Here is a 72,089-nt window from a genome sequence, read left to right as displayed (position 1 = left end):
AATAAAACAAAAAGGAAAAGAAAACTTACCAAAAATGTCCAAACAAAACTGAACCAAATCTGACTCGACATTGACCCTTTGAGGCCGAACAAACTTTAATCAGGGTGTTCTCACATGAGAACACCTTGATTAAGGTCTATTAGACCTCAAACCCCCGTTAAGGCTAGCCGGATTCCCCATGTGCATGTGTTCTAAAGTCTGGATTTTCAGATCTGGATTTTTGGGAGTTGTGGGTAGATTCGGACCAAACCAAGCTTGGTTTGGTCACGAGGAAGGTCAGGGGGTGTCTGGTATGAAGATGGGGTGGTTTGGCATAGATCCGGGTTCGACTCAAATCTTCAAATGAAGATTCGAGACGAACGAAAGTGATTCGAGGCTAGGGAGTAACAGATCCATGTTCAGGAGAGTGAGGGGGTCTTAGGGTGTTCGGGAGGTGGCCACCGGCGTTCATGCCGCCGGGTTTTGGTGGAAGGGAAACTAGGGCGGCGTTAGGGTTTGGGGTTTCAGGGTTCGGGGAAGGAGATGACTGAAGGGGGGGGGGTTCGGATAGGGGGTGCGGGGTAAAGGGCTGAGTTTATATATGGGGAGGTTGATTGGATCTGAGCCGTTAGATCAGATGATCTCAACGGCTGGGATCTGATGCTGAGAAATGAGACGGGGTCGTTTGGTAGTCAAACGGGGTCGTTTGGTTTAAGTGAGGGGTTGGATCGGATTGGTTCCTGGGTCGGGTTTTGGAGCGGGTTACTGATAGAGGTCCTGAGCCGTTGGATCGAGAGTTTGAACGGCTGAGATGGATTGGCCTGAAACGGTGTCGTTTCAGGAGGTGTCTGGGCAACCGGATTTGGACTGGGCCTGATCGAATTGGTTTGGGCCTATTTTTGGTTTATTTCCTTGGCCCAAACCGTTTTCTTCATTCTTTTCTCCCTTTCTTTTTTTCCTTTTTCTTTTCTTCTTTTTTTTTCTAATCTTAAAACTAAAAATAAAATGAAATTCAAACAAACATAATTATCAAAATATTTAAATAGGTTAAATCGTACCCTAGAATATTTTTGTGAATTTTTCTTTTACCGAATGAACTATGGTCTAATTACCAGGACATACACATTTTGTATTTTGTTTAATAATGTAAAAATGGACAAAATGGACAGAACCACACATGACTAGCAGCACACGTTACGGAAAATTGAAAATTGTACAGCGAGGTCCTTTGTTACTATTTCTTTTGGAGTGACTGTCCGTGAAGCAAAAATCACTTGCTTACAGCTGCCCCTCTTTGCACGAAGACACGAAGGGTTTTCGCGCAAAGATAAAGCGAGCGATTTTTGCCCGTCCGAATACTCCGTGTGAAGCATTTTTTGAAAGAGCTTTGACCGAACCTTTGCTTCAGAGGTTTCCTACATATCCTGGGCTGAACAGGAATCAGGTCAATGTAGTTCGGGAAATTTTGGTAGCTGGGACTACCGTGTGACTGTATTGTTTGCTGTTGTTGTGCGCTGTTGTATGCTGTTATCACTGCTTACCGATCTCCTTATTACACCGTGCTTTAAAATAAAACAAGAAGCTAGGCTAGATTGAAATTTGTTCCTGTTGCCTTGCTTTCTTGTCGACTTGTGTTTCATCCGGTGCTTTTCTTCCTTGAATTTTGGAATGATACTGGCCATTTGCTTTTCTGAATACCAGTTTTCATCATTTTGCTCGGTCTGCATGGCTTTCTTCATTAAGCTTTTTGGCGGTTCCTCTGGTGGGTACGGCTTTCTTCATCAGACTTGTTATGCTGGGCATGATTTAATGTTCACCAGCTGCTTCTTTCAAGATGCCTCTTTTCTTCCTTTTGACTCATGCGCCTGAATTTGTGCTGGGATCTCTTGTTGCAACCTTCTGCTTCCCGGTGCTGGGGATTTTTATTGTTTCCTGTAGGGGATTCCTGTTGTAACCCTCTATTTTATTGTCCGCTGACTTGATCTTGAAACGTATGCCTCTGTTGTATGGGCGGGCTCCCAACTTCAACACTTGAAAATTAAAGACTGAAATGTATGCCTCTGTTATCTGGGCGGGCTCCCAACTTCAACGCTTGAAATATAAAGACTGAATGTATGCCTCTGTTATCTGGGCGGGCTCCCAACTTCAACACTTGAAAGTAAAAACTGAATGTATGCCTCTGTTATCTGGGCGGACTCCCAACTTCAACACTTGAAAGTAAAGACTAAAATATATGTCTCTGTTATTATGGGCGGGCTCCCAACTTCAATGCTTGAAAGTAAAGACTGAATGTATTCCTCTGTTATTATGGGCGGGCTCCCAACTTCAACTCTGGAAATATAAAGACTGAATGTATTCCTCTGTTATTATGGGCGGGCTCCCAACTTCAACTCTGGAAATATAAAGACTGAATGTATTCCTCTGTTATTATGGGCGGGCTCCCAACTTCAACACTCGAAAAATAAAGACTGAATGTATTCCTCTGTTATTATGGGCGGGCTCCCAACTTCAACACTCGAAAAATAAAGACTGAATGTATTCCTCTGTTATTATGGGCGGGCTCCCAACTTCAACTCTGGAAATATAAAGACTGAATGTATTCCTCTGTTATTATGGGCGGGCTCCCAACTTCAACTCTTGAAATGAAAAGGCTGAAATGTATGTCTCTGTTATCTGGGCGGGCTCCCAACTTCAACTATGGAGATATAAAGACTGAATGTATTCCTCTGTTATTATGGGCGGGCTCCCAACTTCAACGCTTGAAATGTAAAGACTGAATGTATGCCTCTGTTATCTGGGCGGGCTCCCAACTTCAACACTTGAAAAGTAAAGCCTGAATGTATTCCTCTGTTATTATGGGCGGGCTCCCAATTTCAACGCTTGAAATATAAAGACTGAATGTATTCCTCTGTTATTATGGGCGGGCTCCCAACTTCAACTCTGGAAATATAAAGACTGAATGTATTCCTCTGTTATTATGGGCGGGCTCCCAACTTCAACTCTTGAAAATAAAGACTGAATGCATTCCTCTCGTTATTCAGGTGGGCGCCTGGTTTGAAATTTAAAGACTGAAAAGTATTCCACTCGTTATACAGGTGGGCGCCTGGTTGTAAAGATATGAAAAATGATATGCCCGTATTATACTGGTGGGTGACCTCGAACAGAAATGCAAATACTTAAATGTATTCCTCTCGTTATTCAGTTGGGCGCCTGGTTTTTTTTTTTTTTTTTTTAGAAAATTTTCGCGATGAGAAAATTTTCTGCCCCGGTTTGATGATCTTCTTTATGGCATGTTCTTCCGCCATCTGTAACATTTCTTTTCTCTGCTTCAAATCAAAGAAAGATTTTGTTAGTTTTAAAAGAAAAAAAAACATGGTTGCTTTCCCTTTTTTTCTCTTTTTTTTTCTTTTTTTTTTTCGGCGTTCCATTACATTATCAGAACTTGCTGGGGATGATACTATTTATTGGGGATGATATTACTGTTGGGGATCATGTCCCTACTGGTGAACACATTCCCGTTGGGGGTGGTTTTTCCTCTTCTTTCCTTGCTCCACATTGTCCGACCTTTTTTGGAATTTGGTCGATGATCGGCCAAGGATGCTCTTGCATCTCGACCCCTTTTCACTATACCCCCTTGACATTTAGGCCAACTCATCATTCGGTCTTGCAACAAATGTCTTTTCCGTTTCATTGTATTATCTTTGGCATGTCCTGTTCGCCTTTTGCTTCGCAGCATTTTGGCAATTAGTAGTAAGCTCTGAAAAACAAAATCCTTCTAAAAAAACAAACTACTGGAGAAAAACACTATAAACCCAAAATAAAAAGTGATGACTTTAAAAAGATGAAAGAAAAAGCCTTTCTGAACAAATGTTGGAGAAAGAAAAAATAAAGAACTTATCCGAATGGTACAATCAATCCCAATGATCATGTCATGCATTTCTGGATTAACCAACTCAGTCTATTCATATCGATCAATTTTTCTGACGGCCTTACTTTGCTGGGGATGTGCAGAAGCCCAACTTTCGCCGGATGCGGATCTTATCTTGCTAGCCCCCTTTATATCCTTGTCGCCTCATAGTGCCCTTCGAGGGGTTTTCACTGATGAGACTCTCTCATTTCTCTCAATTCTCGTCGCCTTATGGTGCCTGTGAAGGTTTTCACCGATAAGACTCTTCTCATTTTATTTTCTAAGCTGGAGATTGGAGTGTTACCGACATGACTCTTTGCTGGGGATGTGCAGAAGCCCAACTTTCGCCGGATGCGGCCCATTTTTTGCCAATCTTATCTTGCTAGCCCCCTTTATATCCTTGTCGCCTCATAGTGCCCTTCGAGGGGTTTTCACTGACGAGACTCTCTCATTTCTCTCAATTCTCGTCGCCTTATGGTGCCAATATGACTCTTTGCTGGGGATTCTTTAGGTTATCAATTCGTTGCCGACTTTCTCTGCTTATATTTGCTTAACTTGGCTTTCCTCGGATTCTGATCGAGAGGTCTTTTTTGGACATCAGCATGGGTTTTTTTTTGTTTATGGCTAAAAGAAAAAGAGGCATCAAAAAGGGTTCAAAATAACTCTGATGGGTAAAAACCATTACAACTCTTGGAATCGAACTTCTTTCCCAACATTACAAACATAACTTCTGCCCCAGTTTCTTGCTTGGGGATTCTTATTTTTTGGTTACACTATGACCGAGCCGTGAGGCGCCTACGTATCCTTCTTTGAGGAATCAGGTCAAACGTAGTTCACAACTCCCTTTTTCTTTTTTCTTTTTTTTTTCTTTTTTTTGTGACTTTTCTTTTGTGACTTTTCTTTTGTTTTTATTATCATTACATTTTCTTCTTTTTTTTCTTCTTATTTTCATTACTGATTCCAAAAGAGGGGTATGAAAGAATAAATAAGGCTCAAAAGGGGAAGCAAAGGTTAAAATGTTTGGATAGAAGAAAAAATTGCCTCCGTCATTTCATTCTTCGATAAATGCCAAGTATAAACAAACAAACAACAATTAATAGCCATGTCGATGCATCTTCCCTCGACATCTGTCTGACATGAAGTGCAACTGGATAACATCTTGGTCACAATAGATGGCCACTGCCAATTCGCGACAAATTTGCCATTTTGTTTTGGCCTGATGTGGGAGGATCCGTTTCAACACTTGCTGTCCCTCTTTAAATTTCCTGATATCGTCTGCATCCCCTAAATTGATGTCTTATGCGTCATTTAAGTTGGGCTTGGATTTCTCTTCTAACTAGCTTAACTCTCTGTTTGTCTCTTTGAAGGCTTTATTATCATCGTATCCCGATTCGTCATCGTGATTGACCTTTTGTATAATCAGTTCGGAATCAGATTGATTTTTAGACTAAGTTGAAGATCCGTTATGCATGCCACGTCATTGGAATCAGTATAAAGAGCTTTGTCTAGAAAGAGAAAAGGAAGAAAACAGACTTAAAACAAAAATAAGAAGAGAAAAGCTTTCGCTTTATAGAAATACGGGATAACAGAGTTTCACACTAAAACAAAACTGGATTACAACTCTGCAATAATCCAAAACAAGAAAGAAAAATCAGAGCCCACTACCAAGACTCCCTTCGGATAGGACGAGGAGTAGCCGTCCAATTGTTGACCGTCCAATTTTTCATTTATTTTCACCGGCACAGATCGTCATTAATGTTTGGCGGCTCTGGAACCTGAACCTCGATCCTATTTGTGTTGATGAGTTCTTGCACGGCATTCTTCAACTTCCAACATCTCTCGGTATCGTGTCCGGGAGCCCCCGAACAATATTCACAACTTGCTAAAGGGTCAAGATTTTCAGGAAGGGAATTTGGTAATTTGGGCTCAATAGGATTCAATAGGCCTAACTGCCTCAATTTGTGGAACACGGTAGTATAGGATTCTCCCAGTGGAGTATATTTCTGCTTCCTCTCATTCTTAAAAGCTTGATTCCCCCGGAAACCTGACCCTGGAGGATTTCTATAGGCCCTCGGAAGTGGATATATGTTTGGTGGAGGTGGGTATGTATTTTGGGGGGCCGGCGCACGCCATTGTGCGTGTGCTGGAGAGTGGGTATAGGTTTGTGCATGATGAACGGAAAAATGGGGATCTGGCAGTGGGTAATAATGTTGTGGAGGGCTATATGGAGTGCGGGGGTAATTTTGATGGTAGGGTCGTGGTTGGCTATAGTAGGGTGACGGGCCTCTAGATCCGAACCATGCTCCCGACTCAACAGTCGTGACATCTTCTTTCTTCTCCTTCCCCAGTACACCCTTAGTGCCGCTCTGGATGGCCTGAGTGGTTGCTTTGATTGCCGAATAGCTCAGGATTTTGTTGGACCTGAGTCCCTCTTCGATCATACCGCCCATTTTAACTACTTCATTGAAAGATTTACCAACTGTCGTCACTAGATGACCAAAGTAAGTTGGCTCCAAGGTTTGTAAGAAGTAGTCCACCATCTCTCCCTCTCTCATGGGAGGATCGACTCTGGCTGCTTGCTCTCTCCAGCGGAACCCGAACTCGCGCAACTTTCCCCGGGCTTCTTCCCGGTCCTCAACAACGTGAGACGGTCAGGGACTATCTCAAGATTGTATTGGAAATGACCTGCAAAAGCCTGCGCCAGATCATCCCAAGTGTACCATCTGCTGGAATCCTATTTGGTATACCATTCGAGTGCCGGTCCGCTCAGACTTTGGCCAAAATAGGCTATCAGCAGTTCATCTTTACCGCCTGCCCCTCTCATTTTACTACAGAATCCCCGCAAATGTGCCATGGGATCACCGTGCCCTTCATATAAATCAAACTTAGGCATCTTGAACCCAGCCGGGAGTTGGACATCCGGGAAAGGGCATAGATCTTTGTAGGCCATGCTGACCTGGTTGCCCAATCCATGCAGGTTCCTGAAGGACTGCTCCAGGCTTTTGAATTTCCTCAATACCTCATCTTGTTCTGGGGCTTTAACCGGTTTTTCAATTTTGGTCGGTGCCTCCAAATGTGGATTGTAGGCATGTGATTCGGGGGCATGGAATGTAGGCTCAGGGGGATAGTATTGCGTATCGGGAGCCTGAAGTAATGGCTCGCTGTTTGATCTTTGCAGGATGGCTGATATGGGTCCCATAAAAGTGTGAACATTTGGTATTGGGAGAGGTTGATGGGGCGGTGGAGATTGGGAATCATGGGGGCTTCTTTCTTGATGATAACGGGGATTCGGATGGCTTGTTGAAGGGCCGGAGTGAGGGTATTCCGGCATGTGCCCCAGTGTCTCAGGGCTCTTTTGTGTTTTGGCTAGGGCTAGCTGCATTGCATTCATCTCTAGTCCCATCCTTTCAATCTTTTCCATCGCTTCTTTTAACAACTGGCTCATCGGCCTTTCTTCCTCATTACTATTCTCTGAAGTAGTCATGCTTGTTGCTACCGGTCCTTTGGATCTGGTTTGATAGGAGTGTGTTGCCAGAGTTCTTTAACAACTAACTTGTCTGGTTTCCGACAACAACAAGCTTTGTTAGCGTTAGAGTTTAACAGATTTGATCACAACACATAGAGGATGTAATGCTCCTAGGCAGTTAATCGTTTCTACATGCTTTGCTTCAAACAACATGCGTCATCCCGGCTTGCTCATTTGTCCCCTTTTAAAGCACTTTGGGAAACCCTGTATTTTATTTTATTTTGTATTTTCTTTTTCTTTTTTTTTTCTTTCTTTCTTTATTAAAAGCGGTCGAATCTTATGGGGATTGCCTACGTATCATGACCCCGCATGAATCAGACCTTGCGTAGTTCGGACCAATAAAAGCTAAACAATAATACACATTTTTCAATTTTAAAACAAACTAGGTTTCAAAGGTTTAAAGATGACCTACAAACTTGAAAATCAAACAACCCACATATTCTAATCAAAAGATTTACAAACTCAAAAACAAAAGGCTGACCCCCTTTCTCTGTTTGACAAATGCAACCGAACGGTTATTTTTGCAAACGTGTGACCCCTTCCAAATTCCACATGAATTCGAGGCTGAGGAGGATTATTTTATGACACTTTTACAAACTTGTCCGTTCTTTTACGAAAATAACCTTTCGACAACTGAAAGATACTCTAAGGCTATTTCGGCAAGAACGGTTTAAGACGCGGCCGAAGCTGGGTCGGCTTATTTTGACCAAAAATCTGAACGATATTCACCTAACTGCTGACTCTTTGTTTTTTTTTAAATTACAATGAAAACGTGGAGTTGCAAACACGGCCTTTCGACGTCTCGGGGACGAAGCTTTTTAAGGCTGTGAGGGTCAACTGGACCAAATCTTAAAAAGTGACCCGATGGTGGCTATTTATGCAAAGTCAACCTTTCGGCGTCCCTTTTGGGAACATTCGGCTATTTATGACAAAACAACATCACCCGACTTCTTTATGACTCTTTTTATTGTTTTTCAAATTAGAAAACTCAATATTACAAACACGGTCTTTCAATGTCTCGGGGACGAAGATTTTTAGGCTGTGTGGGTCCATATCTCAAAATGACCCAAAGGTGGCTGTTAATGCAAAGTCAGCCTTCCGGCGTCCCTTTCGGGAACATTCGGCTATTTATGACAAAGCAGAATCACCTGGCTTATTTATGACTCTTTTCATCGTTTTTCAAATTAGGAAACTCAATATTGCAAACACGGCCCTTCAACGTCTCGGGGACGAAGATTTTTAAGGCTGTGTGGGTCAACCAGACCAAATCTTAAAAGAAATGACCCAAAAGTGGCTGTTTATGCAAAGTCAGCCTTCCGGCGTCCCTTTCGGGAACATTCGGCTATGTCTTGATAAAACAGCGTCACCTGACTTCTTTATGACAAAATTAAAATTTGACATATATTTTTTATTTATTTGTTTTTTGGCTATTTTAGCAAAAGGTGGGTTGGACATCACCCGACTTATTTATGACAAGATTAAAATTTTTGATTTTTGGCTATTTTAGCAAAAGGTGGGGTTGGACCCGATGAGGGTTGCCTACGTATCTCACATCCGGTGAGAATCAAACCCGCGTAGTTCGGTCGAATAAACTATTTTTGAGAGGACCCTTTTCCATTTTCTATTTCTATTATTATTCTTTTTTTTCACAACAATCAAATAGACTATTATTTTTCACTCATAACAAACAAACAAATTAACGAAAAACATAAAACATTCCTTCTTTTTTGAGAAGGTGGGGTTGGACCCGATGAGGGTTGCCTATGTATCTCACATCCGGTGAGAATCAAACCCGCGTAGTTCGGTCAATCAGGAATAAGTAGATGAACTAACACATATTTTTTATTTTTTTATTTTTAATTGGAATTTGTGAAAGAACTGCTTCAAAAGAAGAAAAGAAGTATATATATTTTTTTTTTTTGATTGATTTCTTTTTGAAAGAAAGACTTGTAAAAATTCATTTTCGTTTGATTTGAACTTTGAGAATTTCAAAAGTAAAAGGAAGATATTTTTTTTTTCTGAATTTTCATTTGCTTTTTTTTCTTATTCTAAAGAAAAAAGAAAATATTTTTGGAATTTTACTTTTAATAAAAGAAATGCTTCTAAAAGTATTTTTTGAATTTTGAATTTTCTTTTCAATTTTGAAAGAAGAATCAAAATATTTTCGGATTTTTTTTTTTAAAGAAAACATTTTTATTATTTTTGTTTTATCAACAATGGAAAATAAAGATATTTATATTATTTTTGCAAGACATATCTTTTTTGGAATTTTACTTTGAATTTTTTTGGCAAGACAAATACTCTTTGCAACAAATAAAGATATATATATCTTTTGAAAAATAAAAAAAAACTTTCGGATTTATATATATATATATTTGCGACAAATAATGAAAGACCTTTTTTATTTTTATTTTTATTTTTTGCATTTTCATAAGCAAATAAATAATAAAAAAACATTTTAAAAATAAGACTCTTTTTCATTTTCATTTTCATGGCAAGACAAACTGTATATTTTCTATTTTTATTTTTGAAAAACAAAACAGTACAACGACTCCTTTTTTCTTTTCTTAGCTTTTAATAAAACAAACTAATAAGACATTTTTTCATTTTCTCAAAATTTCGGCAGAGTTTTGATAGTATTTGGGCATTTGTTTTCTTTTAAAAAATAAACAATCAATTCCCTAACCGCTATTTCTTTTTTCAATTTCAAAATATTATTCCTGATATTCACAAGTCAGTCAGCACACAAGTCCGAATCAAATAAATGCGCAAGTAGTAGCAAGTAAGATGCATCAGGATGGTCATTTTCATTTTTGGTACACCTGTCCTAGACAGACCCAACCCCTGTGTTGGGCCTCCAAAGTCAAATGCACGTGATGCAAACAAACGTTCCTACTAGGGATCCGGCATGTGGCTTTGTTATACTAGGTTCAGAACCTGGGTGTTTGTTCTAGACCTGGCTTACCCGAGCGGACAGCTCGAGCCGAGGAGGAGGCGGCAGTCCGGGAATACAGAAGCTTCACCGGCTTTGCGACTTATCCAAACCTCGTTCTAAATTGGGAATTTACACTATACAGAAAAGAAGTCGTACGAAGTACACCCTTCTTCATGATTCAGAAGACTCAGAGAGAAGATGGGTTTCGGCACAATTTATATACAGTTCACATAATATCAAAGCGGTAAAAGCAACATTTAGCACATTAGGCTCAAAACATGTAACAAAATCAGATAAAGCCAAATATAACAATTTATCTAAGCTCGAATTTCTAACCCTGAACCAGTGGTTCTGGGTACATCCCCAGCAGAGTCGCCAGAGCTGTCACACCTCCTTTTTCCGCACCCGCGGGGCGCAGGGGGAGCTTTTTCCAATTAAAGGACAATCGAAACGGGATTGGTTTAATTATTTCAGAGTCGCCACTTGGGAGATTTAGGGTGTCCCAAGTCACCGATTTTAATCCCGAATCGAGGAAATGAATGACTCTATATTACAGTCTGCGTACCAGAAATCTAGATAAGGAATTCTGTTAACCCGGAAGAAGGTGTTAGGCATTCCCGAGTTCCGTGGTTCTAGCACGGTCGCTCAACTGTTATATTCGGCTGATTTATCTGATTTTAAAATACAATTATGAACCAATGTGCCAATTTTAACTTTTAACCGCTTTATTATTATTGTATTTACAAGAATGTGAACATCGCTTAAAACACGTCTTTAGACTGCGTCACATGAAATGCACCCACAATCCGGAACGCATTTTATTTGATGTTTTGAGATTTAGATTTGGGTCGCATGAAATGCACACCCGAGTTTAAGAAAGTAAACTATTAAACGCGCGCCTAAAGTGACTATCGCGTTATTATTTTTGCGGAGGCCATGAAATTCGCTAAACGACCCTCCCGCATTCTAAGTAATTTAAAACAAGTATTTACTGAGGGCCCCGCAATTTGTGTTTTTTATTCGGCGAGGCTCATCTCATTCTTATTTTAAAGGATAAACCTATAATGACTATATTTCCTATTAAGTTCGTCTCTAAAAATAAAAAGAAAATCTCTTAATTATTTACATGCTTGCAGATTATTTACAGCAGGATCCGAAATGCTTTTACAGAATAAGGAAACATGACCATGCATACGGACAGCTGATCGAACATTATGGGCCCAAATCCAGCTCATGCGGAATGGGCCAGACCTGGGCCACTGTTTATCCGAGGCGGGTCTGTTTGATCTGTTTTGACCTGGGCTCGACCTTCATAAGGTTGAGGGGCGCGGACTTGTGCCAATTGTTATAAGGTTGTGGCTTGATAATTATAACGAGGCAGTTTATCAAAAGAGAATGAAAATTAACTAAGGCGGATAGTTTTATTCTTCGACATGCATTAAAAGAGAATGCTAATTACAAAACACAACTAATTTCTAAGACATAGCCTAGTATACTGCCAATCCTTTTGTCTGTTAACCTAACCAACATATGATATTAAACCATACTACATTTTTATATTCACTCTATGAAAGGGCCAATTCCAATACCCAAACAAGATTGTAAACCATTACACACTACATAATCATCTATATAGCAACTACATGTGGACATAGATGTATTCAGATCTTCCCTTTTGTATTCATGCTCGACTTTCAAATTACATGGACAGTATTAGTTGTGTACCTGGTATAGAGGAACAAAAGAAGAAGGAAAAGGATCAGCTGAGTAGTGAGCAAACAACAGCAACAGCAGAATTCGCAGCAACAACACAGCAACAACAACCAACCAACAATGATGAAGCTCAGCAAGGAGTCAAGCAACAAATAAGCAATCCCGGAAAAACAGAGTAGGAAATAACAGCCCAGAATGTTGAATGTAACATCAACAGAAATCCAATAACCACAAGAAAGCTTGGCAGACAACAGGAAAAGCAAAACCCCACAGAAAACCTGATCAAACTGGACTCTTGCACAGTTTCTTCTAGACAAAACTCATTCACAATGTTCTGAAATTTATTTCTGTTTTTCCTTTTTAGTTTTTCTTACTCCCAGGATCTCTCTAGACTCCAAAAAATTGAACCCCCGTTCTAATGGAAGGTCTGCCTCTTTTATAGCCTAACCTTAACACTTTACAGTCTTTTTGACAACTCCAAATTCCCCCCTCCCTGTTGTTTTTCCACTCACCTCTTTTAAATAAATAAAACTCCCATCAAATTCCTGACAGCCCCTCTCTCTTTTGTTGTTAAAATGTACTAATCACTTGTTTATTTAACAAAAGTATGGGCAGTGGGAATATAATCTGACAGCACATGCTGTCCAGTTATTTTAATTCCTTAAAGCTAACCATACACATGCTGCCCACGGTCCAAACCAAATGGCATCGTGTTTTAAAATCAAAGTCTGAATCTGCCATTATAACCTTTCCCCTAGATGTTCTTTAATTCAATTTGAACAAAATCAATAGGCAATACAATTCAGTTCCTAATGGGATTCAAATACGATCACAGCAAAAATAAACAACATGAATCAAGTTGTTATCATTAATGACTGCAACTAATTGACGACATATATCGACTCGACTATATTAGTCGTAACACATAACAATCAATCGTTCATATAAACAACACGTACAGAGTCCCGAGTGACTTCAGACAACTTTGTTCAATCACTGGGAACCTATATGAATTAACTCGTTTGACGACTAAATCTAATCGAACATGTACATCACAGAATACATTCAAATCATACACAGAAAACAATTGACCAAATAAAAGGTCTTTACAAAGACGGAAGAAATTAAGAAGAGTATCAGAAAACACCGAACAAACACAACAGAACATGCTAACATACTTAACTAGCAGTTGAATAAAACAAAAAGGAAAAGAAAACTTACCAAAAATGTCCAAACAAAACTGAACCAAATCTGACTCGACATTGACCCTTTGAGGCCGAACAAACTTTAATCAGGGTGTTCTCACATGAGAACACCTTGATTAAGGTCTATTAGACCTCAAACCCCCGTTAAGGCTAGCCGGATTCCCCATGTGCATGTGTTCTAAAGTCTGGATTTTCAGATCTGGATTTTTGGGAGTTGTGGGTAGATTCGGACCAAACCAAGCTTGGTTTGGTCACGAGGAAGGTCAGGGGGTGTCTGGTATGAAGATGGGGTGGTTTGGCATAGATTCGGGTTCGACTCAAATCTTCAAATGAAGATTCGAGACGAACAAAAGTGATTCGAGGCTAAGGAGTAACAGATCCATGTTCAGGAGAGTGAGGGGGTCTTAGGGTGTTCGGGAGGTGGCCACCGGCGTTCATGCCGCCGGGTTTTGGTGGAAGGGAAACTAGGGCGGCGTTAGGGTTTGGGGTTTCAGGGTTCGGGGAAAGAGATGACTGAAGGGGGGGGGGTTCGGATAGGGGGTGCGGGGTAAAGGGCTGAGTTTATATATGGGGAGGTTGATTGGATCTGAGCCGTTAGATCAGATGATCTCAACGGCTGGGATCTGATGCTGAGAAATGAGACGGGGTCGTTTGGTAGTCAAACGGGGTCGTTTGGTTTAAGTGAGGGGTTGGATCGGATTGGTTCCTGGGTCGGGTTTTGGAGCGGGTTACTGATAGAGGTCCTGAGCCGTTGGATCGAGAGTTTGAACGGCTGAGATGGATTGGCCTGAAACGGTGTCGTTTCAGGAGGTGTCTGGGCAACCGGATTTGGACTGGGCCTGATCGAATTGGTTTGGGCCTATTTTTGGTTTATTTCCTTGGCCCAAACCGTTTTCTTCATTCTTTTCTCCCTTTATTTTTTTCCTTTTTCTTTTCTTTTTTTTTTCTAATCTTAAAACTAAAAATAAAATGAAATTCAAACAAACATAATTATCAAAATATTTAAATAGGTTAAATCGCACCCTAGAATATTTTTGTGAATTTTTCTTTTACCGAATGAACTATGGTCTAATTACTAGGACATACACATTTTGTATTTTTTTTAATAATGTAAAAATGGACAAAATGGACAGAACCACACATGACTAGCAGCACACGTTACGGAAAATTGAAAATTGTACAACGAGGTCCTTTGTTACTATTTCTTTTGGAGTGACTGTCCGTGAAGCAAAAATCACGTGCTTACATCCACCATCAGAAAAAATTCAAAAAGAAAAAAGAAGAAGGAAAAAAGAAAAAGGAAAAGAATTTTTGAGTGATGAATTTCCCATTTGAGATTACAGTGGGTATATTATTGTTATTGTTGTTGTTGTTTCTGAATCTCCCATTCGTTCTTTTCACTATGGCTGTTTGACCAAAAAAGGATTAAACCTTTTGGTTAAATCAATTAATGATGAGAAGAGAAGTGAATCTTAATTAAGGATAATAAATCTAGACCAAATGACAGGTAGAATAGACAAAATGAAAGGCGTTAGTTAATGTGTTTGAGTCGGTTAAATGCTCATAAATGCAACAACATAAATGCACAACCAATTAAAACAGATACGATCGACGTAATCCTAGGAAGTTGCTACCCAATTATCGAGATCTTTCGAAGAGATTCTTTCCTTGATAATTGTGATGACCCGAAAGGTCATCACTTATTTTAGAAATAAATCATGTGTTACGAGGTCTTAAAACCTCCTTTTTACCTCACCTCAATTTACGTGCATGGGTCCGAACATATATCCGAAAAGCCTTTTTTTTGTGAAAATATGAGAAATAGAAATTTTTAGAGTTAAAATTTGATTATGGTTGACTTTGGTCAACATTTTAAGCAAACGGATCCGGATCTGTGTTCCGACGATCCCGGGAGGTCCGCAGTAAAATATGGGACTTGGGCGTATGCCCGGAAATGAATTCCGAGGTCCCAAGCCTTAGAAATCAATTTTTGAAAGAAATTATTTTGCTGAGTTATTTATGAAATAAAGAAAAGAATTAATATTTGAAACCATTGGTATCGGGCCCGTATTTTGGTTCTGGAGCTCGGTACAAACTTGTTAAAGTATTTAAATGATAACTGTGAAATTTGGTGAAAAATGGAGTTTATTTGACGTGATTTGGACCTCTAGTCAAAGTGTTATGAACTTTAAAGTGTTCTTGATGGAAATGATAAGTTTTGGGGTTTAATTCATAGTTTTACATGTTAATTTCATGATTTGATTGCACGAGCAAGTCCGTATGATATTTTTAGGTTGGTGTGCATGTTTGGTTTGGAGCCCCGAGGGCTCGGGTGAGTTTTGGATAGGCCATGGAGTGGAATTTAACTTAGGATGTTGCAGGTTTTTAGCTGGTATATTGCAGGTCTGCAGGATTCGCAAATGCGAAGCTTGGCTTCTCAAATGCGAGCCCGCAAATGCAAGCCTGCAAATGCGAAGTTTCATCGCAAATGTGAAGACGACATGTGCTGCCTTGGGTCGCAAATGCGACGAGTTTATCGCAAAATCGACGAGTTTATCGCAAATGCGAATGTCCCTTCACAAATGCGAAGATGCCCTGAACTCCCCAGTCGTTGCAAATGCGACAATTCCATCGCAAAAGCAAGTTCGCAATTGCGAACATTAATTGCAAATGCGAGAGTAGCAGTCTGAGGGGTTCGCAATTGCGACACCTACAACCTGCAAAATCATAACTTAGACGCATTTCGACTATTTTCAAACCATTTCAAAACCAAAACACTCTTGGGCGATTTTTCAAAGACAAGTACTCTTCCAAATCGATTGTAAGTCATTTCTAACTTATTTTCATCAATCTTTAACATCTTTTCTCATGATTTCAACTCAAAATCAAAGGTTTTCATGGGGAAAATTGAGTGTTTTAGGTAGAACCTAGGTTTTCAAATTTTGGGGTTTTGGACCTCGATTGAGGTCCGATTTCAAAATAAATTACATATTTAGGTTCGTGGGGGAGTGGGTAATCGGGTTTTGGTTCGAACCTAGGGTTGTGACCTTGTGGGCCCAGGGGCGATTTTTGACTTTTTGGGAAAAACTTTAGAAAACCTATTTTCATGCATTGGAATTGATTCATTTAGCATTTATTGATATAGTTTAGTAACTTGTGGCTAGATACGAGCGAATTGGTAGTGGAATCAATAGGTAAAGCGATAGTTGAGACTTGAATTGTGTTCGTGGCATAGGGATTAGGAATTGTGTCCTATTTGCTATGTGTTATTTGTTGAGTACAATGTATAAGCATGGTGACGAGTATCTATACGTTGATGTCAAGCATGTCTGTGAGTCTTATTCTATGACCAATGTGACTCCGTTTGTATTGTTCATGCCTTATGTGATGATTTCTATTGTTGAGCAAAACTTGTGGAAGTAATAGTGATATTTGAACATTGAGGAGCGTTGGCTCAAGTTGTATAATGAATTGTGGAGGTATAATTGGCAATTGAACCTTATAGAGCATTGGCTCAAGTTGTGAAGTGAGTTGTAAAGTAAAAGTGAAAAAGAGAAGAGAATTATTATATTGTCTCCCTTGCCGGGGTGTTGTTGCTTTTAATGCTATCTCCCTTGCCGGGTGCTTTTGATATTGTTCCCTTGCCGAGATTTGATTATTGAACTATTGTTCCCTTGCCGGGACTTTATTGTAATTTTATTTAATTCCTTTCCCTATTGCTTGTGATTGTTGTTTGGGTGAGGAAGAGTGTTAAAGCACGAAGGGTGATGCCGTGTATTATTTTGGTGAGAGGGTATTAAAGCATGAAGGGTGATGCCGTGTATGATTTTATGAGGAAGAGTGTAAAGAACGAAGGGTGATGTCGTGCCGCACGATGTACAATTCCGTGCCGATTATATTGATTTTATGGTGAGGATGAGAGTAAAAGCACGAAGGGTGATGTCGTGCAGATTATATTGATTCTTATGGTGAGGACGAGAGTAAAAGCACGAAGGGTGATGCCGTGCACTTGTTTGATTTCTGATTCTTGTTGATAATTGAGTTATGATGTTCCTTATATTTACCTGATGTCCTTCTGTTATCATTTGATGTATCCCCGCAGCATGTTTCCCCCTCCCATTCTTAATTGTACATTCTTGCTTTTTATTTTCCGTTGTATATGATATAACTGCACAGGTTTATTTGGTAGTATGGTCCTAGCCTCGTTACTACTTCGTCGAGGTCAGATTAGGCACTTACCAGCACATGGGGTCGATTGTGCTGATACTACACTTTGCATTGTGTGTAGATCCTGGAGCAGCAGTTGTCGGACCGTAGCTTTGGGTGGCTACCTTCAGTCCATTCGGAGATTCAAGGTAGTCCTGCAAGCGTCCGCAGGCCCTAGCGTCTCCCTCTATCTTTTGATCCTGTTTCATTTATGTATTTCAAAAACAGTGTTGCATTTATTTTTCGGACTTGTTTGTAGTATTCCTAGACCGTCTGTGAAGGTTTGACACCAGTCCTGGGTAGTCTTTGTCTAAGAAATTGTATTGGAAATATTTAAATGGTTTTATTGTTTCTTCCGCTTGTTTAAATTCCGCTGTTTATAACTGTTGGTTCACAATTATTAAAGGATTAAAAATGGGAAAAAGGTAAATTGTTCAAACGGTTGGCTTGCCTAGCTTTCACTAGTAGGCGCCATCACGACTCTCAAGGGTGGAAAGCCTGGATCATGACAATAACAGTGTGGAAAGAAGAGAGATACGAGATGTTTGAGGAATCTTTTGGCCTCTTCAATGTAGAACAACAATGTATCTTTTTGTAATGCAATCAATGAATAAGGCGTTTCTAGTATATTTTTTCAGATAAATCTTTTACAAAGTGTTCCTCTGTCTCTTTTCGATCCCCCTTCTCTTTACTAACTCTTCTTCTTTATAAGGGACAGTCCCCCAAGAAACGCTAAAAAGTACAACATAAAGGATATTTGAAAAATATTTTCTTACTGTCTCCCCCTAAGTTTACATTACCGTTAAAACCTCATTTCGACCAACCGTTCTTGGTCGTCGTCCTTTATCACGACGACCATTAGACATTGCGTCATGATAACCTCGTCCTCGGTCCTACTCGGTTATTGTCTTGGTTCTCAAATTTGGACCCATACAATGACAAACTGAGGGAAGATATACATAAGCAATATTTTCGGGTAAGATAGAAATAGAATAGATAATAAAAAAATTTATTTACAAAATATTGTCAGAAATTGAATCATTTTAGTTTTTAAAAAAAAAATTCTGGGCAGTTAATTAAAATTAGTAAATTTACATTTATCTAAAAAAATGATACGAAGATACTAGGAGCCAAAATAATTAAAATGAAAATATACGATTAGTAAAACCTTTTAAGAAAAACATTAGTATGAAATAAGACGAAATAGGCATATATAAAATTATGGATTAGAAAACTAATTTGCCTGTATATTTTTACAGAGCGGCCAATGTTGTAATAAAAAACATTTTCTTTGAACAAGATGAAAATTGTTTAAATTTATGGATAAGAGAATTGGAAAAAGATGATTTAAATAGTTACACAAAAGATACTCGACGTTGGTATAAGGATATTCTTTTAAACTATTCACTATGGTAATCCGATTAGCCACACGCGAGATCACTCTGTGTATCCTGCAAGCCCCAACAGTACACGATATTTAAATCTTGTATTTCTCTTTTTCATCAAAAGTTAAATTATCATGTTATCCCCCCCCCCCCCAACCCCTAATCTAGTAGGTGAAACATGAACAAACCTCTCACAGTAAGCAATTGTCTTATTTCCTACTACGACATCAAAAATAAGGGGCGAAAGATTCAATCAACTAAGTATTACCTCTTCTACAAAAGTATTAAACCATACCACCCAAACAGCTTAGTTGGTAATAAACTAATAATTATCCAGAAATTTAAATAGTTATATAGCAACTTTTAGTTTGTCCGTTAAAAAATATTTCGTCTATTCCACAATGAAGTAAAAGTCTGTATTATGTTGATTAACACATTTAAACTTCCGGGTAAATTTTGATATCAGTTCTTTCATTTTATTTTATATGTGACACACTTTTTCTTATTAGTCTGTTCAAAATAATAAATATTTATATTTTAAAATAATTTAATTTTAAATATTTTATTTTATTCATTTTATTCTTAATTATTTTTTTTTCATAACCACATAAATTGAGTCCCACAAAATCTTTTATCTTTTTAAGCTTTTAAGATGACAATTGTATATCGAATCAAACTACATAGCAACAACAACAACAACAACAATGACCCATTAAAATTCCACTAGTGAGGCATGAGGAGGATAATGTGGACGCAGACCTTACCCCTACCCCGAAGGAATAGAGAGGTTGTTTCCGAAAGACCCTCGGCTCAAGAGGACAAAAAAGACAAAAGGAGACAAAATCAGTAACACCACAGAAATAATAGAAAAAATATGAACAACATGAAATCCAGAAGAAAAATACAAAGCAAAAGTAAAATAGTATCCCTACCAAACTAATCCCACAAAATTATGGCACAAGGCAAGACTCAGCTAGCTCCTAACCTACAACCTTAATATTCGACCTCCACATGTTCCTATCAAGTGTCATGTCTTTGAAAATCTGAAGCCTCGCCATATCCTGTCTGATTACCTCCTCCAATACTTTTTAGGCCGCCCTCTACCTCTTCTCGTGCCCTCCACAACCAGCCATTCGCACCTCCTTACCGGAGCATCTGGGCTTCTCTAAAAAACTACATAGCAATAGTACAATGAAAAAAATATTCATTATAGCTAAAAAATTATGAAAAACTCATAGTAAAAGAAAAAAAAAACCTATTTGACTTTCAATAGCAATAGTACTGTGTACAACACAAAGGGAATTAGTTATTTTTTCAGGCAGGGAGTCAATTAGTAACTTTTAACTTTTCCAAATCTTTTGCATAAACAAATTTATCCTAGATATTCCCAAAGGAGGTGAACCCCACGCAACTCCATCTCGCGTCAATACAACCTCCTCACCCTCACCCCGAAATGCAAGTACAAAATTTACATTTAAATTGTGGTGCCTCGTTTCGTAAATAGTACCAAAAATCAAGGGTAAAATATACTCCTTCTCCTCTTTCCGACCCCTGAACGGCAATCCGACCACTCCACTCTCAATACACCTATATATCTACCAAAACTCTTTCTGAATCTCTCTCTCTCTCTCTCACACACAGTATACACACACGCACACCACATTTTCTCTGCACTCCGTCGTCCACCAATGCCGCCTTCAACCACCGCCGTCCCCGCCGTAAGTAATGATGTGGACCCTACAGTCTGGAAAGCAATCGCCGGCAACTCTGTCCAAATCCCAACCGTCGGTACCAGGGTTTACTACTTCCCGCAAGGACACGCCGAACACGCCAACTGTGGGTCCCCTATTTTCCTCTCCTCTCTTATCCCTCCGTTTATTCTCTGTCGCGTACTCTCCGTCCGTTTTCTCGCTGATTCCGTTACCGACGAGGCTTATGCTAAAATTTTCCTGCTTCCTATTAACCAGAGTGAGGATAATAACAACGTTGCTGTGAATATGAATGGTGACGAGGAGGATGCAGAAAACGAAGTCGTTTCATTCGTTAAGATTTTAACACCTTCGGATGCCAACAATGGGGGAGGTTTTTCTGTGCCACGGTTCTGCGCTGATTCGATATTCCCTAGGCTCAATTTCGTGGCTGAACCGCCGGTTCAGAATTTGTCTATTCGCGATATTCATGGTTGTATATGGGAGTTTCGGCACATTTATCGTGGCACGCCCCGCCGGCATTTGCTAACTACCGGCTGGAGCAAGTTCGTCAACAGTAAAAAGCTCGTCGCCGGTGATTCCGCGGTTTTCGTACGGAAAATTAACACCGGAGAACTTTACGTCGGAGTCCGACGAGCCACACGAGGAAACGACATTTGCGAGAGGTGGAATTCTACTGTTTTGAGAAGTACTGAACAAACCAGTAGCGGTGGGGAAGTTCGTTGGAGGACTGGGCAAGGGCGTGTGGCGACGGAGGCGATTGTGGAGGCAGCAGAAATGGCAGCACGGGGAATGGCGTTTGAGGTGTCGTGTTATCCTCGGGCAGGCTGGGCAGATTTTGTGGTGAGAGCAGAAGCAGTAGAGGCGTCGTCAACTGTGTTTTGGACCATCGGTACGAGGGTTAAGATGGCTGTGGAGACGGAGGATTCATCTAGAACGGCTTGCTTTCAAGGGACTGTTTCGTCTGTCAATTTGCCTCGAAGTGGCCCATGGCGTGGTTCTCCATGGCGAATGCTTCAGGTAAGTTATGATTCTGTTGCTATCTGTTGATTTATTTCCGATTATGTCTATAAATTATAGTATGAATTGCAGACTAGTTATAATTATTGTCATTTGAGCATGGAACTGTTTATGGTACTGCATTGGTGTCCTTTTCTGATCAAAGCTGTTGTTATCGTATCTGACGTCAAGGGACGTTGTTATCATTTCACACATAGTTGTTGCTTTCTGGGAATGAGCAGTTTATTGTTCAGGTGAGCTTTTAAGCGGGTTATATTAGTTTTGGACATGGGAAAAGTGCATTGGTGTTGCATACGTGGAGGATTTTTAGTACGTCACATGATAATCAGGTTTAGTTTGAGTAAACCAAACTTTTTTTTGTGTTTGAAAATGGTAACAGTCTGTTCATCAGCATTACAGTTCAAGTAAACAGAGTCTTGTTCATCTTACAAGAACTATTTTGAGTAAACCAAACTTAAGGGCTCGTTTTGAGTGTTTTCTCTATCCGTTTGCAATGACTTGATACAAAATTTCTAAAGGAAGAGATTCTAGTCCTTAAGCACTTACGCAATTAAATTTTGTTGAGGATGCAGCAATTAATTGCTACGATTGTGTCTGAATAGTCATGTCATTCAATGCAATTGAAAGTTTATGGAGTTGATAATTTATGCAGCTAGCATAATGGTGAATCTCAATCGGTTATGCTGTTAATGGAGTGTAAACTGCAGAGTCCTTGGGACTTTTAGGTGATCCGTGATAATAAGGCTAACTTTCTTTCAATAATTGTAATCGTCTTTTCAACCTCATTTACAGGAGGAAGTAAAAAAAAATTTCCCGGTTACATTAGTTCTGGTTATTCCTACTTATGCATTTACTTCATCCAATGATTGGTTTGAAAATTTCCTGGTTCGGCCTAGTTTCGTGCTTGGGCTTAATGTTGTTCATTAGAATAAATGAGCTTGTTGTATTTACCATCTCTCTTAGTGAGCACTGGAACTCCATTTTCTTTCCGAAGAAGTGTTCTATGCCTAAAACAAATGACATAAGTCAACTGAATATATGTTTTATCTTTTTTGAGGAAATGAGTTCATATTCTGCTTGAAATATTTACATTTCGCAAAAAAAAAAGAAAAAAAGGAAGGTTATATTCGGTAGCTTAAGTGGAATACTCTGGTCCTTTTCTTTTTTGATTGGTAACAGTGTATATTATAGAAGGACAAAGGAAAGCTCAGAGATCAGCTACTTTTTAGTGAGAGGAGCTCATCTTGGAACCTATCAAAATTAAAAAGATAAAAAAGTGCTTACAGAGATCAACTGACGTGTTTTTGGTTTCCGAGTGTAGCTTCATTTATTTGTATTTGATGTTTCTCATTTTATGTAGAATAAACTTCTTTAATGTTACCTCTTCTATCCCTGTATAGCTTCTAATTTACCAATTGTACAGCTTGTAATTGTCAGGTATATTGCTCGCACAATATTGTTTTGTTCATATAGCATATATATTAATTGTTCTAAATCAATTAAATCTCCTGCTAAGTGGTTAATAGTTATTAAGTTTTTTACTTATATTTTTGATGCCGAACACTCAAATGGGTGGCATGGCTAACATGGACATCTGTTAGGTATACACACAACGTGTGCAAGGCAATCTATCTGCTGTGATCTGTCCATTCTTCATGCTGTTTATCTTTTGGACATGGAGATGTTTTCCCTATTTAACAGAACCTCTCTAAAGAAGAGTAAGAATGGGAAGAAAAGATATTAGGATTAAAAAGATATAGAAACAAGCGAAGACCATTTCTAGAGAAGAGTAAAAATGGGGTGAAACGATATTAGGATTGCAAAAATATTGAAACAAGTGAAGACGGTAATACCAAATTATTGGAGCAAAAATACGACAGGACTTCAGAGACAGTGAGAGATTCCCTTTTTGTTTCTCAATAAAACTCAGCCAGACCAAATAGATCTGCTCCAGCCAAATGTTCAATCAAATTATAGTAAGTGATAAATTTAGTCTACGGAGTAACAAAAACTAGGAAAGAAGATTGAATCCATTATGGAACCAACAACCCCTTGTCCCCCCAAAGGAAAAGCAAAAAAAGAAAGAAAGAGAAACAAATCACCATTGATTGGCATAACATACTGGGAGTCTGCAAGATTCTACGATTAGCTTTAGAAGGTACAAAGAATATTTGCGGAAGATAGAAGAGATCAAGTTCGCTCCAGCTTTGTCTTGAAGATATTTAACACTAATGGCTGACGTGTTTGAATTGTAGCTCAGAAAGGTAGCAGAAGAAATTCAATCATTATCTAGAGAATGACTTGGGATGGAATTATATTGCAAACAAGATCAAAAAATTTGTCGAGAAGAGTCCACCATAATGAAGCTCCTCCATAAACCCTCCAAGTTTAGGACAGGGAGAAGGCGCTGACCTCCTAATCTAGCTCTAAATAGTTAAAACCAAAAAGCCCTTATGAGGAGGTCCGTGTAGCTAATTGGGAGCAAAGTTGCATGATCCAGAGGGTGAAGCCCAAGCACTTTCTCGAGAAAACTGCACTCATGCTAACCTAAGACTGCTAATAGCAGGATGAATGTGAGAGAAAGAAAATATGCTCTACTCCACCTTGAAGTGTCTTTTCGTTGGGTCTATATTAAAGAAGTGTTTGTTAATGGGGTTAAATTAAAGGAAAGTCTTGAGGGTTTGATCTTGCAGAACTCTAAGGTGTCGTGTGGTTTGCAAACATTTTATTTTTTGCATTATAATGTTGGGATTATAATACAGGAAATAATTGCGGGACTATATAATGGATATATACATTTTTTTAGATGTTTGGTTCATTAGATTAAAAGGGGACATGCAAGGTGTAATATAAAACATGAGTTTGGTTTTACTTTAGATGAATTTAGATAATCTGTTATTTCCAATTTTAAATCTCGCTTTCTTAAAGGACTTTGGGAGACTTTGGAGAAGGGTATTTTTATTTGATTGTTTTATATTGTTATCCTTATTTCAACCACATGCCTCGAAAAAATCCCACATTTTATCCCGGAACTTTCCTTGTCCTTCAATTAGACAGCTCATAAAGGTCCTTAGGTTAGAACATAAAAAGCCAATAGGAAATATACATATATCATCCGCGACTGGATTGATTAATAATTCTATTTAGGTAGTCTCGTCAAAGTTCCTTGATGTCATTGTGATTACAATTGGTCATCCGGCGAACTTGTAATCTACTTTTGTGATATGTAATGGACATTGTTTTGGCTGGATAGGAATGAAAACATAAGGAGGATTTTTTCAATCACATAGTTTTGGCCTTTCGCAGTTGTTGAACATTAAAAGATATAATTAACCCATTCCTGCACGGGGGCACGTATATTTTACCTTAATTAGCCCTTGTGCTTCTTCTGGCCATTCCTGAACCCAGTTTTGTTGACATTATCCACCTCGGTGTTAGTGTTCTCTCTTTGGAACACTCTCTAATAGTGTAAGTGGTCATACAACTATAATACTCAATGTGAGTCAGCGTCAAATCTCACATGGAGCAATACTAGTACTAGGGAGAATCGGATTGGTAGTGGAGTTATCAACTTTATGCTAAATAAAAAATTGGAGTTACTACCTAAGGTAAACGTAAATTATCTAGGATAGTAACTAAAATGATCAGCGACGTTAACAAGATTTGGGAGAGCAAGGGATTTAGAATTTAGGATTGCAAGCTCACATTAAGTGTAATTCAATTTATTACCTAATCTCTCACCAATTATGCTTGAGTCAATCTCATCAGCCTTGAATTCTCTATAATTAGATTAGATTTTTAATTACCCATTAATATCTCCGATAATTAACGGGTTTATCCTAGTTAACTCTCCCGAGTTCAACCAAGAAGCATTAAGTTCATCCAATTATGGCTACATAGTGAAAGGTCTTCTCCGTTGTGTCAATCAAAGTAGTTTAGATTATATTAATCCTTTGAGTAATTATAGCCTTGTTGATTAATCTAGACCCAATTTTAAATTTTTTTCTTCCGATTTCAAACCAAAGTAAATGAGGTTTCAAGAATTTATTCGCTCAAAGAATCCATACAATGCAAGATTAATCAAATAACTATTAACCCAAACACACTAGGTAAGAATTAAATTAAAATGTAAAATAAACAAGAAGTTTGTTTGCTACACTAGTTGTGGAGTTAATATAACAATCCATCTTCCAATCCATACACATCTTCCAAATATGAGAATAACAACTATGATACGAAAGATAAAGAGAAAGAAAGATTAGAAAAAGTCTAAGCATTGCGCCATATTCAATCCAAGGGGCAGGATGATAAGAAAACAGATCTTGCGCCTAACTTAACCCCAAAAGTTAGCTCATTATGTGAGGATTGCTCAAAGATCATATAAGAAGACTAATTGTCACATCCACCACTGATGTGAGATACTAACCCCTCTCACATCCAGACTTGGAAACTGGAGCTTGGACAACACAATATGAGGTCCAATATCGGGTAAACCAAGTATAGAGATGGGGTTGGCTCTGATACCATGATAAGAAAAGGATCTTGGGCCCAATTCAACCCCAAATGCTAGCTCATGAGGGAGGATTGCCCAAAGATCATATAAGAAGACAAATTACCACATCCACCACCGATGTAAGATACTAACACAACACACTTGAATTTTGCTCCCAAGCTCTGAGTCCCAGCTATATCCAAAGATAGCTTTCCCCTAAGATGAGTATTTATATGATTGTTAATGACCTACAAAATTCCACCAAAAGTACCCCTCCGTCCACTTTAGTGCTGCAATCTCGGGCCATAGGCTGTGATTGCAGCAATAGGCATATTCCCGATTTAGACCAAGTCTCTTTGTGCTGCGATCACGGTTAAACGCCTGTGATCAGCTATGCTTCTTTTTCCAAATTTGACCATTTCCCTATATGCCGTGATCCGACGCATGCCCTGTGATCACAGCAACACTCGGATTCTTCCGGTTTCTTCTTTTGGCTTGTTATTTCTTGTTCCATTCGAAACTTTCGCCGGATCACATAAAATCTGAAAATGCACACAATCTTTGATTAATGCTCTAAATTCTTCAACTGAAACACCAAATCTTAAGTAAATGATACTTATAAGTTGGTTTTGCACCACTGACTTTTGTCCTGTTTTGTTAATAATTTCTGTATTTGCTTCATCAAGATAATTTCTGTATCTGTTCCCCACTTGGTCGGTTGACAGCGCTGCTCTAATGCACTTTCCCTGTCATCAAACTTTTGGGGATAAAGTGCGCTGTTCGTTCTCTAACTGTTTATACCTCATACTCATGCTTCACCCACCAAACTGCTTCCTGAGGCTTTTTACTCCTCCAAGCTCCCTATCCATTTGGTTTGCTATCAATTGACAAAATATTCTTTTGTTGGTTTTCTATCACATGATATTCATTTTTTTTGCCTTCCTCTTTGCTTACATGAATCCTCACCCGACCTTCTCTATTTTTCTTCTCTCTTTATGTGCTTCCTGCCACTATGATGTCTCACTTTTTGAAAGGTTTATAGCTGCCACAGTTTTTCACGTCTCTTTCCCACTACCCAGTCCTCACCAGCAGTTCATCTTGCGCGAGTCTTTTTCTTCCCAATTAATTTTACAACAAAGTATTAAGGGCAATACTTTTAAAACCTGGAGGACCTAATTGTGTTTCTGGTGGATCTCATAACTTAGAAAGGTAGAGGAAAATGTGAGAGAATGCTAACAATCTAATATCTATGAATTCTGATGACGAAGAACTGTAAATCTGAGGGAAATGATTCATTTTTATGCATGCGGAATAAGTATATGATATTAAATAAGAGAATTTCAGCTAATTGCAACTAGATTGGTAGCTGGAGAGAAAATCTCAACTACTAATATCTTTGCTTACCATACTGATTTTAACATCTTATTAATGCAAAGGACATTGAGCATAGAAGTATTATATCTATGGAAGGTCCATATCTGTTATGGAAAGGCAAAAGAATTATAATTAATATCTTGGAGGAAAAATAAAGGAATGATGATAATACATTGATAATTGATTTGTCATTGATGGAACAATGATGAGGGGTATGCTTATTGAGCAGTAACCTCTTATGATACTACATGCTTGCCATGTCTTTTCAGCACTATGATTGTACTTCTACAATTATTTGCCTTTTCTTTTCTTACTTGGTCGCGAGCCAATGTTAAACTGATATTCAGGATTATTTTTTCTTCAGATTTTGCCCTTTGAACTGTAAATTTTATTGAGTCTTGCTAAACCAATATGAGTGTCCTCGCAATCTATAGAAAGAGAGAAGTTAGGAGTTAGGACAATGTTCAGTCCGTATTCAAGGCTACGAATTACCATAAAGTTCAAATGGGAGCTTGGTAGTGGTTGAGGGAATGAAGATGCCAAAGGAGAGGAGGAGAAGAAGAGAATAAAGAAAAAGTTGGGAGTTGGGTAACAACAAGAATAGAAAGATGAGAAAGAAAGGAAAAAGAAACTCTTGCTATTAGCATTTAGAGTAAAAGTCAGCAGATGGTGTGGGTTCTGTTCTCACATTAGGTGGTGCTTACATCTCTCACTTATTAGTGCGTCACAATTGTTTTTAATAAGTTCTGAGTTGTCTTAAGGGTAAGTAGTGCATGTACTAGGCTCTTTAATTGCACAATTAATAGAGCCTGTTATGCTGTCTCAATATCTTTCAAGCTAATCTTTGCATTTTATCTCTACATTTATTGAGGTTCTTTTTGCTCTAATCAGCCCCCAGTCTATGGATCTCATATTTAGAAGTGCGTACCAAATTTGCAGTGCGTCCTTTTATGGATTTCCCTAATAATTAAGAACTAGGATAACTATCTTTTTAATATGGTAAATCTACACCCCCACCCTCCCCCATCCCCGTTCTGCCTAGAAATCAACCGTGGCCATTTCCCACTTTAATCTCTTGCTTGGCTTGAACTCCCAACCTCTTGGTTGGAAGTGCTGTTGGCATTGGAGCAACCTCACCAGTCATTGTGAACTGGTATGACTCAACTACTATAAGTTGCCAAGTCCAGAAGCATTGCCCATTTGGCTTCTCTCTTTATGTAATTAATAGAGCTATTATTTTCTCCTTGGCTATGGTTTGCTTCCAAGCCGCATTTTCAGGTCAATCTGATATTATTATGATTTCCATTGCAGATCACTTGGGATGAACCAGAAGTTCTTCAGTATGCTAAGAGGGTGAATCCTTGGCAAGTTGAGTGTATTCTTCCAACCCCGCAGCTTCATTCCGGATTTCCTCCATCAAAGAAGATAAAACTGCCAAATGGGTTATTACCTGATGGAGAGGAAAAATTCTTCTTCCCTATGACAGGGCTGAGTAATCCTTTGATTGGACTTTGTAGCCCATCATTGGGCAATTATACATCTTTTCCTGCGGGCATGCAGGGAGCCAGGCAAAATCAAATTTGTGTATCAAGTTTATCCAATGTTAAAAGCAATAACAACCTTGGGTTGGGCACTGACAATAGCTTAGATGAAGAATTCAAGCCAAAGCTTGAGAGTGTATCCACCAAGCTGAACATTGGCAGTTCATATTCAGACAACTTCTCTCCGGATAGTCAGAGCAGTGTACATTTTTGGGACAATGAGCTGGTTACAAAACCGGGTTCCAGCTCCTTGACAAAAGTTCGTGTCAATTCTTTCCAGCTATTTGGTAAGGTCATCCATGTTGAACCTGTTGAAGGAGGTTTTGATGGTTTTGGTTGCTCTGAAAATGATAGCATTGAAGTGTTTAAAGAGATAGATGGTGCAGTCAAGTCTAACATTTCTCTGAGTAAACCTTATATCGAGCTGTTTGACAGTCTTGATGTCCAACACCAAAGAGCCTCAGCTGTCGAAGCATGTTCCTTATGAGATAGCTATGATCCGTAATTACCATCAATCAGAAAGCTGTACAGGTAAAGTACTACTTGACTGGACTATGCCTTGACAGAACAGAAAGAGCTACTAGAACTTGCAGATTGATATCTTTACACTTTCTACTATATATCAGATATTCATTTCTGGTTCATTTTATTTATATCTGAAGATATGAGATTTTCGAGTACTAATATTAAGAGTGATCCTTCAAAATTTCTTTTCTAGCCTGCCTGATAGCAGGTGGAAATGGATCACCAGTTGCTACAATTACCTATTATTCTTGTGTTAAGAAATTAAGGGAACTCCCATTTTTCACTTTTGGATGGTGGGCATGATTAGAAGTTTGGGATATTAAGGTTATTGCTAAGAGGGTTTTAAGAAACTCATGAAATTGAGATAATGTTATGTTATAATGGTAATTTCTGGTTCTTTTTATTTTAAATCTGAAGAAGTGAGATTTTCAAGTACTAATCTTAATGTTTATATTGCTCTTAACTGAGACGACCTGGTAGGCCAGTGGAAACGGATCACTGTTTGCTACACTTACTATCATTCTTGTCTTGATGATTAGAACTAAAGAGAATTTCCATCTTTTGCTCTTGAAGGGTTGGCATAATCAGCAGTTTGGGATATTCTGGTTACTGCTCAGAGGAGTGTAAGTAACTTCATGAAATTAAGATTTTGGAGTTTGAAATTCTCTCGTGTTGTAGCTTGGTTTGTGTCCTGGTGCAGCAAAAAAGTTACTTATATTCATTTTCTGCTGTGTGCATGAACTAGTAGGTTTTGAATCTGTAATGATTTCACGTTAGGCAACACTTGAGTAGTTGTAATTGCTATCTTACTAACGATTTAACAAACAATTGGATATTTTGGAGTTGGGACGTGTCTGTCTTCCCTTAGTTGAAGTTTTCGATTACAGTTTGATTATGGACTTAATTTCAGCTTGGTGATTCTTCATAACGTTGTGCTTGCAGTAGCCTTTCTTTAATCTCTTGTAATTCTTTGCAGGTATCCAAGGAAGGAGCGGATTCCAGCAGTGGTTCCATTGTGGATTTTTGCTTTCCCGTGGAGATTCAGAACTAGTGCAGGCTTTAGTCTAAAATGTTAGAGATGTCAAGTAAATATGTGTTTGCTTGATAATGATGCCAGTACATGAGATTGTATTCTATATGTTCCTGTTAATACGTAAATAACCTAATGTCCAGTTAGCCTTTTAGATGCAAAGTTAGAATTTGCTATGGATGGTAGATGCTTTTTGATGGAGTTTTAACAAATTTCGCATGCTATCTACGTTAACCAATATTTCGTTTCCAGGTTTGAATACGTTTTACCATTTCCAAATTTCACTAGTGATACATGCCTTTTTTACTTTCAAAATGCACTTATAAATCCCCTTGGAACTTAATTACCAAAAAAAGTTCCCCTTGGAACTTTCAAATTGTCTACTCAAAAGGAAACACTTGTCACAGCTGCTTCCACTCTGAATATAAATTTCTCCCTCGGCGTTATTTATTATTATAAGTTGGCTAAATTAGTTTCTAAATTTATCCCTTGAAATAAAGGGTTGTGTTTACCTTTTTGCATCTCTCTTTCTCTACTGATTTGTTTTATTACTTATTGAATATGTCCAGAATATTGTTCTGAGGAGTGAGGACCACAGCTTCTATGTGATACACGCCAGTTAATTATAACAAAATGTATTATGCATTTTAGGATGTTATTGTCACTTAAACCAAGTCCCTCCTGTAGTCCGACTTAAAATAAATATAAGTTACAGGGAATATAGTCCTAATCATAATGCACCCACTATAATTCAGTAGTATCAAAATCTCCTACAACCAATGGATCGGATCAGTATACCTCATGAGTCGTGAACCTCAGACCTAAACTTTGGTTGTGTTTGGTACCTTTTCCATGGAAATTATTTTTCTAGAAAATGTTTTCATAAAAAATGAGTGGTTTTATTAGTTATTTCTCCTTGTTTGGTTGGTGAGTGGAAAACATTTTCCGCAAAATATTTTTTTATGCTACTCTCCTTGCCCCCTCCCCCTTCTCCCATCTCCCAAGTCTCTAAACATTCATAAAAAATCCAAAGGAACTACTAATGTGCTGCTTTATTTTTTTTACGCAAAAATAATATTGAAATTTGTATTCCATAACTAAAAAGAAATACTCCTTTTTTGGTCGAAAAAAAAGTACTCTTTCTAAGACATGAAAATAAAGTACCCAATTTATTAAAATAAAAAAATATATTTTTTCTACATCATGAAAAGAAAATACTCACTTTGTTGAAATAATTTTTTTTTAATCATGAAAAGAAAGTATTTTTTTTGACATGAAAAAAATACTTTTTCTAAATGAAAAGAAAGTATTTTTTTGTTTAAATGAAAAAAAATACTTTTTTATATCATGAAAAAAAATATTCATTTGTTGAAATGAAAAAAAAAACTATTTATATCATGAAAGAAAGTACTATTAATAATATTTTTATTTAGGGCAGGGTGAGGGTGGGTAGGGGTGAGGGTGAGGAAGGTTGAGAAGGAGTTTTGGAAAATGTTTTCCTTTTCTTGACAGTAGGGGTGTTCAAACCGAACCGGAAAACCGCACCAAATCGAAAAACCAAATCAAGCCGATTAAAAAACCCGACTAGATTTGGTTTGACTTGGTTTGGTATTGAATAAAAAAACCCGAACCAAACCGACATATAAATATATAAATTTTGTTTATATGTTTAAGAGTTTATAGTGATTTTTCTTTAGAAAATGTAGAAATATTTGGGATCCTCTCATGTATTAACCCTGAAAGCATAAATTAACGAAAAATTATTGTTAGATGACTAAGAAAATAACTATCATGTGTTACTAAAAAAATTCTCCTATTAGAATATTTTAATAGATCATATGTTTGTCATTTTTTTCCATATTTACTAAACATATTCACTTATCAAAGCTTTATCTATAATTTTAACAAAGTAAGATTGAAGTAATATTCATGTAATAAAAAAACCCGAAAACCCGAAAACCCCGACAAAATCGAACCAATCCAAACCGATATAGTTGGTTTTGGTAAAAACCGAACCAACCCGGTCCATGTACATCCCTACTTGACAGGGAAAATACTTTTCCTCTAATTGGAGGAAAATGAGTTCACGAGGAAAACATTTATTTTTTCCTTGACTTCCATAGTCAAAATAAATAAATATAAAATGTGTACTAATTCCCACTCAGGCAGAGATAAACTGCATTTGTGAAGGCAGAGACATAGTCTTAGCTGTCCTAAGCTTTTCCATAAAAGGCAATAGCACCAAATTAAAGTTGCATTAGCCTTGACAAATGATATGGTATCTTGTCTGATGGAGTCGGAATTCTCTTTTCCTGATTCATCCAAATTTTGGAAAGATTAATGGTAATGCCCAAATTTTTGTCTAAGCTACCTAAAATTTTACTAGTATATAATGCCCAAATGATGACAAGGTAAAAGTGAACCTTGTGGGCTGTCTGTCCTCTAGACCTTGTTGATTAAATCAATGATGATTTTGTTGGTAGCCCGGCTTGTCCATGTTCTTATGTATAGTAGTAGAGTTCAATTAATAAACTGATGTGCAAAGGCCTGAGCTTGTCTAGAAATGAATATATTGCGTACATCGATCGGCTATGATCATTTCTAGAATTTACCAAATCTAAAACTCATTTGGTTCTTAATGAACTAGATCATATCATGCTATCTAACTGTCACCATCATGCAGGATATTTGAAACTATACATTGCAGGATCGCTGCTATTAGGCCTCCATCTTGATATTCAGTATGTCATTCATAGGAGATGCAGAGCATTACAATCGAATGTTCAGCCCTAAAAAAAGCATCACAAACAGCTATGCTTTAGCAATCAGAGATATCTGCCAAAATTTGTCAGACTAGCTCAGCCGCGGTTGAAACATGGCATCGTAAAAAAACGAAAAAAAACAATAACCTCTAGGATAGGTATCATTAAGACCAGAATAGGAAGCAGGGACAACAGGAATGACATGAATATCGCAGAATTGACAAAATAAAACTCATTCCATTCTAACTGTGCTTTTACTGCAGTAATTTTGAGATCAATCAAATTACCATTAACACAGAAAGATTAGTTCCTAGCTTCCCAAATTAGTCACAACTTAAAGGTAGACAACTCAAGAAGTTATTCTAAGTTCCGCCTTTTTTTTTTCGGCAGGGCACGCGATTATCAGATTTACGACCACATTCCATTATATTTGGAACATAAGAGTACTATACGAATTACGATGGAGGTTAGGCCACCTCTTAGAAGAATTAATGTCTCAGAAGATGAACAGAAAATACAGATCAAATAACACGTCAATGGTTTCATTTTCTTGATGAGACATTACTACTACTACTACTACTACCATCATTCAGTCGCCGAACCTCTAACTGACAAGTCCCCCCACCCCCACTCCTTATACTTCTTCAAATCCAAGAGCTATTCCACGTAGGTGTAGCTCGCATAATGAAGGAACTAGGTAAAAACCTAGACTTAAAACTATGGACACTACGCCCCTCATTTGTTCTTGAAGATTTGCAAACTACAGATCTCACACAAAGAATCAGGAATTTTGCAATACGAAATGGTACAAACTAGTATAGCAGCCAGCAATAATGCAAGCAAGATTTCCTTAACCCCCAGCAGCATTTTTCTTCCCAACCTTTTTAGTTCAATAGAAGTCAGTCATTGGTATAAGCCAATAAACTCTGTTGGACTCTAAACCAAAGTAATTTCTAAAATTAGCTTTAGGGCATTCAGGAAAATTCCACGATTGAGCAATTAGGGGAATCTTTAGTTCTCCAAGATGTTTTTACTGAAAAACACATCAGGCTTTAACAAATTAACCAGAATAACATTAATAAGCAAGCAAAACCTGGGAGACATTACATGCCTCTAGCTAAAATTAAGGAGTCACTGGGAAACAGGAAGCAAGACAACATTGGAACAGCAAATTTTGATGCTATCATAAACCAAGCATCAACTGGGGTCTTCTTTATTTTGTACAGCACATGACTATATCCTATTGGGAAAATGATTTTTATTGGGCGTACTGATGGAAGGAGAACTGGTTTTCAACAGAAAAAAAAAATTTGATCAAGCTAGTGTCACGTTGCCAGATTCAGTAAATTTGACTTCTCAGAATGCAACATCTTGTTAAAAGAACATGAACATGTGCCAACCGTATCTGGGGGTTTATTTCAATAAGCATCAGATCCAGGTGCTCCAAAGAAATTCCAAAATGTATCATAATCCCTGCTTTTAATGAAACAGTCCAACTGTAAAATCAAATTATCGTACTTCACTTTAACATCTTGAACTAGCATCTAATAAAGCACAAACACTCATGTTGGAAGTACATACAGTTTTTTTAAAAATAAACAGTACATACACAGTAGTACTCGATTAAGGACCAACTCTTCTGTCATCCAGAGATGCATGCATAGTGTTGGATCAAATTATGTGAGATATTACCTTCATGAACTTTTCTGGCAAATAGCAACACCGACAAAAATAGAGAACAACGCCAAAAAAGCTCCCTTTCTTGAGAGCATCAACTCGGTCCAGGTCAAGGGCTTTGTAATCTGAATTAACACTTTCTGGAATTCTTCATGCAAAGCCGCAAGTGTGCCAGTGTTATCAATCACAATATCTGCCTTTGATCTCTTAAGATCCAGTGGCATCTGTGCATTTATCCTGCTCTTGGCTTCCTCCTCCGTCGAACCATCTCTCGTCATGAGCCGCTGCAGCTGCGTCTCAGGATCAACCCAAACGACAACAATGGGTTTAGTCCACTTATCCATCTTGGCCTCAAACAAAAGAGGAACATCAAGAACAATAATGGAGCAACCCTTCATCCATAGCTTCAAAACTTCCATTAAAATACCACGTGAGATAAATGGTGCTAGCAACCTGTGCAAACACAATTCCGAGTTCAAAACCTTATATTGGAACAAAAATCTTTTATGTCATATTGCACCAATTCAACTCTTGGGCAATCTGAAAAATTAGGCAAAAATATTATTTAGACAAAAAAAAAAAGAAATAAATTAGTAGCTTAACATATTTTGTCATTGAAGTACATTTTGCTGCTCCTTATCTTGTATCTCAAGAAGCCAAGATCTTTTTGAGTGTCAACTTCAGCAGAATTGAAAACTATTGCTACATTGCCATTGGATTGACCTCGCAAGCTATAGTGTACTCAACAAAGGCGAAATTGGTGCTGACATTGTAAAATTCCGAAAACGGCACAATGAGAAGGTAGGCCTCCTTTGCTACTAGCCATGTAAAGCATTCTACTTTATAGGTAGCTTTATTTCTCCAGATTTTCTTCCAAGGTCACAATTAGAAGGATGAAGGGGGTTTGGTCAAAGTGCTGCAGCTAAACTTTACGGAGAAGAGACAAGTGGATTTTCCCTTCCAAAGCAGGGTGTCTGCCTGCCTGGTTGAAAGGCGATACAACTGTTGAGGAGCTCTAGAAGAGGGAGCACCCTCCAAGTCCACACCTAATAGTTATTTCCAGCCCTGGTAAGATTTAATGTCTGCAATCACTGCCTTGGAACTGGAGGAGATGTTAAAGAGTTGAGGGAATTGCTTTTGGGAGAATAACCTAGCCTTATGTATTTCCAGAAGCTTATCTTACTCCATCCCCAACTTGAAAGCTAGCAAGAGGGTGAAACTTGTTCCATAGAGCTGATGTGCTTCCAAACTCCATGACCATGGTGAGAAGAGGGTTTTTTTGGTAGTGTCATATTTGGTCTTAATGGCATTTCTGCAGAGCGCTTTCTCTTCAAGATTGAGTGCAGATAATAAATTATCCTTTCTTACAGCAAATGTAGTTCTGTTAGCACAACTTAAAGTGAATCTCGTCTAACAAGAAAGCAGCAATCTTGCAATTATCTTCACATGCCTTTATGAATGGAGATAGCTTCAAGCACGAGGGATTTATTGGCCTTCATTTTTCAAAGAGCTACTAAATCGGCCAATCCAAAAAAGAGGATTACTTTTTACTGACCAAAGTCGAATAAATGTCATTGATAACAGCTGTTAGAAACATTTAGTTTAATATTCTGAAAGACAAAAGTTTGATAATTTAGTGTTTACTTGTAGTTTCTATTTCTCCAAGTTCATCCTTAATGTCACTCCCAAAATTGGTTGATGAGGAATCTCAAGATACAGAAAAAAATGTCTCGTTAGTGCGGAAAGAGAAACCAAGTTCTCAAGGAAACTCCAAATTCATCACAGCATAGCAAACCAGAATCAGCTATAGGAAGAAGTTTTTCAGATGCATAGTCTTTCTTTGTAAGTTTTGATTGTTTTAAAGGAATGGCCCTGAATCCTTTTTTATTAATGTTACTGGTGTTATCAAAGGCGAAAAGCGCAAAAAAGCTCTAAGGTCCTTTGGGGCTTTAAGCGCAAAGCGCAAATAAAGCGTGGGCTTTAATGAAAAAAGGCGCAACTGGAAAAAAAGTAAAAATATGCATATATAGTCCAAGACTAATAATATAAGCATGAATAACAAATATATGGACAATGAAATTGAAAAAAAATTACGATAAAGTGAGATATCAAATGTTTAATGTTGCATTTTCAGGATTACACTCATTGGCAAGGAAAAGTATGCCTTAGAGCCTTGATGCGACACTAAAGCACCCACAAAGCGAGGCGAAGCGCTCAACATGTTTTGAGCCTCGCTTCAGGCTTAAGTGCGCCTTTGACAACACTGTGTTACTCTGATGAAAATAAGAAAAATAGGGGGAAGTACTACTTTCCACTTCTTTTGGATTGACTATGGTATCCAATTGAAATACTGAATACAAAACTAATCATACGTGGATCATTTTCATAACAAACTTTACCTATTAAGAAGCTGACGCTTTCCTGGATCAGAGAATACTATTTGACCTAACTTTGCACGATCAACTTCTCCATTGTCCAGTAAGATGTCCTCACCAAATGCAGACACAACTTTTTTCCAACCACCAGTTCCTTTCTTCAAAAGGTTCTACATAATTTAATATTTTCAGTAAAGAGCTTTATCCAAAAATTTACACAAATTTTAGTGGTATGCCGAAATTCAACAGTTAACAATAACAAACCCAGTGTAATCCTTCAAGTGGGGCCTGGGGAGGATGACGTGTACGCAGACCTTACCCCTAGTTGTGAAGGTAGAGCCCAAATTCAACAGTTAATTAAACGTAATATTTTGAGACTATTTATACTTGATGTACTAAATAAACCCAGTAAAAGAACAGATAAATCAAGAGGAAAAAGTAGTTACACGAGCTACAATATCAGCATCGACAACAGGAATACCATGAGCTTTGAAAAGATTGGAGACAGTGCTCTTCCCTGAAGCAATTCCTCCAGTCAATCCGACTATCCTCATTCTTACTTCGAGAACAAATCAAGAAATGAAGAACAACTCTGATGCTGATCTCAGTTACTTCCTCTGCTGCTCACGATTCCATTGACCACCTAGCTTCTTGATTTCAAACTGGAATTTGACAAAAGTTGCCGCCAAGAACATTAAGTACATAATTTCTACTGCATACTAAAGTTTTCAAGCATTGTAAACACCACATGTCCCATCAGCAAAGGTAAAAACATTTTCAAGATTAAAAAAATGGACCTGTAATCCAAATTGGTGGAAAGCACACAAACATAAAGAAAGATTTCAATCATCTAATTAGCTAATATTCTTAGAGAAGTAATATTGTACCACTTAATCAATTAAATCATACATGCAAGCTCACTGCATCAGTGGAGAAATTTTGTTAGTTTACATATGAAATAAGCTAAGAAACTCAAAAACATAAAAGTGATTAAGTGAACAGAAATACAAGTAAACTCCTAGATGGTTTTCACTTTTCAAGAAAAACATATTCTCCTTTGATAAATATTTTTCAAGAAAAAACATATTCAATGGCAACTGTTGGATGATTTTCAAAAGAACATGATCAAAGAAAGCATATTCAACAAAAAAATAATCAAGCTAAACTTAAAAAGACGCTAAGGTGCCAGTGGCAAAAGGTGGAACTTTCCTCCTTGGTGGCAAGGGGTTGAACCCTATTGGCAACACATTTCGAAAAAAAAAATCAAGCTAAACCTTTACATCATTACAGTTTTCTAAGAGAAAGAAGCTGAAAATTTGAGAGAGCATACATTTTGCACCTCAACCTTCTGCTAATTAATACTCCTAGCTTATTAGAAGTTCTCTCTTAAAACCACTATTATATCATAATTAAGAAGAAAAAACAAATTTAAATGAGTAAATCAGAACTTGTTCCAGAATAGGTGGGGAAATGTCACAGTTTTCAAATGTTTGATACAGAATAAAATGCTTAATCTTTATGAATAAACAGGATGATAAAATTGGTAGAGATTGACAAAAGAAAGCAGTCCAAAGGTTTAGGATCAAATTTGTTAATTAGGAACCCTAGTTTATCCACCCAAAGATTGCAACGATGGAAAGGTCATAATGAGAACTATCGCTTCGTAATTAGTGAAGCCGTAAAAAGCGATGCAAAGTCGCAGAACCAATAAAAAGATGCCACGCAATTAATTGGAAGTGACAATTGAAGCGTCGATTCTATAATAGCGTTAATGGCGGCAAATATTCGCGCTTTAATAAAATCCACTTCCCAAGTGAATATTTTGTTGCTATCATTAAGTGAACATTTGTTTTCTCTAAGAAAAATAACAATAAATTGCTTCATATCGTAATGTGGAGTCCAAAACACTTTTGATATTTTTTTGGACAAAAACCACTTTTATACTGCTTAAAAAAAAGTTACATAAATGAGTAAAATGCAGTACTATACTGCGAACTACGTTAACGGAAATTAGTCCGTTAAAGTAAAACGCAGTATGGTACTGCGTTTTACTTTAAATTTTTTTTTTGTAATTCGCAGTACCATACTGCATTTTACTTTATTTTATTTTTTTTGTAATTCGCAGTATAATACTGCGTTTTATAAGGTTGTTCGCAGGGTTATACTACGTTTTACTCTGCTTTTGGCCCACCAATAATGAACTGACATAACAATAATTTAATACATAAAACGTAGTATTGTACTGCGTTTTACATTCGGACTTGCCTTATTTAAAGGTGTTTCAATTTTATGAAAATTCATTCAATCTTCAAACTTACGTTCATACTTCTCTCTTCTTCTTATCAATCATTTTTTTACAATGTCTGAAGTGGCAAAAATAAGGGTTTCACTATATTGGGGGGGGGGGTGAGGTTGTGTTGGAGAATAACTCTGTGAGGTATAACTCACCTCCACAATGTCATGTTAAATTGCCGCTTACTATGGAGTACGATAAATTGGTATCGTTGTTACGTAAAAAAATGAATGAGAGGCGGCGTTCGGTTAACCTTAAAATAACCGGTAGATTTCCGTATTCAGTGACTCCGCAGGGGTTTGCTTATTATTCTGAGTTTAACATCGAGGATGATGAAACTCTTAGAGATTTTTTGCGGATTCCGGATGAATATAGGGAATTTATTGTAATAAAATTATTGGAAATATACGTCAAGGTGGAAGACGTTCCCAATAATGAGGGTGTGCATAGTAAGGATAACCCCCAGTCATCGGGTGGTTATTCTGGAGCAGTTTTTGCCGGACAGATTGCTGATGAAAGAGCTTGCCTTGATTTAAACTTGTCACCACCAGCGAATGAGCAGCCGCAAAATAATTTTTCGACTTTATATAATCAACAAGACGACTGGTAAACTTCAATTCCGTGGGTGCTTTAGCGATGTTTATTTTATGTTTTAATTGGATTTGTATTAACACTCATATTTTTCATAGGGGGTACCGTCCGAATACGAATTTTACAAGTTATGACCCCGCCCCTAGTTGGAATATGTGTAGTTCTGGAGTATTAGACCACGGTGGTCCATCCGGGAGTCATCACCAACAAGCAAATATCCATCATGAAACGTCAAGACAGTACGACTTGTAAGTAAAGTGATATAGCTATATCTAAAGTATTTATCTAGTTGGGTATATTATCATTTTGTTATTTTTGTGCAGTGAAAACGAGATTCTTGAAGCTCCTAACCTCACACAGTTGCCCATAGATGGCGTATTTACTCGTGATTTGGCAGATGTGCAGAGTCAGGAAGATGATATTGATTATGGCAACAATGCGGATGAGTCTAGAGATGACACACCCTTCCATGATGAGGAGGAAGTGAATGTTGAACCTGAGCTGACGAAGGAGCATGTTTCTCCACCTCCCGCTAGACCAAGAGTGTACGAGTCCCACGTACCATTTCATGAGCGGAATATTCCCTACCTTGATAATTTTCCAAGCATGCCGAACGTGGATGCCCTCACAAGGGATGATGATGAATTTCGGTCAGCGAAGTGGGATGAGTCTAGACCAGCTGTTCTGATAAAGGGCATGTATTTCCCTGATAAAGCTCGCTTAATTAGGGCTATAAAAATCTACAGTATAAGAGAGTGCCGTGAGATGACGGTAAGTGAGTCAACTACGGAGAAATACAAGGTTGTATGTCGTAGAGACTTTATGGGTTGTCACTGGATGTTGCGTGCCACCAAGAAGAAATCAGGTTTGTGGAAAGTGGGTAAATTTATTAGTGAGCACAAATGTGAAATGGACACATATAATGAGAATCACTTCAACTTGGATGTGGACTTGATTTCTCTTGTCTTGATTCCATATTTGAAAGTGTTCATTAGGTTCAAGATTAAAGAGTGTATTACAGCAGTCCACCAGGAGTATGGTTGTACTATAACCAAAAGAAAGGCATATCTCGGTCGCAAACGTGCCTTTGAACTTATTTATGGCGATTGGGATAAGTCTTTTCAAATCTGCCCAGGTACATGGCCGCACTGCAACACTTTAACCCCGGGACTGTTGTTGAATGGAGGCGTGAGCGGAGTCCGGACAGACCGTAATATATTTTCAACTATGTGTTCTGGTCATTTAAACCAACAATTGATGGTTTTGTGCATTTTCTTTCTATTATTTCCATAGACGGTACTCATGTCTATGGAAAGTATGATATTAAGATTTTGATTGCAGTTGCAGTAGATGCCAACGGGCAAATATTTCCACTAGCTTTTTCCATATGTGCCAACGAAAGTGAAGAGACATGGACGCTTTTTTTGAACTACTTGAAGTAGCACGTTGTCAAACAGCGTTCAGGTATTTGTCTAATATCAGATCGGCATGGTGGTATTTTAAGTTCTGTACGTCACTTGCCTGAATGATAGGAACCATATGTATACCACCGTTACTGTGTGCGTCACCTGAAGGCCAATTTCCAGAAGAAATATCCTGACAAGGCATTGCATGACTTAATGTGGATGGCTGCAACTGAGCACCAGCAGTACAAATTCACGAGGCGCATGGAAGCGATCCGGCAATTAGAACCACGAGCCTATACTTGGTTGATGGGGCATGAGCTTCACATGTGGACATTACATGCTGATGGCGGAAGACGATGGGGAGCCCTCACTACAAACGTGTCGGAGTCATTCAACGGCTTGTTGAAGTCTGCCCGTGGACTACCTGTCACTGCCATGGTCCGCATGACATTCAAACAGAGTGCAGAGAGGTTTGTTGAAAGGCATGCAGCTGCATCAGCATTGATGGACATGAGTGTTCAATTTATGTCAATACCCATGAGAAGATTTGAAAGGTCCAGGAGGCGAGCACAGTGACATTCATTTATTCAGTATGATCATAAACGGGGTGTTTTTGAAGTTAAGACCGCTATCCGCGGACACCGTGGGAATAATCTACATACAGTGAATGAAAATAGAAGGTTATGTTCATGTGGGAAATGGACCATCTACCACATATCGTGCGCACATGCGTTGAAGTACTTTCAACAAGTTGGATATGGGGCAACAAACTATATTGATAGGCAATACAGTGTTGCTGCATACGTAGACACGTATAATGGGAAGTTGCAACCATTAGGTGCTGAGCATTATTGGCCGTCGGAACCTTTTAAGATGGTATGTAACAAGGACTATTTGCGCAAGCTGCAAGTGCAAAAGAGAACGCGTATACGGAACCAAATGGATGTTGGTGACACCGTTTATGCGCGTAAATGTGGTATATTCTCGCAAATAGGACACGACCGTCGTAAATGTCCTTCAGGTGGTGTGCGTGGCGGTGGTAATCCGGCTCCTGGTGTAAGTTCGTCGAATGTACCCAACTATCAAGGATACCCCTAGTCTTTTATTTTGGTATTATTTTTTGTAATACGTGTTTGTACTTGTGTATGTTGCAATATATATCAAATAAAATTATGTTCCACAATTTGGAATAAGTGAAGAAAAAGCTGTTTAATTGTAGGAAAATGTAAATAAAACATTACTACAGCACAAACACAAACATAACAGGCCAACATAATAAAAATACATGAAATATGAAAAATACACTAAACACATACATGCCAATGTTTAGTCTCGGTTGCCATTTATTCTCCGCTCCAACCACTTAAATCGTTCTTTCATTCGTTCTTTTTCTTCTTCTACCTCTTTCAGTTTCGCCTTCACCTCCGCAAGTTCCCCTTTATATTTTTTTTTCGTTCCTTTTGTGTTTCACAATTCCATTGTGCTTTCCATTTTTCTTCTCCCACCTCCTTCAGTTTCGCCCTCATTTCTACAATAATTCTATCGCTTTCTCTTTGTGTTTCCCGTTGGCATAAACACATATTATGAAGAAACTGCAGTTGTTCTCTGTAGCATTCCTGATAACATGGTTCATCAACCCATTCCTCAAAATCACAAATAGGTTCGCGGGGAACCTTGGATAACTGGTTCATACAGCACCAGTAGCGGCGTCCAACTTCACCACCGTCCCAACAATTTTGCATCGAGCATTCTTTTCCACAGTTGCACTTTGGTGGACGAAGAGGTTGAGCCATTTAATGAAATATTTGCTTTTAGTAAAAAAACCTTACTTTTAATGAAATATTTGCTTTTACTAATTTTTGAGCACACAAAATAACTACAATGATGCCGTTATTTATTGCAGAAAAATTTAATACATAAAGCGTGGTATAGTACTGCGTTTTATGGAGTTGTCTTGTCGTTCTGAAAAAGATGAAAACCATGTGAAAAAAGCTGGTTTATTGCAGAAAAATTTAATACATAAAGCGTGGTATAGTACTGCATTTTATGGAGTTGTCTTGTCGTTCTGAAAAAGATAAAAACTATGTAAAAAAGCTGGTTTATTGCAAAAAAATTTAATACATAAAGAGTGGTATAGTACTGCATTTTATGGAGTTGTCTTGTCGTTCTGAAAAAGATGAAAATCATGTGAAAAAAACTGGTTTTAGTTATCCTTTGTGCAGTGATGGTTTTAGTTCTACTGTTTCTTTTTGTGTTACGTTTGCAATGTTTGTGTTTCTTGTGTACTGTTTAAGTAAAACTGCTGTTCAAACGCAATTAAAATAAAAATGTTGTTAAAAGATAATTGTTATCATTAATTACATAATGAACTATTTACACAAACTAAAAACCTAAGTAAATCAGTGAGTCCCGCAGCCTGTGTGCTTCAGTGCTGCTGCTGACCTGAGTCGCATCCCCTGTCGCCCGGGTACACTATCTGGATCATCGTCATCAAGCCGCCTCTTTATGTGAGGATGTGCAGCAGCATCGACACCACAACTGGCAGGATCAGAAGAATAGGCCGTCGGGCCGTCAGCAACCTACAAAACAAGTACTAAACTTAGCAGGTGACAAAGTATATTTGTATTGTACGTGTTAAGTCAAAAAATATATTCCCATCGTGGTCTCGTAGTCCTCTTGAATATATGCATCCGTGGTGTCCTCATCAAAGCATGTAGTGGCCTCAAAGATGGGTTGGGACGAAGCCTTCATAAAAACCTTAAAAATTAATTAATGGCAGCTCATTAAGGAAAAGAAAACAAATTGAAATTTTAAAGTAATACAAACATACCTGCGCCTGTGGTAGATCTGCATCAACTGCCGGGGATGAGGCATAACTCAACCTGCGCCCGCCATCCATGTCCCGGGTGGGCCGATCCTCAGCTGCGGTAGATGGGCATGCAAAGTACTGGTATACATCCCCGTCGAATGTACCCGTGATCGACAATGCTCCTGACGGGGTGACCTGCGATGCTGGCAGAGATAGATGAAGGCTGTACGAAGACATGCTGCTGGAAAGCTCATCTTCCCGAGGTATATAGCCCGGTTGATTATCTCCAAGCGCCAAAACTCCAAAGTCCTCATCATGTCCCTCAACAGGTGGGTCGACAGGTGCCTCCACGCCCCTTGCTAGGGACCACCTCCTCGCCATCCCCCGCAACCCCCGCGACCCCGTGGGGCACCCCTCCCTCGTGCCCTACCCCTGCCTCGTGGGATACCCCTACCCCGATGGTAGTCCTCTGGCGCCGCATACTGAACCTCGTGGTCCAACCTTGCGGCATCTCTCGCCTGAAACAGGGTCCGACGAGCCAACTGTGCCACCCGCCGGCCATAGTCAACGACTGCAGGGATGTCGGTATACTGCTATATTTCCTGTCCCAACTGGTAGAGGTGATGATGGCCAATAGCCTGTGAAATATTTAAAATATTAATTAAATAACGCTATATCACAATTATACGATATTAATAAGCCAAAAAATATATCAGTGCCTCGTGTCTCCCGGCGTATGGTCTGTAGCGCTCGCCAAGTACATGAATGAGGTTCCCGATAATCAGTCGGGTGTGACGGCGGTACCATGACGCATACATATGAATAGTGGCCTCCTGGGTAAATGTAGGTGCTGGCGGAATACGGTCAGCTCGGTGCTCCTCTCAAATAAGGACCTGCTGCTCTAGCCATCCCATATATATATCGTCCAGTCTGGCACAGTCATCCCGCTGATAGTGTATAGCCACCCATCCAGGATCCCTCGGTATAGGCTGGGGACAGTGAAACTGGCGAAGCACACGCTCTGTGGCATGATACTCAACCATATCGAAGAAGATCATCGGGACGGAGGTGCTCCAAAGCATTCGAGCGACTGATCCATAAAAGGGCAGCTGAGCTACCAACTCGTCGTTGTATGGCGTCCAGATGAACTGCCAAATAATAACATAAAATCGAGGATGCGCAACACAACTCAATTTAAACAAGTAAGTGTAGGTACATATCCACCTGTCTGTCCACCAGCATATCTAGCACATCCCTGATAAGGGGGAGATTATGATGAGCATCGGTCCCTTGGTAGTTCCCACGCCGGAGAATCCACCTAGAAGCTAGAGGGAGAAACGGATAAGCCTCACCAGGCGCAAGTGCTGGTAGAGGTGGCTGCAACGGCATGATCCGCTGCCAGGCCCAAACCTAAGATAAAAGGTTGATGTAAAATTTATGAGTCATTTCGACCATATAGAATTCGGAGAAATGAACAGAGTATTCAAAAATGTTGTCACCTGTAGGAGGGGCAGAAAACCACATATGTCCACCGCTGGGCCCATGCTCGCCCGACACATGCTCCTATACAGGTATGCGAGAACAACAACACCCCAACTGTACTAGGGTAAACCATCCAACTCTTGAAGATGATGGAGAAAGCGCATACTCACTTTACTCCCCGAAGTGTTCGGGAACAAGACACACCCGAAAAGCAGGAGCAGCGCCAACCACGTGTACCTCTCAATATGGAGATCCTCCATCTCGCCGGTAATGTCTGGGTGCAAAAACGCCATATGATCTCTAATGGCTGACAAAGCAACGCGACTACCCCCAGCGTCCCCTGAGGTCTATAACCAGTAAAATGCATCATCATATCCAAAAATTGCGCACGCGTCATGGATCTAATGTACTGGGGCAGTGCTACGACCCGTCCATCTACGCGCAGCCCGTACAAAACCTGAACATCCTCCAGCGTGATGGTAGCCTCTCCAGTGGGCAAGTGAAAAGTGTGCGTCTCCGGTCGCCACCGCTCTACCAAGGCCGTGATGAGAGACCAATCAAGCTGCATCCGTTCAAGCTCAAAAATTGTATAGAAGCCCGTAGCCTGTAGGCGCGCGACTACGCGAGCATGGAAAGGATGCTCCCCGATGAACTCCCACAAATCGTCAGGTCTCCTGGGGCGGAGAGGCTGCATCGATAGTTATCCCTCCCATACAAATGAGGACCTATGGTCGCCCTGCAACACTAGTAGCTGATCCTCGGCAGGTCCGGGATGCGCAGGTGGAGGAAAGTCCATGTCGTCTACTATAATTTAAACAAAATTAATTGTGTGTGTTAGCTTAATAAATTAAATAATTAATTATTTTTAAAATTGGACTGAATAATTATGTATAGGTTCCAGGCTCGATATTTGAGGCCCGGTAGCACCGAGTTATCCTTAATTATTATGTGTGTTAATTTCAACATTTTTAGAATTGTGTGTGTTAGCTTAATAAATTAAATAATTAATTATGTTTAAAATTGGACTAAATAATTATGTACGGGTTCCAAGCTCGATATTTGAGGCCCGATAGCACCGAGTTATCCTTAATTATTATGCGTGTTAATTTCAATATTTTTAGAATTGTGTGTGTTATCTTAATAAATTAAATAATTAATTATGTTTAAAATTGGACTGAATAGTTATGTATGGGTTCCAGGCTCGATATTTGAGGCCCGGTAGCACCGAATTATTCTTAATTATTATGCGTGTTAATTTCAACATTTTTAGAATTGTGTCTGTTAGCTTAATAAATTAAATAATTAATTATGTTTAAAATTAGACTGAATAATTATGTGTGGGTTCCAGGCTCGATATTTGAGGCCCGGTAGCACCGAGTTATCCTTAATTATTATGCGTGTTAATTTCAACATTTTTAGAATTGTGTCTGTTAGCTTAATAAATCAAATAATTAATTATGTTTAAAATTGGACTGATTAATTATGTATGAGTTCCAGGCTCGATATTTGAGTTAATTTTACAACATATATTAATTTGTTACTTTTGTAAGTTTATTGTTATAAATTAAATAATTAATTTTATAAAGTGTAATTGGATAGATTTTGCAGCTACTACATACTTAAACTACATAGACTCTACGCTAAAAGGCTCTACATTTTACTACGCTAAAAGGCTCTATATTTTACTACACTAAAAGGCTCTATATTTTACTACACTAAAAGGTCAATATTACATATAAAAACAACTAACATAAAATACAAATATGAACAACAAACAAAATAAATAATATTAATTTTTTAACAATACAAATAATTTATCAAATTTTAACAATTTTTTGTACCAAAGCTAATAAATCAATCCGGGTATAAATAAGATACAAATTTAAACACAAACATAACACAAATTAACATGAAAACACATTAAACAATACAACTATGCATGTACTATACGAGTTTCGACATAAACAAAATCGAAATACCTTGATTTAAGTTTCTTGAATTTGATTGAAATCGAATTTTTGCACCCGAAAGAAGGAATCCAAAGCTTGTCTTGTATGTGGGACCTACACTCCTTGCTCTTTAGGTGACGGGTGGGGCCGGTTTTTTTTTTAAGTTTGTCGCGGGGTGGGGGAGGGGGGGACCAGCAGAATCGAAATTTTTAAAGGAGGGGGGCGTCGGTTCAGTGGTCCAAGGAAGAAGAAGGGGGTTTATTTTTATAAAGTTGTTCGCAGTATTATACTGCGTTTTAAGTAAAATGCAGTATAATACTGCGAACAACTTTAATAAAACACAGTATTATACTGCGAATTACAAAAAGAAAATTTAAAGTAAAACGCAGTATGGTACTGCGAATTACAAAAAAAAAAAAATTAAAGTAAAACACAGTATGGTACTGCGTTTTACTTTAACAGACTAATTTTCGTTAACGTAGTTCGCAGTATAGTACTGCATTTTACTCATTTATGTAACTTTTTTTTAAGCAGTATAAAAGTGGTTTTTGTCCAAAAAAATATCAAAAGTGTTTTGGACTCCACATTACGATATGAAGCAATTTATTGTTATTTTTCTTAGAGAAAACAAATGTTCACTTAATGATAGCAACAAAATATTCACTTGGGAAGTGGATTTTATTAAAGCGCGAATATTTGCCGCCATTAACGCTATTATAGAATCGACGCTTCAATTGTCACTTCCAATTAATTGCGTGGCATCTTTTTATTGGTTCTGCGACTTTGCATCGCTTTTTACGGCTTCACTAATTACGAAGCGATAGTTCTCATTATGACCTTTCCATCGTTGCACCTTTTCCTTTGGCGGTTGCTTCTTAGTATAAATATAATTTTCACCTTTGTCTTTCTCACATAAAGTTCTCTGAATATTCCATTCAGAGAACCCTAACCTTTGTCTTCCTCGTACTATCATGTCTTCATCAAACCCTAACCCTAGTAGAGTCCCCATAGTTGATAACTTTCCTCTTGCCCCTAGTCGGAGCAGAAGAGGAGGTAGACTACATAATTTAGGGTCTTCATCCATACGTGCTTCTTCTCTTTCTTAATCTAGTTCCAGTCCTTCTTCTAGAACCAGAGGTTCTCTTTCTCAAAGGTCTTCTTCTAGAGGTAAGGAACCCTCTGAACCTCTTCGTGAACCTTCATTAGAGGAAATAGTTCATGCGGAACTATCTTTCTACAATGATAGAGAGTCCCTTAGAAACCAAGTATCCTCTTTGGATCGTGCTGATATCTACCCAACTCAAATCACTGAATGTCTGATTTCTTTAATTCGTAAAGACTGTCATTGGAGTCATGACTTCCCTATCATAATTTCCAATGCGAATCAAAGAATCGCCTCTTATTTGGTAAACACACGGGACTCAGAAGTACAATTTTAAATGAAGACTGCTTAACCCGTATAAATTTCTATCAGAATAGGTGTAACCCTAGACCGAGAATTTTAATCTATTCCATGAGCCTTGCAGGTCGTGATTCATCATTTAGTATGGGATAGCTTTATGCCTGTCATCTAAAATCGTTAGTAAAATTTTAACAATTCAAAAATAGAATTTTAAAATGGGGATACCTAACCGTGGGTATTTCTTAGAAATAGTATCTCTTCAGGTGAACGACATTCCAATGTGAAGGTAATATCTTGCCATCCATTGTTTCCAGCTCGTATGCTCCTTTTCCCACAATACCATAATTCTTTTCTTTGACTTTTCATTTAGATCTTTGATACAGAAATAAGAAAATCTGTCCAATTTGATTTCAATTTGACTTCAAAATAAAAAAATACAAAAACATTTCAGTTTTCATTTGTGGTCCTCAATTAGAGTTTAGTTGAAATTTGAGATTGGTTGCTGTTGGTGGTCTCAATGTTGGAGTTCAATTGTTGCCCAGTCGAGGTTGCCCTCTGTTAGTTTCGATTTGAATGTCGTGCAAGAATCCGGTCTAAGATCGTCCATTCTATTGGTTTTTGTGTTTAACAATATCAATTAAGGTCCAATTCTTCCTTCATCTACTCATTTTATTCTACCTTAATGTTAATTGTTTGTTTGGTGATATGATCCCGTTGTTTGTGTAGTTATTTTTCATAACTTTGAATTTGTTCGCTTAGTTATATGCTCGTGTTTACTCGAACTGGTTATAGCTAAACATGATTTTATCACAGTATAGAAATTTGGTTGCTATTCATCCACTGAACTACGTCAAATTAGATTAAAGGGGCTCAATCATGTGACCTGATTCTAATTTACAAAAAGGTTAAATAAAGCGTGTCGTGAACCGCAGGTGCATTGTAGCGTGGCTTACAATATGTTTTAAATAACTTTGAATTGTCCTAGAAGTATTAAAATCAGCTAAAAAGTTAAAAATGCACAATAGGTTTAAAACTTGTAAAAAATCAGATAATTAGACCAATAATAATAGTTGAGCGACCGTGCTAAAACCATGAAACCCGGGAATTCCTAACACCTTCTCCCAGGTTAACAGAATTCCTTACCCGAATTTATGTGTTCGCAGACCATAATTAGAGTTAAATTTTCTTTGACTCGGGATTCTAAACCGGTGACTTGGGACACCATAAATTATCCCAAGTGGCGACTCTGAATCATAAATAAATAAATCTCATTTTGATTGTCACTTAAATTGGAAAAAACTCCCTTATACCGCTTCCGGTGGTAGTAAAAAAGAGGTGTGACAATATGTTTGGCTTATTTTCTTCTGTCCTTCTTTCAGGTGCTAGTGGAGTGCCCTAAACTGCATCAACCACCCTTTCTTCAGCTTCCGTGGTTGTAATTGAGGTGCTTGGTTCTATTAAAGATGAGGCAACATTGTCTTCATTTAGCTCCTTTATTGACTCATCATATCTGCATGTCCGTTTGTCATGTTAATGACTTCACCAGGGACTAGTAAGGGTTCTCCATCTTGATCTTCCTCAGCACTCTTTTCACATGATGGATAATACTCATCAAAAATAACATGGACACTTTCCTCAATACATTGAATCCGCTTATTATATATCTCGTAAGCCTTGCTTTGAGAAGAGTATCCCAGAAATATTCCTTCATCACTCTTGGCATCGAAATTACCAACCTGATCCTTTCCATTGTTGAGAAGATAGCATTTGCACCCAAATGTTCTTAAATGAGTCAGCTTGGGTTTCCTTCCATTTAACAATTCATATGGGGTTTTGTTCAGAAGTGATCTGATCATGTACCTGTTCACCAAGTAGCAGGCAGTGTTGACAGCTTCAGCCCAAAAGTTCTTTGCAATTCCAGTATCGATCAGCATTGTTCTTGCCATTTCTTCCAGAGTTCTGTTCTTCCTTTCTACTACTCCATTTTGCTGGGGAGTTATGAGAGTTGAGAAGTTGTGAATGATGCCATTTTCATTGCAGAATTCATCAAATTTGACATTGCCGAATTCTGTCCCATGATCTGATCTAATGCATGCAACTCTAGACTCCATCTTCACCTGAATTTTCTTCACAAAGGCCACAAATACCTCAACAGTTTCATCTTTGGTTCTGAGAAATAGAGTCCATGTGAATATAGAGTAGTCATCTACTATCACAAAAAATGTATCTTTTTCCTCCTCTACTTTGCACTCTCATAGGTCTACACATATCCATATGCAGAAGCTCTAGGGGCTTTGAGGTGCTCACATCATTTTTAGACTTAAAATAGGACTTCACATGTTTTCCTCTAGCACAGGCATCATAGACTTTTTGCATCTTGAATTGTGACATAGGAAGACCATGGACCAGGTCCTTCTGAATTAGTTTGTTCTGAAAAGAAAAACTTGCATGGCCCAGTCTTCTGTGCCATAGTTCAACATAATCATCAACAACTTTCAGACACCTCAGATCACCACTCTGTAAGGACTCGAAATCAGTAAAATAGATGTTCTTGTATATTTTGGCCATAAGTACTATTTCACCGGTCACAAGATCAGTGATTGTACATATTTTGGACAAGAATTCCACCTTGTTTCCTTTGTCATAGATTTGAGAGACACTCAAGAGACTGTACTTAAGTCCATTGACATAGTACACATTTTCAATAGAATGAGTGAGTGACTTCCCAGCTTTTCCAACTCCAAGAATGTACCCCTTTTTCCATTGCCAAAGGATACACTCCCTCCCTGCAGGGCTTTTAGTGAAAGAAAATTCGTAGTGTTCCCAGTCATGTGCTTTGAACACCTACTATCCATAAACCATTGTTGACCACTTCCTTTCACTGTTCCCTGCACAAGAGATTAAGAGTTAGTTTTAGGAACCCAAACAAGTTTGGGTCCCTTCTAGTAGGCAAGAGGATGAATAAGAGTTCTCTTAGTCCATGCAAGTAATGTACGTTTTTTGTGAATGGTACCTGGTCCCTCTTTTGTAGTCACCTTTTCAGCAAACACTTTGTTTTTCTGAATCGATTGATTCTTGGCCTGGACATCTTTCTTGAAGTGCCCAGCGCTCCCACATTGGGTACAAGGCCAGTTATCAGAGACAGTGACGTACTTGCTGTGAGGGTTGTGAGGAGTTTTCTCCCTCTGGGACCCTATTCCCCGTCTGTTTTCACAATCATTAATATGCAAGGCAGTGGTAGCTTCTGAGGACCAGGTCCACTTTAGAGACTTTTCAAGATCATTCTTTACTCTTTCCAGATCAGTTTGGAGTTGCTCATTTTTCTCAATTTCAGCACACATCTTAGATCTCATAGCTTTCACCTTATTTTCAAGCCTAATGTGTTCCTTACTAGCTATCTCCTTTTCCTTTCCAGAATTTTCAGGTTTCGACTTAGTTCATGGTTTCACTGTTGTTTCCCTTAGGTTTGTAATTTCTGCCAATAGATCATCCTTTTCTTTTCTAAGGATTTTTCAATGGTTTTCTTATCGTCAGTAACTACAACCACTAAGTCGTCTTTAGTTTGTTTAGATTCTCCTAATTCTAAGGTCAAGGAATTCCTATCCTCCACAAGACTATGAAAAGCAGTGATTAATACATTAACTAAAGACATGAGTTTTTTTGGGAGAATAGGATTTCAGATTTCTCTGAACATCCCTGAAAGTTACCTTTTTGTTGCCATTGTCTTCATTATCATCTGATTGAGCCATCAAAGCAAAAGTTGAGTCATAACCAATCTCCTCGCCTTCAACTGCCATCATGGAACTATCACCAGTATCAGGTTCATCTTCAGACTCACTAGAGGAATCCCTCCATGTTGCAAGAGCATGTCTCATCATATTGTCAACAGATCTTTTTCTCTTGAAGTCCTTGAAAGGAACCGAGTTTGTCTTAGCTATTTTCTCATGGTAGTTCTGGGAGAATTCTTGCTTCAAGAGAGGATAGTCTTTCATGAAGTGTCCAGGCTTTCCACACTTGTAGCAAAGATCACAGTTTTTTGGTCTGTTGGAGCTGTCCCTTTTTAGCATTTCTCCATTTCTTCTGACCATCTTCTGAAATCTTTTGGTTAAGTAAGCCATGTCACTGTCTTCCTCACTTGAATCATTGTTATCAGCTTTGAGTACCAGGTTCTTTTCCTTCTTTGGTTCTCTTCTTTCATTGTCTATCTTTCTCTTCAACTCATAGGTCTTCAAGTTTCCGATCAACTCTTCTATGGTCAGCTCCTGTAAGTCCTTTGATTCAGTGATAACATTCACTTTGCTTTCCCAAGAACTAGGCAGAAAACTAAGGATTTTCCTTACTAGCCTGCTTCTGGGAATAGTTTCACCAAGTAAGTGTAACTCATTTATGATGGAAATGAATCTTATGTGCATATCTTGAATGGATTCATCATCCCTTATTTTGAAGAGTTCATACTCAGTAGTGAGCATATCAATCTTAGAACGTTTTACTTGTGTAGTTCCCTCATGCGCTGTTTACAAAGCTTCCCATATCTCCTTGGCAGTGTCCCGCAGGTGGAGATTCTATTGTACTCTTCAGGTCCTATTCCACATCTTCCACATACCAGAATTTTCTTGGTATGAAAATTCTTCTTCACAGCTTTCTTGTCTGCTTCAGTGTACTCTTTGTTGGTTTTTACCATTGAAAATGGAAGTTCCTCCAGTACCTTGGCTGGAACATAAGGACCATCGCATATGATATCCTATAACTCACAATCCTCAGCCATGATAAAATCATGCATTCTTGTTTTCCACCACCCATAGTATTGTCCATTGAACCTGGGTGGTCGGTTTGTAGATTGACCTTTTTCAAAATTTGGTGGAGCATCCATGAGGATCCTTCCTAGGTGTTAGCCTGATAGGAGGAACCTGCTCTGATACCAATTGTTAGTCTCTGTGAGTCCACCAAACAGTAGCGTACCTGGTCCTCTACGAGATTCTGCTGAGAATGCGAATAAAGCAGTACGTAAATAAGGCAAAGGATTTTTACGTGGAAAAATCTCACACAAGGGAATAAAAAAAAATGACCTACACCTGTAGGCTTTAAGCTTTACTAACTTGTAAAAACATATTACAAACCACTTTGCAATGACTCCATTACAAAGAATTTACTCAACTAACTTGTGGTACTCTTACCACAAGCCACTTTGTGACTTCCTAGTTCCAAAGGCTTTTACTAACTTGTGATGCTCTCACACAAGCCACTTTGTAACTCTACTATTACAAAGACTTTTGCTTATGACTATACCTAGTCACAACATAAACTCAAGGAGTTTACAGATTTACAAGATGATTCCTAATCAAATGCTTCTAGCTAAGCAGTTTAGGAGATACAATAAGTACAATCACAAAGTTACAACTCAACTAGGACAACAACAAGCTATCTTTTAGGAACTGATCCGTAGTTGTGTTCAACTTTGTTCTTCAAGCTTCTGAGGATTGATTTATCTATTTTTTGCAAGAAGCTTGAATGAGAAACTGAAACCTTCAAGTGATGTTTTGTATAAACTCATTGTAGGTACACCTTGATCACATCACTTGAAATGACGTGAGCACTTTAGTTGGTCTGAGAATGAGTAGGCACTAGAGACAGTGCAGTGCGGCAGAAACAGTGCAGTCAGTCACTTCATTTCCAGCTGTGACCAATTAACTTGTGCTGTGATGAGGGAACCACAAGGGTATCAGGTCCTTGTTTGGATTCGTAGCTCCTGAAGCTGAAGCAGTTCCTCTTTAGTTGGAATTCGTTAAGCTTGCAGTATAGTCAGAGTAGGTCAGGTTCCCTATCTGGTTCTTAACAGTAAATTTGTTAGATCATCAAAACATAAGGCAAAAACATTTAAAACTTATCAAGCGTGAATCCAGCCGACAACTTCGGGCCTTAATAGTTGCATTTTACTTTACATTAACTTCAGGGGCGGATGCAGTGTTGTATCTACGGGTTCAATTGAACCCATAACTTTCGACCGGAGTAAAAATTTATATATAAAAATTTAATAAAATTACAAAAAAGTAGATTTGAACCCATAATTTTAAAAATATAATGGGTTCAATACTAAAAACCTTAAAATTGAACCCATAGGATTTAAATCCTGGATCCGCCTCTGATTAGCTTGAAAGAAGCCATAGCGAGTGTGGTTGAAAGACTTCAATTGACTTTTAAGTTGATAATGCTTTGAAGTTTCTACTGAATATTTAGTCTCATTTTAGTAAAGCTTTAGAAAGCCGACGATTTTTGCTTATAAGAGTTTAAAGTTTTTGTGATTTGAAGTTTGAAAGTGATTTCAACAACATAAATATTGTAAAAAAAGGTTTGGAAAATTGCATAAGTGAGGATAATGCATCTATTATTGAAGCTTTTTTTCTTGAACTTTCATTATCAAGAGACATGAGCTACTCGCTAGGATGATGCATGACACATTTTAATGCCTTTTATTCTGATATAGCGTGACTAATATTATTAGTTTCTGCATGTTCTTTCGTTGCTTGACTAATTTTATGCTTTCTTGCTTTTACTTGCAAATGATTTGGTGGTCCTTCATCTGATTCCTATAAAAAGATTTCTACGTTCCCTCTTGATGGTAATCAATCCATCAATTTCGTGATATAAAGAAAGAAACATGCATATTAAAGAACAATAAAATGGAAAATATTTAGAGCTGATGGGAGAAAATACCTCTTACTTTTTACTGGTTTGGGTGATTTGACATATTAGAAATGCATTGAAAGTTATTAAAAGTGCACTGAAATTCTATGTTGCTGAGAATTACTTTAGAAATTAATTGAAAAGTATAGTATTTTTTTTTATATTAATTTATTCTATGGCTTCCAAATGTGTTACAAAACCATGAAGTCTCCGTTGTAACCATGAAGCCTCTGTTGCTCTTTTGATGAACTATCCTCATTTCCTTTTTTGTAATTTTCTTTTATGAAGCATGGATACAAGCGTATAATATGTTGTATATGGATATAAGGGCAAAATTTTGATTGAATTTCAATTCTTGATGTGAATTTCTTTACAGAAAGATCGAGCACTTAGAGCAGATCAAAGTGAAATTAAGATTTTGATAGTAAAGGAAATCCTCAGAGTCAAGGCTCATGAAGAGGTATTCAGTAATTGTGTTAGTAATTATACCTTTTCTTCTGTTGCATTCAGATATACAACTTAAAAGAGCAAAATCAGATAATACGAAGAGAATGAGAATAGCGCAGTTTCACATAATATAGCATACTTGTGTTAGTAGAAGAACCAATGTCACGACCCAAAAATCACCAATCGATCGTGATAGCTCCAACTCACTTGCTAGACAAGCCAGACATAATAAAAGCTAAATAAGATAACAGAATTAACAAATATAATACAAGTCTTAATTCAATAACATAAATAATTGCGTCGATACATAACAATCCTCCAGAACTAGTAATACAGAGTCATGAACTCTAAATAAAAGTACAAGTCGGAAAATACAAAAATGAAATATTGTTTGAAAGTAATATCAATAGCAACTTAAATGGAAAGAGACACCAAAGTTTGCGATCGAAATGCAGCTCTACCACGTCTCTCAACAAACTCATAGTTAGAATCACAGCAACTCACAACTCCATCCAATACTTGGATCTGCACAATTAAGTGCAGAGTACAATATGAGTACAACCGACCCCCATATACTCAGTAATTATCATAACTAACCTCGGCGAGGTAATATAGTCAAGAATTATCACTGATACTCGCTAATAACCCGCTCAGTTCATGAATTTCCACAAGTAATAGATCTGCTGCCAGTTGAAATGCTTTCGCAAAACCTATATTCTGAACTTGGGCGTATCTTCTAAGCTGTCAAGTTGCACTCGCAAAACTAAGACTGTTAAAGCAATGATGGAGAAGGGAGTCTTTCTGCTTCCAAATAGTACTTCTACCTCAGGTATGCCTACTATAATATGCTTATGTAATATAATGTAATGCCTAATCTAATATGTTTAAATATGCTTAATTATACTTTTATTAAACTCACATTTTACAACTCTTTTGGCTGAAAGAGAAAAATTAAAAGGACAAACAGTATCAGACAAAAACTTCTGATATGGTAACTCAGATTTAAAACATCTCCTAGCCAATCCTTTTAACCGATTCAATCAAACTAATTGGATTTTGAAAACAACATGCTGAAAAACATAAAATTTTCGAATGCAATAGGAAGAGAGTAGACCAATTGCATATCAACACTTAAAACCCCTGTATAGTACTCTAGCAATAATCAACTGCTAAACTCACTTAGCAACCACATCATGTCATAGAAATCAAATATCTTATACAAGTTTTTTACTCCTAACAATATAATATTCAGATGTAGCAACCAAAATCTTACACTAGTCTTTTATTCCTGACAATATAATATTCTGATATACCAACCAACATCATAAGAGTTTTTTGTTGGTTTACAAAAATTAGACTGCTCATCCATTGCCATCCATATTCAGTTTCCACCACCTTGAGCAAGAGCAGCATCAGCCTCAGCTTGTAAAGCTGCTCTTGCTATTACCTTGTGCTCCTCAACGTGTTTTGTGAACTTTGCATAACTGGTAATCATATGTACATATTTAGAACACTTACACGTGGTCTGTTTCATTTTACTTAGCATATTTTCTGTTTTTTTTAAATACGAGTGATTATTAAAAACCAGTTTAACCTAGATCATAATCTGAATTTCAGAGGATGCACAAAACATACAATGTTAAAGAGGACTTATATCAAAACTAGATGATAACCTAATCAAATGCTACCTAATCAAATCCTACACTTTGTCTTAGTTTCATCCATTGATGTGCCTTACAACAAGGATATTCACAAATCTAAAGTGAATAAAATATTACGAAAAATTCCATAAAATAATAGTTGGCTATTTTTCCCTAAATCAAAAGGAGTAAAAATATCTTATTTAAAAAATACTAGATAAAATAAAATCACATTCACAATATGTTATTTATGAGTAGATGTTAGTGATTAAAATCGCAAAGTAACTCTTCTTTGAGATTACAGTTGTGATGACCCAAAAGGTCATCACTTGCTTTTATATTAAATTTCATGTTCTGAAGCCTTAAAAACCTTTCTTGGCATCACCTCGATTTACGTGCGCAGTTCGGACGCATAGCCGGAAAGCCTAAATGTGAAAATATGTGAAAAATAATAAATTTTGACTATAAAATGAATTAATTTGACTTCGGTCAACGTTTTGGGTAAACGGATACGGACCCGTAATTTGACTGTTCTGAAGGGTCCATAGAAAAATATTGGACTTGAGCGTATGCCCCGAATCGAATTCCGAGGTCCCAAGCACGAGAAATGAATTTTTTTAAAGAAAATTATTTTCTGAAATTGTTTAAAGGTTTTGGAAATGGATTTTGATTAGAACATATTGGTATCGGGCCCGTATTTTAGTTTCGGTGCCCGGTACAGGTCTTATATATGATTTGAGGTAATTCTGTGAAGTTTGGTAAGAAACGGAATTCGTTTGACTTGATTCGGACCTTAAATGCAAATTTGATGTTTAAAGGAGTTTTAAGAAATTTCATTGATCTTGAGGTCTAATTCGATGTTCTTGATGTTATTTTGGTGATTTCAGTACACGAGTAGTTCCATATGATATCTTTGAGTTAGTATGCTTACTTGGTTTGGAGTTCCGAGGGCTCGGGTAAGTTTCGGGTAGGTTCTGGGATGTCTTAGACTTAAAAACATAGTTGTTGCAGGTTTAGAAAGTGGGAGGCCTCTGAACAAACCAGTGCGGTCCGCACAAAATAGAGTGCTACCGCGGAGGGGCATGTGCGGCCGTACTGGATTCTGTGCGGACCGCGGTGAGGGCTCTGCGGCCGCACTGGGTTTTTGTGTGGTCCGCGGTGAAGAAATATTTCACTGTCCGACGTCAGAAGCCTATATCCTTTAATTTACAAGGAATTTTGAGATGATTCAAAAATGAAAGTTGTAGCCCTTTGTGTCTAGTTTCCAGAAAGGTAAAGAAATCACAATTTAGATATTTTTAGAGAAAGTTATGTCCAAAATACTAAAGCATATCACTGCAATCCACATAGATTGTTGTTCGGCCGCAGTTGATTTTGTGCGGTCCGCACAGGACATCTGAGAGTAGTATATTTAAACGGGATTTTCAGTTATTTTTTATTTTCAAAATCCCAAAAACATAAGAGGCGATTTTTCAAACAACCTTTCTTCTCCAAAACGTTGGTAAGTGATTTCTAACTCATTTTCTTCACTCCTTAACATCTTTTAACATGATTTCAACTCAAAATCAATGATTTTCATGGAGGAAATTAGGAATTTGGGTAGAGTTGGGGCTTTTTGAATAATTGGAATTTAGACCTTATTTTGGGGTCGGATTTCGAAACAAATTATATATTCGGGCTCATGGGTGAATGAGTGATCGGCTTTTGGTCCGAACCTCGTGTTTTGACCAAGCGGGTCCGGGGTCGATTTTTGACTTTTTGGGAAGAATGATTAGAAAGCTATAATTAAATATTGGAATTAGGTTGTTTAGCATTTATTGATGTTATTAAGTCGATTATGTCTAGATACAATTGATTTGGAGCCAAATTCGAAAGGAAAGGCGGTGTTTGAGGATTGAGTTGGTCGTGGAAGTTCGAGGTAAGTGTTCGGTCTAACCTTAGCTTGAGGGATTAGGAGTTGTGTCCTATTTGCTATTTGTTTCTTGTTGAGTACGATGTATAAGTATGGTGACGAGTATCTATACGTGGTGTCGAGCATGACCGTGAGTCTTAAATTGATAATTGTTGTGTTCTTAAATGATACTACAAATTCTTTAATTGGTGATTCTAGATATTGAGCAAGGATTTAGTTTATTTTCGTGGAAGTTACTTATGATTGAGTATTGGTGTTAGCTGAGACGAGTAGGAGTTGAGTTAAGATTGATTATAGCCGATTCTCCCTTGCCGGGACGTATATACTTTTATTGTTGAATTTTCTTGCCGGGATAGTGTAGTTTATTGTTGATCCCTTGCCGGGACTCGTGGTATGGTTGAGTTTAAGGTATATAAATATACTGGATCGGATTGCACGCCACAACAATGTTATATTGGATCGGGTTGCACGCCACAACAATGATATATATATATTGGATCGAGTTGCATGCCGCAACAATATTATATTGGATCGGGTTGCACGCCGCAACAATGTTATAATGGATCGGGTTGCACGCCGCAACAATATTCTATTGGATCGGGTTGCACGCCGCAATAATGTTATAAATGGATCGGGTTGCGCGTCGCAACAGTGTTATTATTGCTTTGTCGTAGATTTTGAATTGTTTCTCTCATATTTCTCTTTATTCCTGCTGGATTTGATGTGTTCCCCAAAGCATGTACCCCCTCCCATTTAAACTGCTTATTCCTGTTTATTTTCTACCGTACATTATATAATTGCACAGGTTTATCTGGAGTCTGGTCCTAGCCTCGTCACTACCTCACCGGGGTTAGGCCAGGCACTTACCAGCACATGAGGTAGGTTGTGATGATGCTACACTCTGCAGAATGTGCAGATACCGGAGCAACATTTGGACAGTAGCACTTAGGGAGTCAGCCTTCAGTCCACCCAGAGATTCTGAGGTAGTCTTGCAGGCGTTTGCACGCCCGACTTTCTCTTCTATCTATTTATATGTTCTGTCTTCACTTGTATCCGAGACAGACTTTATTTCTTTTTTTCAGACTTTTGTATGTAGTATTCATAGACAGTCCGTGAATATTGTGACAACAGGTTCCCGGTAGAGGAGTATATTGGTATTGTAGTACTGATTTTGATCCTTTTTAGTTGTTTAAGTCGTCCGTTTATTCTGTTATCATTAATCTTTAAATTGTTGATTTCTTATTAATTCAAGTTGTTAAAAGGATTAATATGAAAGAGTTAGAATTTCTGTATTTCGTGGCTTGCCTAGCTTCTTCAAGTAGACGCCATCACGACTCCCGAGGGTGGAAAATTCGGATCGTGACAATAGTGATCTTCCATATAGTCATAGTCAAGGAGACTTGCTAACCTTTCATATTCTATTCCTTATTGTAAAAGCTCACCTGATCATTTTGTTCGTATTCCTCGTTAATGGTCCTATTACTAAAAACCAATTATTACATACCTTGAAATATTATTAAGAAATTCATGAACTCTAATCCAAAGGGGAAAGGGCAATGTTATAATTCTATCATTGCGCTTCAATTGATCATACTTTTCATTCCAATTTATCTTTTCTTTTTCAGCTATTCAAGTGTCACGATCCAAATCCCACCATAGATCGTGATGGAGCCCAACGCTTTCGTTAGGCAATCCAACAATTAAACATAGATCGTGATGGAGCCCAACGCTTTCGTTAGGCAATCCAACAATTAAACAATACGAAGGTCGGCGGTTCATAACCCTTTTAGCACAATGGTGAAATAATTAAGCGAAAATTCTCTTTTATTTGTAGTAAATACAAATAGCATTTTCAAGATTAGAATATGATCAAAAGACATTACCAATTATAGTAACAGAAATACACCCAAGATTAATAGTCAAAATTCTCAAAACCCAGTGTCATAAATGCATGAAACTCTACTAGAATATACATTATTCCTACGATAACTGTCTAGAATGAAAATAGACAGAATGCAATAAATGAATAGGAAGGGGATTCTGTGTGCTGCAGATCATAATATGGAATGCAGCTCACGACAAAATTCTCCTCAGCAGTTGCGCCTACTCGTCTAGATGACCACCGAATATACCTGTCGCAGTGATTGCGCTATTAGTGCAGAAGTGTAGTATTACATAAATCAACGTGTACCCAGTAGGATCTAATTTAACGTCGAAGAAGTAGTAATGAGGAGTCGACATAGACTCTTACTAGTTATCCAGTAATCAAAGTACAATAAAGGTAGACAGGTATGAAGCGTGGCAAGTAAAATCAGTGACAAACGGATATATGTACATACACGATCCTCAATAGAAGAGTAAATACAAAGCCTCGAATATCGAATGCTACCTTGAATGGAATATATGTCAGGTCACTAACCCATAAGTATCACGTCTCAAGTCGGATAGAATCATAGATAGGCTGACTTCTTATCGAATATTACACATGATTCTGCCGAGACGAACGACCTGATCCCATAATAGTAATGGCACGATATCCTGTCGTGGCATACGACCCGATCCCATAATAATAGTGTACATTGTCGAGGTCGTACGACTCAATCCATGGATGCATCTCATAATATTGCCGAGGCAAACGGCTCGATCCCATAGTAGTAATATTGAGGCGTTCAGCCCGATCCCATAGGAATAATAAAACTTTAACGGGTCACTGGCCCCACTCATGAATATATATGTGAGTTATGAAAATTCAAGGAACTTTCAGACAAATACACACAACGTGGAAGAAATTCGTAAAAGAAATTATAATTTCCACGACTAAGCAAATAGCTCGTCAAGTATCTAAAATAGTAAATTCAATATTCTACGCAAGCTAGTATAACTAATAAATCTAAAATGAAAAGTTGAAAGAAATTTATAATTATTCAAGGAAGTACTGTTGTTTTTCAGAATGATTAACAACGCCTAAAACCCCTGATTCATCAAGCATTAAATAATAAAATTATAATTTACACAGATTTTCACAAAATTCGAAACGAACATAAATTATTAACTATGCCAAGTTGAAAGAAATTCATAATTATTCAAGAAAAGTACCATTATTTTCAGAATAGAATAACAAAACCCATGTATAGTACTCCATCAATAACCAATTGCCAAAACTCACTTAGCAACCACATCATGTCAAAGTAACCAAACATCTTATACAAGTTTTTTACTCCTAACATAATATTCAGATGTAGCAACCAAGATCTTATACAAATTTTTTTACTCCTGACAACATAATATTCTAATGTACCAACCGACATCATAAGAGTTAAAACGCTTTCGCAAAACCTATATTCTGAAACTTGGACGTATCTTCTAAGCTGTCAAGTTGCACTCGCAGAGTTGACGGATTGTTAAAACTGCCTTTGCTTTGTTTCCATGCTAAAACAATTAATTCACTTTTGTTATTTTGTACTAGGTGACTGAGGTAGTTGTAGGTGGAATTTCTTTTTTAGGTGTTTGCTGAGGGAAAGGCTTTATGATGCTACGTTAAGCGCTTTCGCCGACTATAATTGCAAATGTTTCTAAATCAGAGAAATTATTATATTGCGCTTTGAGGTGCTTGCTTTTTGTCATCTATTGCTGCAAAAATAATGGTAATGTATATGATGTGACTATTCATGTGTTTGAGTTATTTGGGTACCATTTGGGATTCAAATTCGTGCTTTTGTCCCATAAAGATATTGTATGACATTGATAACCTTGTAAAAAAGTTGCAGAAACAACTAGACTAGAGTAAACAGCTATCCCGATCGTTTGTTTTGAGCTCTAGCGCATCGTTCAGCGTTTGAGGCCATGAGCAGCTTCATTTCAGGTATTATGACTTGTACGCGTGGTCGGAATTGAATTTCGGAAAGTTTAGAGTCGATTTGGAAAGAGAATTCTCATTTCGGAAGCTTTAAGTTGAAAGAAGTGACGAAGATTGGATTTTTAAGTAAATGGCCTCGGAATCGGGATTCGAAGGTTCCAGCAGGTTCGTATGATGATTTCGGACTTGGGCGTATGTCCGGATAGTGTTTTGGAAGACCCGGGAACGTTTCAGCACCTATTTTGAAAGTAGCATTTTTAGAATAGTTTCATGAGTTTGGGTTAAAGTGAATTTCAGTGTTATCAATGACCGTTTGGGATTTCGAGTCTGGGAATAGCTCCATATGGTAATTCTGGTATTGCCAGCACGATCGGAAGTGAGTTTGGAGGTCCGTGAGTCATTTTGGAGTCATTTGGCTAAAGATGGAAATTTGAAGGTTTTGATGAGTTTGACTGGAGGTGGAATTTTTGATATCGGGGTCGGATTCTGATTCCGAAAGTTGGAGTAGGTCCGTAATGTCAAATATGACTTGTGTGCAAAATTTGAGGTCAATCGGACGTGATTTGGTAGGTTTTGGCATCGAATCTTAAAGTTTGAAATTCCAAAGTTCATTAAGCTTGAATTGGAGTGTGATTCATGGTTTTAGCATTGTTTGACGTGATTTGAGGCCTCGAACAGGTCCGTGTTATGTTATGGGACTGGTTGGTGTGATTGGACGGGGTCATGGGGGCCTCGGGTGGATTCCGGATGGTCAACGGATCGAAAATGGAAAATAAGGGATGGCTGAAGTGCACCAGTTCTGGTGTAATCGCACCTGCGCAAGTTTGACCGCAGGTGCATGATCGCAGAAGCGAGGGAATGGTCGCAGGTGCGGTTTGGGCGAAGAAGGGCAGCGACCGCAGTGCGGAGATATACCCGCAGATGCGGGTGCACATCTGCGCTGAGGGAACCGCAGAAGCGGATTTTGGACTTGAGCCTGGGACCGCAGAAGCGGTCTATGCACCGCAGATGCGAAAATGCTGGAGGCAGAAAAGTTTCTTTAAAATGGGGGTTTGGCCCATTCTCTTCCATTCTACTCTTGTTTGGGCGATTTTTGGAGAGCTTCAAGAGAGGGATGTCATCATCAAACATGAGGTAAGTTAATTCCACCCCTTTGTGAGTTAAATACATGATATTATTACGAATTTGAGCATGAAAATTGGTAGAAACTTGAGGTTTTGGTGGAAAGACCTAGGGTTAGTATTTTTGGATTTTGATCACGATTTTGGGTATAGAATTGAGAGTAAATTATATATTTGAGTTCGTAAGGTTATGGGTAAAGTATATCTTTGAAAAATTTCGGAAACTTGGGCACGTGGGCCTGAGGCCAATTTTGTTAACCTTTCGATCGGGGTTAGGAATTGTTATAAATTGAATTTTATGAGTATTAGGGTATATTTTCATTGGTTTGCCCGTTATTTGGTTAGTTTTGGAGCATTGGGGCATCGATTTGAGTCGTCGGAAAGGCTTGGAAGCCGGTTTTGGAACTTCGAAACGAGGTAAGTCTCCTTTCTAACCTTGTAAGAGGGAATTGTCCTCATAGGTAAAATAATTGGTTGTGTGCTTTTATTTGTGGGAGATACGTACGCACGAGGTAACACGAGTCCGTGCGTAACTACTATTATGTTTAAGTCCGGGTAGTCTAGGACCCAAAAACATGTTGTACTTGGAATATTTGTAATCTTATTGACAGTTTGAATTGCTTAAATCATATCGAATTAGTAAATAAATTTCCAAAAAAATTAAACTTCAATTTCTTAAATTATTAAAAGAGAATTTGCTTTTCCTTGGATAAATGTTCCCTGATAAATTCTTAATTGGTTGTTTGAATGTGTGTATCTGTGTGTGCCCGCGTCGCATGTATGATCTCGAGCGGGGTAATAGATGCATCTATGGTTCGCACCATTCGACCCTCTGGCAGTGCACATTTTATTTTTATGTTGGATTGGACCGTACCACCTCGGCATGATTTGCGCATGCTTGTAACCTGCTTGAGACTTACAAATTAATATTGCCTCCCTGGTCCAAGATAAATTGACAAACAAATTACGAATTTGGAAACTTCTAAATATGAAAAAGATTGTTTACTTGTTTCTTGATTTACTTGAGTTTACTGCAGTTTCTAATAAATCCATGATTATTCATCTTATTAATATATTATCATTGGACCACTAGTAAGTGTCGAAGTCGACTTCTCGTCTCTACTTCTTCGAGGTTAGACGAGATACTTACTGAGTACATGTTGTTTTCGTACTCATACTACACTTGTTGTGCATTTTTGTTGCACAGGCACATGTATGTCTAGTGGCCTAGTTGGGCGCGACGACATGGTTGATACAGAGACTTAGATGAGTTGCACCTCTCGAGACGACCCGCAGCCAGCAGAGTCTCCTTCACAATATTGTATTGTATTTTCCCTTCTGTCCAATTTGCATTCCGGACAGTTATTGTATTACATCTAGTTTTTCCTAGAAATTGCTCAAGCACTTGTGATACCGGGTTCTGGGATGATCACGGAATTATTTAGTAGATAAATTTTTGTAAAGACATTATTATTCATTCAGTGAAGTTTATCATTTATTATTTAATGTTTAAAAGAAACGACTTCAAAAATAATAAAGAAGAAGAAGAGAAATTACTAGTTATTTGGTGTTGGCTTGCCTGACAGTGATATTCAGCCCCGTCACGATTCTTAGTGGAATTTGGGTCATGACATCGGGCATTTGCCCATGTACAACACGGGCACCGGCCATCTAGTATGTATGATAAGCTCCACTTTTCATATGAAACAACATTATGAAAATAGAAGGCAACATGGTGTGGTGTTTTGTGTCACCCATCTAATGGAGAAGCCCGGTCACATAAAGGATTTCACATGAGGGCGCGAAAGGGATGAACCTGTTAATTTTATTTTTTCTTCAAAATCCATCAAAAATTTTCTTAGCATGGTTTTTGCCTATTTTCTTCAACACCACTCAATAGCATTCGAATAATCAAGATAAAAACAAATGTCAATATTGTGTCAATTCCCATCAAATTTATTTCGAGAACCAAGCAAAACTCTAAAATCAACTCATTAGCCAAAACCTTTAACTTAATAGTGTGCACCCATTTGCTCCTCCTATGTGATGACCCAAAATGTCATCACTCGTTTTGAAAGTAAATTTAGTATTTCGAGACCTTAAAAACTTCTTTTTGTCTTATCTTGATTTGTGTGCATAGTCCGGGCGAGTTTCCGGAAAGCTTTTATGTGAAAACTAAGTGAAATAAGGAAATTGGCTTTTAAAAATTGAATAAAGTTGACTTTGGTCAACATTCTTGTTAAACGGACCAGGACCCGTGATCCGACGGTCTCGTAGGGTCCGTAGTAAAATTTGGGACTTGGGCGTATGCTGGAATCGAATTACGAGGTCCCAAGCCCGAGAAATGAATTTTTTTAAAGAAAATCATTTTTTTGGAAAATATAAGAGTTTTTGTAAATGAAAAGATGTTTGAATTGATGGTATCAGGCCTATATTTTGGTTCTGGAGCCCGGTATAAGCTTGAAATAATAATTACGTTGAATCTGTGAAGTTTGGTAATAATTGGAGTCCGTTTAATATAAATCGAACCTTTATTTGAGAAAATTGGAAATTTTGATGTTCTTAAGTGATTTCATGAATTTGAGGCTTAATTCATAGTTGTTGATATTATTTTGATAATTTGATCGTACAAGCAAGTCCGTATGAAGTTTTTAGGTTAGGGTGCATGTTTGGTTTGGAGCCCCGAGGGCTCGGGTGAGTTTTGGATAGGCCACAGAGTGCATTTAGACTTAGAACATGACAGTTGTAGGTTCAGAGAAAACTGCAGGTCTCTGAAACCAAGCTCTGCAGTCCGCGGTGGGGTCTTCGCGACCGTGGTAGGAGTTTCACGACCGCGGTGGGATTTATGCGGTCAGCGGTGAAGAAGGCTAAGTCTTCGCGGCCGCACTCGATATTTCGCGGTCCGCAGTGGAACTCTGCGGCCGCGGTCCTTTTTATGCGGTCCGTGATGAGGGTTTGAGAGGAGTATATAAACGGGACTCTTCAGCTATGTTTCAAATTTTAAAACCCTAAAACATATAAGGCGATTTTTTTAAACACTCCTTCTTCCCTAAACACTAGTAAGTGATTTTTAACTTATTTCTTTCACTCCTTGACTTCCTTTTTACAAGATTTTATCCTAGAATCTAGGGTTTTCATGGTGGAATTGGGAATTTTGGGTAAAACCTAAGAATATTGAAATTTGGGGATTTCGACCTCAAATTGAGGTCGGATTCCAAAACCAATTATATATCCGGGCTCGGGGGTGAATGGGTAATCGGGTTTTGGTCTGATTTCGGGTTTGGACCAAGCGGGCCCGGGGTCAATTTTTGACTTTTCGGGAAAATCATTGGAAAATTTATTTTCATGCATTAGAATTGATTCATTTAGCATTTATTAATATCGTTAAGTAAAATTGTGGCTAGATACAAGCGAATTGGTGGTGGGAACAAGAGGTAAAGCGATAGTGGAGGCTTGAATTTTGTTCGTGGCATTGAAGTAAGTGTTTGGTCTAATCTTAGCTTGAGGGATTAGGAGTTGTGTCTTATTTGCTATGTGTTAAGTGTTGAATACGATGTATAGGCATGGTGACGAGTATCTATACGTTGGTGTCAAGCATGCCCGTGAGTCTTATCCTTTGATTAATGTGACTCTGTTTCGTATTGTTCATGCTTTATATGATGATTTCTATTGTTGAACAAGGCTTGTGAAAGTATTATTGTAATTGGACATTGTAGAGCGTTGGCTCAAGTTGAGAATTGAGTTGTGAAATAAATGTGAAAAAGAGAAGAGGTTTATGATATTGTCTCCCTTGCCGGGGTGTTGTTGCCTTTGATATTATCTCTCTTGTCGGGATGTTATTATTCATGATATTGTTTTCCTTGCCGGGATATTGTTGTTATGCTTTTTTCCCTTGCCAGGATTTTATTGCAATATTATCGATTCCCTTGCCCAAATTGTTGCTTGGGTGAGAAAGAGTGTAAAACACGAAGGGTAAGACCGTGCATGATTTTGAGAGTGTTAGTGCACGAAGGGTGATGTCGTGCCAATATTGTGAGTTAAAAGCACGAAGGGTGATGCCGTGTCGCACGATGTACAATGTCGTGCCATGATATGAGTGATAATGCATGAAGGATCATTTCGTGCCATGATTATGTGAGGTAAAAGCACGAAGGGTGATGCCGTGCCGATTATATTGATTCTTATGGTGAGGACGAGAGTAAAAGCACGAATGGTGATGTCGTGCACTTGTCTTTGATTTCCTGATTGTTGTTGATAATTGAGTTATGGCGTTCTTTACATGTATCTATTGTTTCCTGTTGTTACTTAATATTCCCCGCAGTATGCTTCCCCTTCCTATCCTTAATTGCACATTTCTGCCTTTATTTTTCGATGTATATGATTTAACTGCACATGTTTATTTGGTAGTCTTGTCCCAGCCACGTTACTACTTCGTCGAGGTTAGGCTAGGCACTTACCAGCACATGGGGTCGGTTGTGATGATACTACACTCTGCACTATGTGCAGATCCTGGTGCTGAAGCTTTTGGACCATAGTGAGATTGCTGCTTCAGTCCATCAGGCGATCCGTGGTAGTCCTGCAGGCGTCCGCAGGCCTTGCGTCTCCTTCTATCTTCCTATACTGTTTCTTCTATGTATTTCTGAAACAACTTGTATTTATCTTTCAGGCCCCTATTTGTAGTATTCTTATACAGTCTGTGAAATTGTGATACCAGATCTGGGTAGTTTTTGGTTTATGGATTTGTATCGGTATTAATGTTAAATTGTTACGTTTTATTCTTCCGCTTTATTATTTCCGTTGATTATGAAATGTTAATTCACAACTGCTAAAGGATTAAAAATGGTAAAAATAAATAAATAATTGTAATGGTTGGCTTGCCTAGCTTTTACAAGTAGGCGCCATCACGACTCCCGAGGGTGGAAAGTCCGGGTCGTGACATCCGAACTTTGCAGTACAATATGAAACAAATTGGCTTGGCATACTGCAAGGAATTTTTTTGTAGGGTATTTTCGTGTTGACTAAATATGTGCATAGTGAGTGAAATTGGAGGCTTTGTGTATCACCTTATAATGGTTAAGTGAAGCTTTTTGTATCAACTTATAATCATTAAGTCATTTAATAAAATGAGAATTTTTTTCAAAGGAAAGATATCCTGATTGGACGACACTCTGCGTTGCTAAAGAATGAATTACTGGCCAATATTTATGACCTATAATTATTTTGTATTTTTTATATTAGCCTTAGGATATGCTTGTTGTGTGTATTCATATCAATGAAAATATAATTCTTAAAGATAATTTAAATAATATAAAATTTCATAATTGAGTTATAAAACAAAATTAACAAAAACTTAGCTTCCTAAACTAATAAATGTTGATCATGTATAGGTTTTGGATCCACTCCTAAATCCTAATGGTTCTACGTCTAGTTTGTGGTCATTACTTAATTTTATCAAATAGGTTCTATTACAGTTTCTCAGTATTATTCTTTCACTGTCATGGAAAATAAGTTCTATATGAAGATCAGAGTATTAATTACTCAGTCGAACGATCGGAACTAGGCAACTCAAAAAATATTCCTAGAAGTCTAAAGAAATTAACAACATTGAATAGAAGAAATAGTCCACCCAATAGAGTGTTTGTAATGACCCGGCCGGCCGTTTTATGTATTTGAGCCCCCTTCCCCTATTAGATATTTCTCGTATGTTTGTTTTTTATTTTGTGACTTGCAGGATTGATTAGTTTGGCTTCGGAAATGTTTGAGATGGATTTGGGATACTTAGTCTCATATTGGAAGCTTAAGTTGCTAGTGTTGACCAATGTTTGACTTTTGAGTAGATGGTTTCGGATTGGTGATGTGATAATCCCAATAGGTTTGTACGATGATTTCAGACTAAGGCGTATATTCAGATTTAGATTCGGAGTTTCCTAGAAGATTTTCGCTCTATTTGCCGAAAGTTGACAATTTGAAGGTTGGAGAATTTATAGGTTTGACGGAGAGTTGACTTTAGGATTATCTGGTTCTGATTGGTATTTTGGGACTTTGCATTGGTTTATTTAGTGGATTAAAACTTGTGTGCAAAGTTTGGTTGTGATCCAGAATGTCTAAGTGTGATTCGGACGAGTTTGATGAAATTTGAATATTTGAAAGTTAAGAGATGGATTTTCGATCTTCAATTATTGATTTTAAAATTACTAAGTAGTGTTTTGAGCATTTGGATAAGTTTGAATAAAGTATTAGGACTTATTTGTATGTTTAGATGGGGGCTCTGGTGTATTTCAAATTGATTTTAGATTATTTTGATATTTTTGGTAGATCAGGTGCATCGCACCTGCGGAGTGTTGGGCGCAGGTGCAAAGTCGCACCTTTGAAGGATTGATTGCAGGAGTGAAGTATCGGACCTGGCTTGTAAGGCCGCACATGCGAATTTTGTCAAACAGATGCGCATTCGCTCCTACGGAAAGTTTTGTTCTCCTACAATCCGTAGAAGCGGTGAACTTATCGCAGGTGCGAGTTTTGGCTGTGGAAGGGAATCTCGTAGATGCGAGAATAATGTCATAGATACGACGTCGCAGAAGCAGCCAACTGACCGCATATGCGGAATGCCTGACAGAAAGGCTATATTTCGAGGGTTAACTCATTTTTATTATTTTAAGTTTCGAAACTTGGTAAGAGGCAATTTTTGTGAAGATTTTCAATTTACTTTGATGGTAAGTAATTTCTACATGGATTAATTATATATCTTATTTTCCTTGAATTATTACCCTTAGATTATGGGATTTAAAAGAGAAATTTTGGGATTTTATCTACAATTTAAGAGAATATAAATGTCACGACCCGGATTTTCCACCCTCGGTAGTCGTGATGGCGCTTACTAGTGTGAGCTAGGCAAGCCAATTATTGAACAAGTAACCTTTTTAACCTTTTTATACTCTTTAACAGTTATAAAGCAATAACGTGTAAACAACGAAAATTTAAAATAAGCGGAAGAAAAGTAATAAAATATCTGATCATGTAACTAATACAACTGTTTAAGCCTTAACCACCCAGAACTGGTGTCATAGTGTCACCGACGATCTAAGATTTACTACATACAAAGTCCGAAAAATAAACGATACATTGTTTCTGAATGAAGGAAA

General features: G+C 38.0%; 2 protein-coding genes across 6 annotated transcripts; one reads left to right on the top strand and one right to left on the bottom strand.

Moving 5' to 3' along the window:
• The first annotated feature begins 20,367 nt into the window (after positions 1-20,367).
• On the top strand, positions 20,368-30,797 carry LOC107765789 (auxin response factor 17). 3 transcript variants are annotated; one of them, XR_012700068.1, is made up of 5 exons: positions 20,368-20,692; positions 20,824-21,585; positions 28,763-29,523; positions 30,091-30,140; positions 30,494-30,797. XR_012700068.1 is itself a non-coding variant. In XM_016584484.2 (3 exons), exons 1-2 carry the CDS (start codon positions 20,545-20,547, stop codon positions 29,477-29,479), a joined length of 1,758 nt encoding a protein of 585 aa, XP_016439970.1. In that variant the 5' UTR covers positions 20,368-20,544; the 3' UTR covers positions 29,480-29,523; positions 30,494-30,797. The 3 variants fall into 3 exon arrangements, 1 of the variants encoding a protein (XP_016439970.1); XR_001643507.2 differs by having other exon boundaries at positions 20,368-21,585; XM_016584484.2 differs by lacking the exon at positions 30,091-30,140 and having other exon boundaries at positions 20,368-21,585.
• Positions 30,798-33,316: 2,519 nt separating this feature from the next.
• LOC107765787 (dephospho-CoA kinase) lies at positions 33,317-38,215 on the bottom strand. Of its 3 annotated transcripts, none has more exons than XM_075232873.1 (4): positions 37,808-38,210; positions 37,386-37,531; positions 35,002-35,439; positions 33,317-33,336 (listed from the first exon to the last, which is right to left on the bottom strand). In XM_075232873.1, exons 1-3 carry the CDS (start codon positions 37,913-37,915, stop codon positions 35,004-35,006), a joined length of 690 nt encoding a protein of 229 aa, XP_075088974.1. In that variant the 5' UTR covers positions 37,916-38,210; the 3' UTR covers positions 33,317-33,336; positions 35,002-35,003. The 3 variants fall into 3 exon arrangements, with proteins under 3 accessions (XP_075088974.1, XP_075088973.1, XP_075088975.1); XM_075232872.1 differs by lacking the exon at positions 33,317-33,336 and adding an exon at positions 34,684-34,782 and having other exon boundaries at positions 37,808-38,209; XM_075232874.1 differs by lacking the exon at positions 33,317-33,336 and having other exon boundaries at positions 34,684-35,439; positions 37,843-38,215.
• Between the last annotated feature and the right edge of the window lie 33,874 nt (positions 38,216-72,089).

The sequence above is a fragment of the Nicotiana tabacum genome, chromosome 16 (genome assembly GCF_000715075.1).
Source record: "Nicotiana tabacum cultivar K326 chromosome 16, ASM71507v2, whole genome shotgun sequence".
Taxonomy (NCBI): domain Eukaryota; kingdom Viridiplantae; phylum Streptophyta; class Magnoliopsida; order Solanales; family Solanaceae; genus Nicotiana; species Nicotiana tabacum.
Note: the sequence above shows the minus strand (reverse complement) of the source record. Positions and strands in the feature narration are given on the sequence as shown.

Excerpts from the sequence above, each read along its gene's own strand:
- LOC107765789 (XM_016584484.2), top strand. The coding sequence starts at position 20,545 with ATGCCGCCTTCAACCACCGCCGTCCCCGCCGTAAGTAATGATGTGGAC. Across the intron at positions 21,586-28,762 it reads CTCCATGGCGAATGCTTCAG|ATCACTTGGGATGAACCAGA; the intron begins GTAAGTTATGAT and ends TTTCCATTGCAG.
- LOC107765787 (XM_075232873.1), bottom strand. The coding sequence starts at position 37,915 with ATGAGGATAGTCGGATTGACTGGAGGAATTGCTTCAGGGAAGAGCACT. Across the intron at positions 37,532-37,807 it reads ATGCTGATATTGTAGCTCGT|AACCTTTTGAAGAAAGGAAC; the intron begins GTAACTACTTTT and ends TAAATTATGTAG. Across the intron at positions 35,440-37,385 it reads AAGCGTCAGCTTCTTAATAG|GTTGCTAGCACCATTTATCT; the intron begins GTAAAGTTTGTT and ends GTGTTTGCACAG.